At 53.7% G+C, this 60,948-nt stretch overlaps 3 protein-coding genes across 3 annotated transcripts; 1 reads left to right on the top strand and 2 right to left on the bottom strand.

Annotated features, from left to right (window-relative positions):
* Window positions 1-1,408: 1,408 nt before the first annotated feature.
* PPP1R16A (protein phosphatase 1 regulatory subunit 16A) lies at window positions 1,409-29,149 on the bottom strand. The gene is made up of 12 exons (XM_084216447.1): window positions 29,005-29,149; window positions 20,911-21,431; window positions 16,760-16,830; window positions 14,452-14,597; window positions 10,613-10,716; window positions 10,393-10,524; window positions 9,631-9,728; window positions 8,018-8,143; window positions 7,846-7,921; window positions 7,644-7,773; window positions 6,429-6,672; window positions 1,409-2,667 (listed from the first exon to the last, which is right to left on the bottom strand). Exons 2-12 carry the CDS (start codon window positions 21,179-21,181, stop codon window positions 2,233-2,235), a joined length of 1,833 nt encoding a protein of 610 aa, XP_084072573.1. The 5' UTR covers window positions 21,182-21,431; window positions 29,005-29,149; the 3' UTR covers window positions 1,409-2,232.
* A 4,510-nt stretch (window positions 29,150-33,659) lies between these two features.
* Window positions 33,660-50,926, bottom strand: FOXH1 (forkhead box H1; the record flags this gene model as incomplete). Its single annotated transcript, XM_084216395.1, has 5 exons — window positions 33,660-33,764; window positions 35,508-35,687; window positions 39,987-40,091; window positions 47,683-47,778; window positions 50,912-50,926. 5 exons carry the CDS (start codon window positions 50,924-50,926, stop codon window positions 33,660-33,662), a joined length of 501 nt encoding a protein of 166 aa, XP_084072521.1.
* Window positions 50,927-51,236: 310 nt separating this feature from the next.
* Window positions 51,237-56,329, top strand: TMEM276 (transmembrane protein 276). Its single transcript, XM_084222048.1, has 3 exons — window positions 51,237-51,295; window positions 53,915-54,016; window positions 55,612-56,329. The coding sequence occupies exons 2-3, from the start codon at window positions 53,939-53,941 to the stop codon at window positions 56,155-56,157; spliced, it is 624 nt and encodes a 207-aa protein (XP_084078174.1). The 5' UTR covers window positions 51,237-51,295; window positions 53,915-53,938; the 3' UTR covers window positions 56,158-56,329.
* Window positions 56,330-60,948: the final 4,619 nt, after the last annotated feature.

Raw genomic sequence — 60,948 nt, 5'->3', positions numbered from 1 at the left:
AAAATCCCAAATGTGGATTTGGGGTCCCTAAAAATCCCAAATAGAAATTTGGGGTCCCCAAAAGTTCCCTGTAGGATTTGGGGTCCCTAAAACCCCAAATGTGGATTTGGGGGATCCCCAAAACCCCAAATACAAATTTGGGGTTCCTAAAAGTTTCCTGTAGGATTTGGCGTCCCTAAAAATCCCAAATGTGGATTTGGGGGATCCTAAAAATCCCAAATGCGGATTTGGGGTCCCTGAAACCCCAAATTTGGGCTTTGGGGTCCCCAAAAATTCCCTGTAGGATTTGGGGGGTCCCAAAACCCCAAATGTGGATTTGGGGCCCCTAAAAATCCCAAATTTGGGATTTCGGGTCCTAAAAATCCCAAATAGAAATTTGGGGATCCTAAAAGTTTCCTATAGGATTTGGGGGATCCCAAAAATCCCAAATTTGGGATTTGGGATCCCCAAAATTTTCCTGTAGGATTTGGGGGATCCCAAAATCCCAAATGTGGATTTGGGGGATCCCAAAAAATCCCAAATACAAATTTGGGGTCCCCAAAATTTCCCTGTAGGATTTGGGGTCCCCAAAAATCCCAAATGTGGATTTGGGGTCCCTGAAATCCCAAATTTGGGATTTGGGGTCCTAAAAATCCCAAATAGAAAATTGGGGTCCCCAAAACTTCCCTGTTGGATTTGGGGGATCCCAAAATCCCAAATGTGGATTTGGGGGATCCCAAAATCCCAAATACAAATTTGGGGTTCCCCAAAAGTTCCCTGTAGGATTTGGGGTCCCTAAAAATCCCAAATGTGGATTTGGGGGATCCTAAAACCCCAAATTTGGGATTTGTGGGATCCCAAAAATCCCAAATGTGGATTTGGGGTCCCCAAAATTTCCCTGTAGGATTTGGGGAATCCCAAAATCCCAAATACAAATTTAGGGTCCCCAAAAGTTCCCGGTAGGATTTGGGGGATCCCAAAATCTCAAATAGAAATTTGGGGGATCCCAAAAATCCCAAATGTGGATTTGGGGTCCCTGAAACCCCAAATTTGGGATTTGGGGTCCTAAAAATCCCAAATGTGGATTTGGGATCCCCAAAATTTCCCTGTAGGATTTGGGGGATCCCAAAATCCCAAATACAAATTTGGGGATCCCCCAAAAAATTTTTTCCTTGTCTCTTTTTTGAGGACAAAAAACCCCAAAAAATCCAATTTGGGGACAAAAGTGACACTTTGGGGACAAAAGTGACACTTTGGGGACATCCCCCCGGCCATCCCCCACCCCAAAATTTTGGGGCGACCCCAAAAAAACCCCAAAAAACCCCAAAAAACCCAAAAAATTCACGACACCGAAACGCTTCAAATCCCGATTTTTTTTTCTTTGTCGCCTTTTTTGGGGACAAAAGTGACACTTTGGGGACAAAAGTGACACTTTGGGGACATCCCTCCGCCCATCCCCCACCCCAAAATTTTGGGGTGATCCCAAAAAAACCCCAAAAACCCCAAAAAACCCCAAAAAATTCACGACACCAAAACGCTTCAAATTCCGAATTTTTTTCTCTTTGTCGCCTTTTTTGGGGACAAAAGTGACAATTTGGGGACAAAAGTGACACTTTGGGGACATCCCCCCGCCCATCCCTCACCCCAAAATTTTGGGGTGACCCCAAAAAAAACCCCAAAAAACCCAAAAAAAACCCAAAAATTTACGACACTAAAACGCTTCAAATTCCGAATTTTTTTCTCTTTGTCGCCTTTTTTGGGGACAAAAGTGACAATTTGGGGACAAAAGTGACATCGAGGTGACATCCCCCAGTCCATCCCCCACCCCAAAATTTTGGGGTGATCCCAAAAAAACCCCCAAAAAACCCCAAAAAACCCAAAAAAACCCCAAAAATTCCCGACACCGAAACGCTTCAAATTTTGGGGGTTTTTTTTCTTTGTCGCCTTTTTTGGGGACAAAAGTGACAATTTGGGGACAAAAGTGACACTTTGGGGACAAAAGTGACACCTTGGGGACATCCCCCCGCACATCCCCCACCCCAAAATTTTGGGGTGACCCCAAAAAAACCCCAAAAAACCCCAAAAAATTCACGACACCGAAACGCTTCAAATTCCGATTTTTTTTTTCTTTGTCGCCTTTTTTGGGGACAAAAGTGACAATTTGGGGACAAAAGTGACACTTTGGGGACATCCCCCCGCCCCAAAATTTTGGGGTGACCCCAAAAAAACCCCAAAAAACCGCAAAATTTGGGGTCACATGACCCGGCAGCAGCGCTGTTTGTGGGCGGGGCCTTCCTCGGGTGGCGCCGCCAGGCGGAGCCGGGGCGGGTCCGGGATGTCCCCAAATGTGTCCCCAATGTCCCCAAATGTGTCCCCGATGTCCCCAAGGGTGTCCCCGATGTCCCCAAGGTGCCCAGGGGTGTCCCCAGGGGTGTCCCCGGGGTTTTTGGGGTTTTTTTTGGGGTCGTTTCTGGGGTTTTTGGCGGCGCGGTGGCGTTTGAGGTCGGCCAAGGTGTGGGGGTGGCTTTTGTCACCCGAGGGACAGCGAGGGGACAAGGTTGGGGACAAGGTTGGGGACAAGGTTGGGGACAGCCCTGGGGACAGCCCTGGGGACAGCCCTGGGGACAGCCCTGGGGACAGGGCGGAGCCGTTGGGGTGAGGGTCCGAGGTGGGGGCGGGGCACGGGTCCTGAGGGGACAAGAAAAAGAGGGGGAGGTGACATTGGGGACATTGGGGACATTGGGGGGATTGGGGACATTGGGGACATTGGGGGGACATTGGGGACATTGGGGACATTGGGGACATTGGGGACAATGGGGACACTCAGGGGGATTGGGGACATTGGGGACATCGGGGGACATTGGGGACAATGGGGAGATTGGGGACATTGGGGGGATTGGGGACAGTGGGGACAGTGGGGACACTCAGGGGGATTGGGGACATTGGGGACATTGGGGACATTGGGGACATTGGGGACAATGGGGGAATTGGGGACATTGGGGACATTGGGGACACTGGGGACATTGGGGACACTCAGGGGGATTGGGGACATTGGGGACATTGGGGACATTGGGGACATTGGGGACACTGGGGACATTGGGGACATTGGGGACACTCAGGGGGATTGGGGACATTGGGGGTGATGGGGACATTGGGGACATTGGGGACACTCAGGGACATTGGGGACATTGGGGACAATGGGGACAGTGGGGACAATGGGGACATCGGGGGACAATGGGGACAGTGGGGACATCGGGGGACATTGGGGACTTTGGGGACATTGGGGACATTGGGGACATTGGGGACACTCAGAGGGATTGGGGACAGTGAGGACAATGGGGACAGTGGGGGGACATTGGGGACATTGGGGACATTGGGGGGATTGGGGACAATGGGGGGATTGGGGACATTGGGGACAATGGGGACAGTGGGGACATTGGGGACATTGGGGGGATTGGGGACATTGGGGACAGTGGGGACACTGGGGGGACATTGGGGACATTGGGGGGATTGGGGACATTGGGGACATTGGGCATTGGGGACATTGGGGACAGTGGGGACACTGGGGGGACATTGGGGACATTGGGGGGATTGGGGACATTGGGGACATTGGGGACATTGGGGACATCGGGGGACATTGGGGGCATTGGGGACAATGGGGACATTTGGGGACATTGAGGGGACATTGGGGACATTGGGGACAATGGGGACACTGGGGACATTTGGGGACATTGGTGTCACCGCTGTCCCCTCCTGGTGTCACCATGAGCGTGAGTGCCCTCCCGGCCGTTGTCACCCCGTGATGTCCCCAAGGTCCTCAACACCCCAATGTCCCCAATGTCCCCTCAATGTCCCCAAGGTCCCCAATCCCCCCCGATGTCCCCAAGGTCCTCAAGCCCTCAATGTCCCCCAATGTCCCCAAGGTCCCTCACCCCCAATGTCCCCCCACATTGTCCCCAATGTCCCCAAGGCTGCCGTAACACCCCCCGATGTCCCCAAGGTCCCCAAGGCCCAACAATGTCCCCAAGGCAGCCAACCCCCCATGATGTCCCCAGTGTCCCCAAGGTCCTCAAGCCCCCAAGGTCCCCAGTGTCCCGAAGTGTCCCCAAGGTCCCTCACCCACATTGTCCCCAATATCCCCAAGGTCCCCAACCCCCCGATGTCCCCAAACACCCACGATGTCCCCAAGGTTTCCCTGATGTCCCCAATGTCCCCAAGGTTCTCAAGCCCCCAGTGTCCCCAATGTCCCTCACCCCCGATGTCCCCCCACACTGTCCCCAATGTCCCCAATGTCCCCAACCCCCCACCATGTCCCCAAGGTTTCCCCAGTGTCCCCAAGGTCCCACGATGTCACCAAAGTCCCCAAGGCTCCCAACCCCCCATGATGTCCCCAAGGTCCCACGATGTCCCCAAGGTCTCCATGACCCAACCTCCAATGTCCCACATTGTCCCCAAGGTCCCACGATGTCCTCAAGGTCCACAACCCCCCAATGTCCCCCCGATGTCCCCAGTGTCCCTCACACCAATGTCCCCCCCAATGTCCCTCCCTGTCCCCAGTGTCCCTCACACTGATGTCCCCCCCCTACCTTGTCCCCAATGTCCAGCACCCCTGGTGTCCCCTCACATTGTCCCCATTGTCCCCATTGTCCCCAAGGTCCCCCAATGTCCCCAAGGTCCCCCAATGTCCCCAAGGTCCCACACCCCTGGTGTCCCCTCACATTGTCCCCAATGTCCCCAAGGTCCCCCAATGTCCCCAAGGTCCCACACCCCTGGTGTCCCCTCACATTGTCCCCAATGTCCCCAAGGTCCCTCACCCCCTGATGTCCCCAATGTCCCTCACCCTCAACGTCCCTTCTGATGTCCCTGATGTCCCCTCAGATGTCCCCAGTGTCCCTGGTGTCCCTCACCCCCACAATGTCCCCAAGGTCCCTCACCCCTGATGTCCCCTCCGATGTCCCCAGTGTCCCCAATGTCCCCAATATCCCCAATGTCCCCAATGTCACCAATGTCTCCAATGTCCCCCCATTGTCCCCAATGTCCCCAATGTCCCCAATGTCCCCCCAATGTCCCCAATGTCCCCGGTGTCCCCAATGTCCCCAGTGTCCCCGATGTCCCTCACCCCCCATGTCCCCGATGTCCCTGCTGCCCCGATGTCCCCAATGTCCCCAGTGTCCCCAATGTCCTCAATGTCCCTCATCCCTGAGGTGTCTCCAATGTCCTTGATGTCCTCAACGCCCTCAATGTCCCCAACCCCCCAATGTCCCCAGTGTCCCCAGTGTCCCCGATGTCCCCAATGTCCCTGAGTGTCCCCAACGCCCTCAATGTCCCCAACCCCCCAATGTCCCCAGTGTCCCCAGTGTCCCTGATGTCCCCAATGTCCCCGATGTCCCTCACCCCAATGTCCTCAGCATCCCTCAACCCTGAGGTGTCTCCAATGTCCCTGATGTCCCCAATGTCCCCAATGTCCCCAGTGTCCCCAATGTCCCAAATCCCCAATGTCCCCACTGTCCCTGCTGGCCCCAGTGTCCCCAATCCCCCAACATCCCCAATGTTCCAAATGTCCCCAAATGTCCCAATCCCCAAATGTCCCCAATGTCCCCAGTGTCTCCCCAAGGTTCCCGACGTCCCCAATCCCCCAATGTCCCCGTTCCCCACTGTCCCCAATGTCCCCAATGTCCCCAGTGCCTCAATGTCCCCAATGTCCCCAATCCCCCCAATGTCCCCAATGTCCCCAATGCCCTCAATGTCCCCAATCCCTCACTGTCCCCACTGTCCCCACTGCCCCCACTGTCCCCAATGTCCCACTGTCCCCAGTGTCCCCAATGCCCACTGTCCCCACTGTCTCCAATCCCCCACTGTCCCCACTGTCCCCCCTGTCCCCAATGTCCCCAATGTCCCCAATCCCCCACTGTCCCCACTGTCCCCACTGTCCCCAGTCCCCCACTGTCCCCAATCCCCCAATGTCCCCACTGTCCCCACTGTCCCCAATCCCCCCGATGTCCCCAATGTCCCCACTGTCCCCCCAATCCCCACTGTCCCCAATATCCCCAGTGTCCCCAATATCCCCAATGTCCCCAATGCCCACTGTCCCCACTGTCCCCACTGTCCCCACTGTCCCCGCTGTCCCCGCTGTCCCCGCTGTCCCCAATGCCCACTGTCCCCAATATCCCCACTGTCCCCAATGTCCCCAATCCCCCCAATCTCCCACTGTCCCCACTGTCCCCTCTGTCCCCAATGTCCCCAATCCCCCACTGTCCCCATTGTCCCCACTGTCCCCACTGTCCCCACTCCCCCCACTGTCCCCACTGTCCCCACTGTCCCCAATGTCCCACTGTCCCCACTGTCCCCACTGTCCCCACTCCCCCCACTGTCCCCTCTGTCCCCAATGTCCCCAATCCCCCACTGTCCCCACTGTCCCCAATGTCCCCACTGTCCCCGCTGTCCCTCACCCCAGCTCCGCCGCGGTGTCCGGCTGCTGGCAGCGGTGGCGGCGCCTCGTCGGTGACGGTGACAGCCGTGCCCTCGGTGACATCGGTGACATCGGTGACATCGGTGACATCGGTGGCGGTGGCGGTGTCCCCGTCGTCATTGTCCTCGCTGTCCCCACGGTGTCCCCAGACGATGGCCTCGCGCTGCAGCTCCCGGCGGTAGCGGCTGGAGCGCTCCGACAGGCTGGCACGGCGCACCACCTTCCTGGAACGGGATATTGGGGGATTTGTGGGGGATTTGTGGGGTTTTTATGGGGTTTGTATGGGGTTTGTGGGGTTTGTATGGGGTTTTTATGGGATTTGTATGGGGTTTTATGGGGTTTGTATGGGGTTTGTGGAGTTTGGGGATTTTAGGGGTCAATATGGCCATGGGCACCCTCACCCAGTGACCCCAGTGATCCCAGTGTCACCCCAGTGCCACCCTCACCCTCCCAGTGTCCCCAGTGCCACCCTGCCTGTCCCAGTGCCACCCTGCCTGTCCCAGTGCCACCCTGACCCTGTCAGTGACCCCAGTGTCACCCCAGTGTCACCCTGACCCTGTCAGTGACCCCAGTGCCACCCAGTGCCACCCTGACCCTGTCAGTGTCCCCAGTGCCACCCTGCCTGTCCCAGTGCCACCCTGCCTGTCCCAGTGCCACCCTGACCCTGTCAGTGACCCCAGTGTCACCCCAGTGTCACCCTGACCCTCCCAGTGACCCCAAAGCCACCCAGTGTCACCCTGACCCTCCCAATGACCAAAATGTCACCCCAGTGCCACCCTGACCCTCAGTGACCTCAGTGTCACCCCAGTGTCACCCTGACCCTCTCAGTGTCACCCCAGTGTCACCCTGACCCTCCCAGTGCCACCGTGACCCTCCCAGTGACTCCAGTGTCACCCTGGTGCTACCCTGACCCTCCCAGTGTCACCCTGCCTGTCCCAGTGTCACCCTGCCTGTCCCAGTGTCACCCCAATGCCACCCCAGTGTCACCCAGCTGTCCCCAAGGCCACCCAGCTGTCCCCAAGCCGTGCTCACCCCCGGCTGCCAGCGCTGGACGTTCTCCTCTGCAGCGGCGCCCGCTGCCTCTCCTGCGCCCTCAGCACCGCCTGTCCCAGTGCCACCCAGTGACCCCCCCACTGTCACCCAGTGCCACCCAGCTGTCCCCAGTGTCCCCAGGTGTCCCCAAGGCCACGCTCACCCCCGGCTGCCAGCACTGGACGTTCTCCTCTGCAGCGGCGCCCGCTGCCTCTCCTGCGCCCTCAGCACCGCCGCCCGCTTCTGCTTCAGCTCCAGCAGCTTGGCCCGCACCTCCTCGTCCCCACACACATCTGAGGCGACACCCCTGTCACCAAAGTGCCACCGTGGTGCCACAAAGTGCCACCAAAGTGCCACCAACCCACCCAGGGGAGTCTCATCCAGCAGCGACTTGGCGCCCAGGTCGGCGCCGTGAGCCACCAGCAGCTCCGCCAGCTGCACCTGGAGAAGGGAGGGCAAAAATGGTCGGAAAAAGGAGGAAAATGGTGAAATTCAGGTCGGGGGGGATGTCCCCAAGGTGGGGGGTTGGTGACACACCTGTCCCCAGCAGGCGGCCGCGTGCAGGGGCTGCCAGCCGTCGGCGTCGCGGGCGTCGTGGCGGGCGCGGTGCCGCAGCAGCAGCTCGGCCGCGGCCAGGAAACCGTGGGCGGCGGCCACGTGGAGCTGGGGGTGGGGACAGGGAGGGGACAGGGAGGGGACAGGGAGGTGGCAGTGAGGTGACACCCCAGTGGCACCAAGGTGGCACCCCAGTGGCACCAACTTGGCACCCCAGTGGCAGCGAGGTGGCAGCGAGGTGGCAGCGAGGGGGCACATGGAGCTGAGGGGACAGGGAGGGGACAGGGGGCGACACGGGGGGGACAGGGTGGGGACAGGGGGGTGGCAGCTTAGTGACACCCCAGTGGCACCAAGGTGGCAGCGAGGTGGCAGCGAGGTGGCAGCGAGGGGACAGGGGGTGACAGGGGGGGACGGGTGGGGACAGGGGTGGTGGCAGGGAGGTGGCAGCTCAGCGACACCCCAGTGGCACCAAGGTGGCACCCCAGTGGCAGCGAGGGGGCAGCGAGGGGGCACATGGAGCTGGGGGACAGGGACAGGGGACGGGGGTGACACGGGGGTGGCAGGGGGGTGGCAGGGGGGTGGCAGGGGGGTGGCAGCTCAGTGACACCCCGGTGGCACCAAGGTGGCACCCCAGTGGCAGCAAAGGGGCAGCGAGGGGGCAGCGAGGGGACACGTGCAGCTGAGGGGACAGTGTGGGGACGGGGGGGGGACACGGAGGGGACAGGGTGGGGACAGGGTGGGGATGGGGGGGACAGGAGGGGACAGGGGGTGACAGGGGTGGTGGCAGCTCAGTGACACCCCGGTGGCACCAAGGTGGCACCCCAGTGGCAGCGAGGTGGCAGCGAGGGGGCACATGGAGCTGAGGGGACAGGGAGGGGACACGGGGGGGACAGGGTGGGGACAGGGTGGGGACAGGGTGGGGACAGGGGGGTGGCAGCGGGGGAAGGGGAGGGGTTGGGGTGGATGGGGTTTGGTGTCACCCTGATCCCCTCCCAGTGTCACCCCCAGTGTCACCCCAGTGATCCCCTGTGTCACCTGACCCTCCCAGTGTCACCATGACCCCCAGTGTCACCCTGATCCCCTCCCAGTGACCCCCAGTGCCACCCTGACTCTCCCAGTGCCACCCCAATCCCCTCTCAGTGTCCCCCAGTGCCACCCTGCCCTCACCCCCTCGCTGTCCCCACCCACCAGGGTGTCCCCTCGCTGTCACCCACCAGGGTGGTATTGTCCCCTGGTTGTCCCCACCCATCAGGGTGGCCCCTTCCTGTCCCCACCCACCAAGGTGTCCCCTCGCTGTCCCCACCCCGCTGTCCCCACGCACCAGGGTGTCCCCTCGCTGTCACCCACCAGGGTGTCCTGGTGCTGTCCCCACCCCGCTGTCCCCTCGCTGTCACCCACCAGGGTGGCCCGGTCCTGTCCCCTCGGCCCGTCCAGCCCGGTCCCGTCCCGGACCATCTCCCGGATCTCCCGGATCATGGCGCGGTGCTGTCCCCTCCCTGTCCCGCTGCTGTCCCGGTGCTGTCCCCTGGCTGTCCCGCTGCTGTCCCCTGGCTGTCCCCTCGTTGTCCCCTGGCTGTCCCCTCGGTGTCACCCACCAGGGTGGCCCGCTCCTGTCCCCGTGGCCCGTCCAGCCCGCTCCCATCCCGGACCATCTCCCGGATCTCCCGGATCATGTCCTGCTGCTGTCCCCTCCCTGTCCCGGTGCTGTCCCCTCCCTGTCCCGCTGCTGTCCCCTGGCTGTCCCCTGGCTGTCCCCTGGCTGTCCCCTGGCTGTCCCCTCACTGTCCCCTCGCTGTCCCCTCGGTGTCACCCACCAGGGTGGCCCGCTCCTGTCCCCGTGGCCCGTCCAGCCCGGTCCCATCCCGGACCATCTCCCGGATCTCCCGGATCATGTCCCGGTGCTGTCCCCTGGCTGTCCCGGTGCTGTCCCCTCCCTGTCCCGCTGCTGTCCCCGTGCTGTCCCCTCCCTGTCCCCTCGGTGTCACCCACCAGGGTGGCCCGCTCCTGTCCCCGTGGCCCGTCCAGCCCGCTCCCATCCCGGACCATCTCCCGGATCTCCCGGATCATGGCGCGGTGCTGTCCCCGTGCTGTCCCGCTGCTGTCCCGGTGCTGTCCCCTGGCTGTCCCGCTGCTGTCCCCTCCCTGTCCCCTCGTTGTCCCCTCCCTGTCCCCTCCCTGTCACCCACCAGGGTGGCCCGGTCCTGTCCCCGTGGCCCGTCCAGCCCGGTCCCGTCCCGGACCATCTCCCGGATCTCCCGGATCATGGCGCGGTGCTGTCCCCTCCCTGTCCCGCTGCTGTCCCGCTGCTGTCCCCTGGCTGTCCCCTCGTTGTCCCCTCGGTGTCCCCTCCCTGTCACCCACCAGGGTGGCCCGCTCCTGTCCCCGTGGCCCGTCCAGCCCGCTCCCATCCCGGACCATCTCCCGGATCTCCCGGATCATGGCGCGCTCCGGTCCCGCCCGCGCCTCCTCGATTCTCTCCTGCGTGATCCCTGCGGGGACAGGGGAGGTGACACCGGGCGGTGACAAAGCGACACCGGGCCACCCCCGCCACCCCCCCTGGTGGCGTTTAACCCTCGCCTTGCCGCGCCATGGCGCTCTCCAGGCAGTCCAGGGTGGCCTCGTCCTCGCACAGGTCGTAGGGCATGTTCCCGTCCGAGTTCAGTGCCAGCAGGTCCGCGCCGCTGCGGGGACAGTGACAGTCGTGGTGTCACCTGGGTGTCACCTGGGTGTCACCAGGGTGTCCCCAGGGTGTCCCCAGGGTGTTCCCGGGGTGTTCCCGGGGTGTCACCGCGCAGGTCCGCGCCGCTGCGGGGACAGTGACAGTCGTGGTGTCACCAGGGTGTCACCAGGGTGTCCCCAGGGTGTCCCCAGGGTGCCATCAGAGTGTCACCAAAGTGTCACCAAGGTGATACCAGGGTGTTCCCGGGGTGTTCCCGGGGTGTTCCCGGGGTGTCACCGCGCAGGTCCGCGCTGCTGCGGGGACAGTGACAGTCGTGGTGTCACCTGGGTGTCACCAGGGTGTCACCAGGGTGTCATCAGAGTGTCACCAAAGTGTCATCAAGGTGTCACTACGGTGTCACCAAGGTATCCCCAGGGTGTCCCCGAGGTGTCACCAGGGTGTCCCCATTGTCCGCACCGCTGCAGGGACAGCGACAGCCGCGGTGTCACTAAGGTGTCACCAGGGTGTCCCCAGGGTGTCCCCAGAGTGTCACCAGGGTGTCACCAGGGTGTCACTAAGGTGTCACCAAGGTGTCCCCAAGGTGTCACCGAGGTGTCCCCAGGGTGTCCCTGTGCAGGTCCGCGCCGCTGCGGGGACAGTGACAGCAAGGTGTCACCTGGGTGTCACCAGGGTGTCACTAGGGTGTCATTAAAGTGTCACCAGGGTGTCCCCAAGGTGTCACCAAGGTGTCCCCAGGGTGTCACCAAGGTGTGCCCAGGGTGTCCCCATTGTCCGCCCTGCTGCGGGGACAGTGACAGCCCCGGTGTCCCCAGGGTGTCCCCAAGGTGTCCCCAAGGTGTCCCCAGGGTGTCACCTGGGTGTCACCAGGGTGTCCCTAAGGTGTCACCAAGGTGTCCCCAGGGTGTCCCCAGGGTGTCCCCAAGGTGTCACCAGGGTGTCCCTAAGGTGTCACCAAGGTGTCCCCAGGGTGTCCCCAGGGTGTCCCAAGGGTGTCACCACAGTTTCACCAAGGTGTCACCAAGGTGTCCCCAAGGTGTCCCCAGGGTGTCACCAGGGTGCTCCCGGGGTGTCCCCAGGGTGTCCCCAAGGTGTCCCCAGGGTGTCCCCAGGGTGTCACCAGGGTGTCACCAGGGTGTCACCAAGGTGTCACCAGGGTGTCCCCAAGGTGTCACCAGGGTGTCCCCGCGCAGGTCCGCGCCGCTGCGGGGACAGTGACAGTCGTGGTGTCACCTGGGTGTCACCAGGGTGTCACCAGGGTGTTCCCAGGGTGTCACCAAGGTGTCACTGAGGTGTCACCAATGTGTCACCAGGGTGTCCCCAGGGTGTCCCCAAGGTGTCCCCAGGGTGTGACCAAGGTGTCCCCAGGGTGTCACCAGGGTATCCCTGAGGTGTCCCCAGGATACCCCCAGGGTGTCACCAAGCTGTCCCCGTGGTGTTCCCAAGCTGTCCCCAAGCTGTCCCCAAGGTGTCCCCACAGTGTCCCCTCGCTGTCCCCCCTTGCTGTCCCCACTGTCCCCCCTCGCTGTCCCCTTGCTGTCCCCCTGGGGTGTCCCCAGTGTCCCCCCCAGTGTCCCCAGTGTCCCCCCGGGGTACCTGTGGACCAGCAGCTGCACGATGTCCCGGTGGCCGCGCTGTCCCCAATGTCCCCAGTGTCCCCAATGTCCCCCCTTGCTGTCCCCACTGTCCCCAATGTCCCCTTGCTGTCCCCAAGGGGTACCTGTGCACCAGCAGCTGCACGATGTCCCGGTGCCCGCAGGTGGCCGCAGTGACCCCAGTGTCCCCAATGTCCCCCCAGGATGTCCCCGGGCTGTCCCCAATGTCCCCCCTTGCTGTCCCCAGTGTCCCCAGTGTCCCCAATGTCCCCCCTTGCTGTCCCCAGTGTCCCCAATGTCCCCAATGTCCCCAGGGTGGTACCTGTGGACGAGCAGCTGCACGTTGTCCCGGTGCCCGCAGGTGGCCGCGCTGTCCCCGGGCTGTCCCCGGGGTGTCCCCGGGCTGTCCCCGGGGTGTCCCTGGGGTGTCCCCCCGTGCTGTCCCCAATGTCCCCAATGTCCCCTGGGCTGTCCCCAATGTCCCCACTGTCCCCAAGGGGTACCTGTGGACGAGCAGCTGCACGATGTCCCGGTGCCCGCAGGTGGCCGTGCTGTCCCCGGGCTGTCCCCGGGCTGTCCCCGGGCTGTCCCTGGGGTGTCCCCCCGTGCTGTCCCCAATGTCCCCACTGTCCCCAATGTCCCCAGTGTCCCCAAGGGGTACCTGTGTACAAGCAGCTGCACGATGTCCCGGTGCCCGCAGGTGGCCGCGCTGTCCCCGGGCTGTCCCCTTGCTGTCCCCACTCTGTCCCCGTGCTGTCCCCACTGTCCCCAGTGTCCCCAATGTCCCCCTGGGGTGTCCCCACTGTCCCCCCCACTGTCCCCAATGTCCCCAAGGGGTACCTGTGTACGAGCAGCTGCACGTTGTCCCGGTGCCCGCAGGTGGCCGCGCTGTCCCCGGGCTGTCCCCGCGCTGTCCCCGGGGTGTCCCTGGGCTGTCCCCCCGTGCTGTCCCCAATGTCCCCCCTGGCTGTCCCCTTGCTGTCCCCACTGTCCCCTCGCTGTCCCCAGTGTCCCCAAGGGGTACCTGTGTACGGGCAGCTGCACGATGTCCCGGTGCCCGCAGGTGGCCGCGCTGTCCCCGGGATGTCCCTGGGCTGTCCCCTTGCTGTCCCCACTCTGTCCCCACGCTGTCCCTGGGCTGTCCCCTTGCTGTCCCCACTCTGTCCCCATGCTGTCCCCCCTGGCTGTCCCCTTGCTGTCCCCACTGTCCCCTTGCTGTCCCCCCCATGCTGTCCCCAGTGTCCCCAATGTCCCCAAGGGGTACCTGTGGACGAGCAGCTGCACGAAGTCCCGGTGCCCGCAGGTGGCCGCGCTGTCCCCACGCTGTCCCTGAGGTGTCTCCCCAGTGTCCCCCCTGGCTGTCCCCAGTGTCCCCCCTGGCTGTCCCCAGTGTCCCCAGTGTCCCCACTGTCCCCACTGTCCCCTTGCTGTCCCCAAGGGGTACCTGTGGACGAGCAGCTGCACGATGTCCCGGTGCCCGCAGGTGGCCGCGCTGTCCCCTTGCTGTCCCCTTGCTGTCCCCGGGCTGTCCCCGAGCTGTCCCTGGGGTGTCCCCCCGTGCTGTCCCCAGTGTCCCCAATGTCCCCAATGTCCCCTTGCTGTCCCCAAGGGGTACCTGTGTACCAGCAGCTGCACGATGTCCCGGTGCCCGCAGGTGGCCGCGCTGTCCCCATTGTCCCCCCGCACTATCCCCGGGCTGTCCCGGCGCTGTCCCCAATGTCCCCCCGGGGTGTCCCCAATGTCCCCTGGGCTGTCCCCTCGCTGTCCCCAGTGTCCCCAGGGTGGTACCTGTGTACGAGCAGCTGCACGATGTCCCGGTGCCTGCAGGTGGCCGCGCTGTCCCCTTGCTGTCCCCATTGTCCCCCCGCGCTGTCCCCGGGCTGTCCCGGCGCTGTCCCCAGTGTCCCCCCGGGGTGTCCCCAATGTCCCCTGGGCTGTCCCCACTGTCCCCTCACTGTCCCCAGGGTGGTACCTGTGGACGAGCAGCTGCACGATGTCCCGGTGCCCGCAGGTGGCCGCGCTGTCCTCATTGTCCCCCCGCGCTGTCCCCGGGCTGTCCCGGCGCTGTCCCCAGTGTCCCCCCGGGGTGTCCCCAATGTCCCCTGGGCTGTCCCCAATGTCCCCTTGCTGTCCCCAAGGGGTACCTGTGGACGAGCAGCTGCACGATGTCCCGGTGCCCGCAGGTGGCCGCGGCGTGCAGCGGCGTCCAGAGCTCGGCGTCCCGCGCGTCGACCGCGGCGCCCGCGGCCAGGAGGAGCCGGACCAGCGGCAGGGAATCGTCGATGCAGCTCTGGAATGGTGGGAATGACGGGAATGGGAATGGTGGGATTGGGAATGATGGGAATGGTGGGAATGTTGGGAATCATGGGATTGGGAATGGGATTGGGATGGGATTAGGATGGGATTGGGATGGGATTGGGATGGGATTTCATGGTCCAGCAGCAGCCAGACCAGCGGCAGGGAATCGTCGATGCAGCTCTGGGAATTGGGAATGGGAATGGTGGGAATAATGGGAATCACGGGAATCATGGGAATCATGGGAATGGGAATGGTGGGAATGATGGGATTGGGATGGGATTGGGAATGGGATTGGGATGGGATTTCATGGTCCAGCAGCAGCCGGACCAGCGGCAGGGAATCGTCGATGCAGCTCTGGGAAGGGTGGGAATGATGGGAATGGGAATAATGGGAATAATGGGATTGGGAATGATGGGAATGGTGGGATTGATGGGATTGATGGGATTGATAGGATTGGGAATGGTGGGAATGATGTGATTGGGAATAATGGGATTTCATAGTCCAGCAGGAGCTGGACCAGAGGAAGGGAATCGTCGATGCAGCTGTGGGAATGGGATCGGGAATGGGAATGGAATGGGAGTAGGATTGGGAATATTGGGAATGGTGGGAATGGGAATGGGATTGGGAATGGTGGGATTGGGAATGGGATTGGGAATGGGAATGGGAATGGTGGGATTGGGAATGGGAATGGGAATGGTGGGATTGGAATGGGAATGGGATTGGGATTGGGATTGGGAATGGGAATGGGAATGGGATTGGGAATGGGATTGGGAATGGGATTGGGAATGGGATTGGGAATGGGATTGGGAATGGGATTGGGAATGGGATTGGGAATGGGATTGGGAATGGTGGGATTGGGAATGGTGGGAATGGGATTGGGATGGATGTGGAAAACGGGATACTGGGATTGGGAATGGGATTGGGAATGGTGGGATTGGGAATGGTGGGATTGGGAATGGGAATGGGATTGGGAATGGAAAACGGGATACTGGGATTGGGGATGGGAGGGAGGGGAGGGGGAGGGGAGGGAAGGGTCGGGAGCCGGGATGGAAAAGAGCCGGGGACAGCGGGATAGGGAAGGATTTGGGAACACCGGGACACCGGAAAAGGGCTCAGGATCAGCGGGATCTGGGATGGGAAGGGCCTGGAGTGGGGATCACCGGGATTTGGGATCAGAGGGGCCTGGATTTGGGATCACCAGGATTTGGGATCACTGGGATTTGGAATGGGAAGGGCCTGGATTTGGGATCACCAGGATCTCGGACCATAAATTAATGGGATGGGAAGGGCCTGGATTTGGGATGGCTGGGATCTGGGATTTGGGATCACCGGGATTTGGGATGGATGGATGGAGCTGGGATGGGAAGGGCCTGGATTTGGGATCACCGGGATTTGGGATCACGGGGATCTGGGATTTGGGATCGCAGGGATCTCGGCTTTGGGATCACTGGGATCTGGGATGGATGGATGGATGGAGCTGGGATGGGATGGGAAGGGCCTGGATTTGGGATGGCTGGGATCTGGGATTTGGGATCACCGGGATTTGGGATCACGGGGATCTGGGATCAATGGATGGAGCTGGGATGGGAAGGGCCTGGATTTGGGATCATGGGGATTTGGGATTTGGGATGGCTGGGATCTGGGATTTGGGATCACAGGGATTTGGGATCGATGGATGGAACTGGGATGGGAAGGGCCTGGATTTGGGATCAGCGGGATTTGGGATCACAGGGATTTGGGATGGATGGATGGAGCTGGGATGGGAAGGGCCCGGATTTGGGATCACCGGGATTTGGGATTTGGGATCATGGGGATCTGGGATCGATGAATGGAGCTGGAATGGGAAGGGCCTGGATTTGGGATCACAGGGATTTGGGATCACAGGGATCTGGGATTTGGGATTTGGGATGGATGGAGCTGGGATGGAAAATCCCCAAATCCGGGGAATCAGAGTCAGTTCCCGGGACGGGAAGGACCCGGATGCTCCGGGATCCCGGGAAGGACCCGGCTCCGGAGCTGCGGGGTGGGGAATAATCCCGGGAATTCTCCCGGGAATTCTCCTGGGAATCCTCCCGGGAATTCTCCTGGGAATTCTCCTGGGAATTCTCCCGGGAATTCTCCCAGGAATTCTGCCGGGAATTCCGCCGGGAATACCTGGTGCAGCGCCGTCAGCCCGTCCTCGTTGCACAGGTCGGGGCTGATCCCGCTCTCCAGGAACTGCCGCACTGCGGAGGAACCGGAATGCCGGGAATGCCGGGAATGCCGGGAATGCCGGGAAGGCCGGGGGCCATGGAGGATCCCAGGGGCAATTCCAAGGATCCCCATGGCAATTCCAAGGATCACAAGGGGAATTCCAAGGATCCCCATGGCAATTCCAAGGAATCCGATGGAACCATCAAGGATCCCAATGGAACCAACAAGAATCCCAACGGTGCTTCAAAGAATCCCAAAGGCAATTCCAAGGATCCCAAGGGCAATTCCAAGGATCCCAAATGCAATTCCAAGGATTCCAAAGGCAATTCCAAGGATCCCAAGAGGAATTCCAAGGATCCCTATGGCAATTCCAAAAATTCCAATGGCAATTCCAAGAATCCTAGTGCAACCACCAAGGATTCCAAGGGCAATTCCAAGGATCCCAAAGACATTCCCAAGGATCCCAAAGGAACCACGACCATCCCAAAGATTCTTCCAAGAATTCCAAAGGCAATTCCAAGGATCCCAAAGGCAATTCCAAGGAATCCAATGGAACCACCAAGGATTCCAATGGATTCCAAGGGCAATTCCAAGGATCCTAATGGCAATTCCAAGGATCCCCATGGCAATTCCAAGGAATCCAAAGGCAATTCCAAGGAATCCAAAGGAACCACCAAGGATCCCAAGGGCAATTCCAAGGATCCCAAGGGCAATTCCAAGGATCCCAAAGGCCATTCCAAGGATCCCAAGAGGAATTCCAAGGAATCCAATGGAGCAACCAAGGATTCCAGTGGAAACTTGGAGCATCCCAAAGGCAATTCCAAGGATCCCCATGGCAATCCCAAGGATCCCAAGGGCAGTTCCAAGGAATCCAATGGAACCAACAAGAATTCCAATGAAACCATGACCATCCCAAAGACTCTTCCAAGGATCCCAAGGGACAATCCAAGGATCCCAAGGGTTCTCCCAAGGATTCCATTGGAACCCTGGAGCATCCCAAGGGCAATTCCAAGGATCCCAGTGCAACCACCAAGGATCCCAAGGGCAATTCCAAGGATCCCAAAGACATTCCCAAGGATCCCAAAGGAACCACAACCATCCCAAAGACTCTTCCAAGAATTCCAAAGGCAATTCCAAGGATCCCAAGGGCAATTCCAAGGAATCCAATGGAACGACCAAGGATTCCAATGGATTCCAAGGGCAATTCCAAGGATCCCAAGGGCAATTCCAAGGATCCCAAAGGCAATTCCAAGGATCCCAAAGGCAATTCCAAGGATTCCAAAGGCCATTCCAAGGATCCCAAGAGCCATTCCAAGGAATCCAGTGCAGCCACCAAGGATTCCAGTGGAACCTTGGGGCATCTCAATGGCAATTCCAAGGATCCCAAGGGGCATTCCAAGGAATCCAATGGCAATTCCAAGAATCACAGTGGCAATTCCAAGGATCCCAGGGGCTCTCCCAAGAATTCCAAAGGCAATTCCAAGGATCCCAGGGGCAATTCCAAGGATCCCAATGGAACCAACAAGAATCCCAACAGTGCTTCAAAGAATCCTAAAGGCAATTCCAAGGATCCCAAGGGCAATTCCAAGGATCCCAAGAGTAATTCCAAGGATCCCAAGGGCCATTCCAAGAATCCCAAGGGCAATTCCGAGGAATCCAAAGGAACCACCAAGGATTCCAGTGGAACCCTGGAGCATCCCAAGGACAATTCCAAGAATTCCAAAGGCAATTCCAAGGATCCCAATGGCAATTCCAAGGATCCCAAGGGCCATTCCAAGGATCCCAAGAGGAATTCCAAGGATCCCAAGGGCTCTCCCAAGAATTCCAAAGGCAATTCCAAGGATCCCAAGGGCAATTCCAAGAATCCCAAGGGCAATTCCAAGGATCCTGAGGGCAATTCCAAGAATCCCAATGGAACCAGGACCATCCCAACGACTCTTCCAAGGATTCCAAAGGCAATTCCAAGGATTCCAAGGGCAATTCCAAGGATTCCAATGGAGCCACCAAGGATTCCAGTGGAACCCTGGAGCATCCCAAAGGCAATTCCAAGGATCCCAAGGGCAATTCCAAGGATCCCAAGAGGAATTCCAAGGATCCCAAGGGCAATTCCAGGGATCCCAAGGGCAGTTCCAAGGAATCCAATGGAACCAACAAGAATCCCAATGGAACCACGACAATCCCAAAGACTCTTCCAAGTATCCCGAGGGCAATTCCAAGGATCCCAAGGGCAATTCCAAGAATTCCAATGCCAATTCCAAGGATCCCAAGAGCAATTCCAAGGAATCCAATGGAACCACCAAATGTCCCAAAGACATTCCCAAGGATCCCAAAGAAACCATGACCATCCCAAAGACTCTTCCAAGGATCCCAAAGGCAATTCCAAGGATCCCAGGGGCTCTCCCAAGGATCCCAATGGAAGCACGACCATCCCAACAACTCTTCCAAGGATTCCAATGGAAATTCCAAGGAATCCAATGGAACCACCAAGGATTCCAGTGGAACCTTGGAGCATCCCAAGGACAATTCCAAGGATTCCAAGGGCAATTCCAAGGATCCCAGGGGCTCTCCCAAGAATTCCAAAGGCAATTCCAAGAATTCCAATGGCAATTCCAAGGATCCCAACGGCAATTCCAAGGAATCCAATGGAACCACCAAGAATTCCATTGGAGCATCCCAAGGGCAATTCCAAGGATCCAAAGAGAAATTCCAAGAATTCCAATGGCAATTCCAAGGATCCCAAGAGGAATTCCAAGAATTCCAATCCCAATTCCAAGAATTCCAATGCCAATTCCAAGGATCCCCAAGACATTCCCAAGGATCCCAAGAGCTCTTCGAAGAATTCCAAGGGCAATTCCAAGGATCCCAAAGACATTCCCAAGGATCCCAAAGACATTCCCAAGGATCCCAAAGACATTCCCAAGGATCCCAAATGCAATTCCAAGGATCCCAATGGCAATTCCAAGGATCCCAAAGGCAATTCCAAGAATTCCAAAGACTCTTCCAAGGATCTCAAGGGCAATTCCAAGGATCCCAAGGGCAATTCCAAGAATCCTAATGCCAATTCCAAGAATCCTAATGCCAATTCCAAGAATTCGAAAGACTCTTCCAAGGATCTCAAGGGCCATTCCAAGGATCCCAAGGCCAATTCCAAGGATCCCAAAGGCCATTCCAAGAATCCCAAGGGCAATTCCAAGGAATCCAGTGGAACCACCAAGGATCCCAAAGACATTCCCAAGGATCCCAACGGAACCACGACCGTCCCAAAGACTCTTCCAAGAATTCCAATGGCCATTCCAAGGATCCCAAAGGCAATTCCAAGGAATCCAATGGATCGTCTGACCATCCCAAAGATTCTTCCAAGGATTCCAATGGAACCACCAAGGATCCCAAGGGCAATTCCAAGAATTCCAAAGGCAATTCCAAGGATCCCAAGGGCAATCCCAAGGATCCCAAGGGCAATTCCAAGGATCCCAAGGGCAATTCCAAGGATCCCAAGGGCAATTCCAAGAATTCCAAAGGCCATTCCAAGGAATCCAAAGGAACCACCAAGGATCCCAATGGAACCACGACCATCCCAATGGCAATTCCAAGGATCCCAAGGGCCATTCCAAGGATCCCAATGGCAATTCCAAGGATTCCAGTGGAACCCTGGAGCATCCCAAGGGCAATTCCAAGAATTCCAAAGGCCATTCCAAGGATCCCAATGGCAATTCCAAGAATTCCAATGGCAATTCCAAGGATCCCAAGGGCAATTCCAAGGATCCCAAGGGCAATTCCAAGGAATCCAATGGCAATTCCAAGGAATCCAAAGGAACCACCAAGAATTCCATTGGAGCATCTCAATGCCAATTCCAAGGATTCCAAAGGCAATTCCAAGAATTCCAACGGCAATTCCAAGGATCCCAATCCCAATTCCAAGAATTCCAAGGGCAATTCCAAGGATCCCAATGCGAATTCCAAGAATTCCAAAGACATTCCCAAGGATCCCAACAGAACCACAACCATCCCAAGCACTCTTCCCACAACCCCCCCTCCCCCATCCCATTCCCAAACCCTCCATCCCACCCTCGGAACATTCCAGAATTCCCAAATTTTCCCCATCACCCACCCACCTTCCTCGACGTCCTGCCGCCCCGCCGCTTCCAGCAGCCGCACTCCCGCCGGGAACGTCACCCTCCTCTTCCTCCTCCTCTCCTCCTCTTCTTCTCCAGGAATTTTGGGAATTTTGGGAATTTTGGGAATTTTGGGAATGATTTCCTTCTGGAACTGGGCCCATTTCTTCAGCTGCTGGGCCCGGCGTTTCCGGGCGTGCCGGAGCCGCTCCGGCGTTCCCAGCCGGGAAAGCGCCGGCATCTCGGCCAGCAGCTCCCGGTGCTCCGCCATTCCCGGCAAAAAATTCCCAAAAAATCCAAAAAACCGGGAATGACGGCGGGGAGGTGCACCAGCATCACCCCCCAAAGGGGTGGGGTCGGGTTTTGTTGGGATTTGGGGGAATTTTGGGAAGCATCCTCCGAAAAATTTGGTTGGCGGTGTTGTTTATTTTTGGGTGGATCCTAAAAAATTCCTGGAATTTTCCTGGATTATCCCGATTTTTCCAGCTGGTGGAGCATCCAAAAATTCCGTGGGATGGAGCCTAAAGAGGGAGGGAATAAAAAAAAATTAAGGGAATGAAGGAGGGGAAGGAATTCCAACCCACGGGGAGGATCCGGCTCGCCCGGTTTTTCCGGTTTTTTTTTATCTAAGCCGGGATTGACCTGGAATCCAAAAGGAATTCCCAAAAAAAAAAAGAAAAAAGAGGAAAAAAAAGTGGAATTTTGGGGGTTTTTTGGGGCTGGGATTGGCCTGGAATCCCAAAGGAATTCCTAAAAAAAAATTTGGAATTTTACACTTTTTTTGGGTTGAGAATCCCACAGGAATTCCTAAAAAAAATTTGGAATTTTTTGGCTTTTTTTTTGGCTTTTCCTAAATTGGGATTGACCTCAAATCCAACCAAAATTCCAAAAAAAAATTGGAATTTTTTGGCTTTTTTTGGGATTTCCTAAATTGGGATTGACCTCAAATCCAACCAGAATTCCTAAAAAAAATTGGAATTTTTAAAATTTTTTGGGGCTGGGATTGGTCTGGAATTCCAAAAAAATTCCCCAAAAAAATTGGAATTTTTTGGCTTTTTTTGGATTTTCCTAAATTGGGATTGACCTCAAATCCAACCACAATTCCTAAAAAAAATTGGAATTTTAAAAATTTTTGGGGACTGGGTTTGACCTTGAATCCCAAAAAAATTCCCAAAAAAAATTTGGAATTTTAAAATTTTTTGGGGTTGGGAATCCAAAAGGAATTCCTAAAAAAAATTGGAATTTTTTGGCTTTTTTTGGCTTTTCCTAAATTGGGATTGACCTCAAATCCAACCAGAATTCCTAAAAAAAATTGGAATTTTTAAATTTTTTTAAATTTGGTTTTCCTAAGTTGGGATTGACTTTGAATCCCAAAAAAATTCCTAAAAAAAATCTGGAATTTTTTGGCTTTTTTTGGGATTTCCTAAATTGGGATTGACCTCAAATCCAACCAGAATTCCTAAAAAAAATTGGAATTTTTTGGCATTTTTTTGGGGTTGAGATTGACCTCAAATCTCAGAGGAATTAACCCAAAAAAATCTGGAATTTTAAATTATTTTTGGGGTTGGGAATCCAAAAGGAATTCCCCAAAAAATTGGAATTTTTTGGCTTTTTTTTGGTGTTCCTAAATTGGGATTGACCTCAAATCCAACCAGAATTCCTAAAAAAAAATTGGAATTTTTGGGGTTTCTTGGGGCTGGGATTGACCTGGAATTAAAAAGGAATTCCTAAAAAAAAATTTGGAATTTTAAAATTTTTTGGGGTTGGGATTGACCTGGAATCCAAAAGGAATTCCCAAAAAAAAAAAAAGAAAAAAGAGGAAAAAAAAATTGGAATTTTTGGGGTTTTTTGGGGTTGGGATTGGTCTGGAATCCAAAAGGAATTCCCAAAAAAAATTTGGAATTTTAAAAATTTTTTGGGTTGGGAATCCAAAAGGAATTCCTAAAAAAAATTGGAATTTTTGGCTTTTTTTGGGCTTTTCCTAAATTGGGATTGACCTCAAATCCAACCAGAATTCCTAAAAAAAAATTGGAATTTTTAAATTATTTTAATTTGGTTTTCCTAAGTTGGGATTGACTTTGAATCCCCAAAAAAATTCCTAAAAAAAATTTGGAATTTTTAAATTTTTTTGGGGCTGGGATTGGTCTGGAATCCCAAAGGAATTCCTAAAAAAAATTGGAATTTTTTGGCTTTTTTTGGGATTTCCTAAATTGGGATTGACCTCAAATCCAACCAGAATTCCTAAAAAAAATTGGAATTTTTAAATTTTTTAAATTTGGTTTTTCTAAGTTGGGATTGACTTTGAATCCCCAAAAAAATTCCTTAAAAAAATTTGGAATTTTAAAATTTTTTGGGGTTGGGATTGACTTTGAATCCCAAAAGAATTCCTAAAAAAAATTGGAATTTTTTGGCTTTTTTTGGCTTTTCCTAAATTGGGATTGACCTCAAATCCAACCAGAATTCCTAAAAAAAATTGGAATTTTTTGGCTTTTTTTTTGGGATTTCCTAAATTGGGATTGACCTCAAATCCCACAGGAATTCCTAAAAAAAAAATTGGAATTTTAAAATTTTTTGGGGCTGGGATTGACCTGGAATCCAAAAGGAATTCCCAAAAAAAAAAAAGAAAAAAGAGAAAAAAAATTGGAATTTTTGGGGTTTTTTGGGCTAGGATTGGTCTGGAATCTCAAAGGAATTCCCAAAAAAATTTGGAATTTTAGGTTTTTTTTGGGTTGAGAATCCCACAGAAATTCCTAAAAAAATTGGAATTTTTTGGCTTTTCCTAAATTGGGATTGACCTCAAATCCAACCAGAATTCCTAAAAAAAAATTGGAATTTTTAAATATTTTTGGGGCTGGGATTGGTCTGGAATCTCAGAGGAATTCCTAAAAAAAAAATTGGAATTTTAAAATTTTTTGGGGTTGGGATTGGTCTAGAATTAAAAAGGAATTCCTAAAAAAATTTGGAATTTTTTGGCTTTTTTTGGGATTTCCTAAATTGGGATTGACCTCAAATCCCAACCAGAATTCCTAAAAAAAAATTGGAATTTTTTGGCATTTTTTGGGACTGGGATTGGTCTGGAATTAAAAAGGAATTCCTAAAAAAAATTGGAATTTTTAAATTTTTTTAATTTGGTTTTTCTAAGTTGGGATTGACTTTGAATCCCAAAAAAATTCCTAAAAAAAATTGGAATTTTTTGGCTTTTTTTTGGGATTTCCTAAATTGGGATTGACCTCAAATCCAACCAGAATTCCTAAAAAAAAATTGGAATTTTTAAATTTTTTTAAATTTGGTTTTCCTAAGTTGGGATTGACTTTGAATCCCAAAAAAATTCCTAAAAAAATTTGGAATTTTTTGGCTTTTTTTTGGCTTTTCCTAAATTGGGATTGACCTCAAATCCAACCAGAATTCCTAAAAAAAAATTGGAATTTTTAAATTTTTTTAGTTTGGTTTTCCTAAGTTGGGATTGACTTTGAATCCCAAAAAAATTCCTAAAAAAATTTGGAATTTTTAAATTTTTTTGGGTTGGGATTGGGCTGGAATCCCAAAAAAAATTCCTAAAAAAAATTTGGAATTTTTAAAATTTTTTGGGGTTGGGATTGGGCTGGAATTCCCAAAAAAATTCCCAAAAAAAAATTGGAATTTTTTGGCTTTTTTTGGCTTTTCCTAAATTGGGATTGACCTCAAATCCAACCAGAATTCCTAAAAAAAAAATTGGAATTTTTTTGCTTTTTTTTTGGGATTTCCTAAATTGGGATTGACCTCAAATCCAACCAGAATTCCTAAAAAAAAATTGGAATTTTAAAATTTTTTTTAGTTTGGTTTTCCTAAGTTGGGATTGACTTTGAATCCTAAAAAAATTCCTAAAAAAAATTTGGAATTTTTAAATTTTTTGGGGCTGGGATTGACCTGGAATCCAAAAAAATTCCTAAAAAAAATTGGAATTTTTTGGATTTTTTTGGCTTTTACTAAATTGGGATTGACCTCAAATCCAACCAGAATTCCTAAGAAAAATTGGAATTTTTTGCTTTTTTTAGTTTGGTTTTCCTAAGTTGGGATTGACTTTGAATCCCAAAAAAATTCCTAAAAAAAATTTGGAATTTTAAAATTTTTTGGGGTTGGGATTGGGCTGGAATTCCAAAAAAATTCCTAAAAAAAATTTGAATTTTTTGGCTTTTTTTGGGATTTCCTAAATTGGGATTGACCTCAAATCCCAAAAAAATTCCTAAAAAAAAAATTTGGAATTTTAAAATATTTTGGGGTTGGGGTTGGTCTGGAATTAAAAAGGAATTCCTAAAAAAAAATTTGGAATTTTAAAATTTTTGGGGGGCTGGGATTGACCTGGAATCCAAAAGGAATTCCCAAAAAAAAAAGAAAAAAAAAAAAAAATTGGAATTTTTGGGGTTTTTTAGGGGTTGGGATTGGTCTGGAATCCAAAAGGAATTCCTAAAAAAAATTTGGAATTTTTAAAATTTTTTGGGGTTGGGAATTCAAAAGGAATTCCTAAAAAAAATTGGAATTTTTTGGGCTTTTTTTGGTGTTCCTAAACTGGGTTTGACCTCAAATCCAACCAGAATTCCTAAAAAAAATTGGAATTTTAAAAGGTTTTAAAGCTGGGATTGACCTGGAATTAAAAAGGAATTCCTAAAAAAAAATTTGGAATTTTAAATTTTTTTGGGGGCTGGGATTGACCTGGAATCCAAAAGGAATTCCCAAAAAAAAAAAAGAAAAAAGAGAAAAAAAATTGGAATTTTGGGAGTTTTTTGGGGTTGGGGTTGGTCTGGAATCCCAAAGGAATTCCTAAAAAAAAATTGGAATTTTTAAAATTTTTTGGGTTGGGAATCCCAAAGGAATTCCCAAAAAAAATTGGAATTTTTTGGCTTTTTTTGGCTTTTCCTAAATTGGGATTGACCTCAAATCCAACCAGAATTCCTAAAAAAAATTGGAATTTTTTGGCTTTTTTTTTGGGATTTCCTAAATTGGGATTGACCTCAAATCCAACCAGAATTCCTAAAAAAAAAATTGGAATTTTAAATTTTTTTGGGGGCTGGGATTGACCTGGAATCCAAAAGGAATTCCCAAAAAACAAAAAGAAAAAAGAGAAAAAAAAATTGGAATTTTTTGGCATTTTTTTGGGACTGGGATTGACCTTGAATCCAAAAGGAATTCCCAAAAAAAATTTGGAATTTTTAAAATTTTTTGGGTTGGGAATCCAAAAGGAATTCCCAAAAAAAATTGGAATTTTTTGGCTTTTTTTGGGATTTCCTAAATTGGGATTGACCTCAAATCCAACCAGAATTCCTAAAAAAAAATTGGAATTTTTAAAATTTTTTGGGGGCTGGGATTGACCTGGAATCCAAAAGGAATTCCCAAAAAAAAAAAGAAAAAAGAGAAAAAAAAATTGGAATTTTTGGGGTTTTTTGGGGTTGGGATTGACCTGGAATCCCAAAAAAATTCCCCCCAAAAAATTGGAATTTTTTGGCTTTTTTGGGATTTTCCTAAATTGGGATTGACCTCAAATCCAACCAGAATTCCTAAAAAAAATTGGAATTTTAAAATTATTTTAATTTGGTTTTCTTAAGTTGGGATTGACTTTGAATCCCAAAAAAATTCCTAAAAAAATTTGGAATTTTTAAATTTTTTTTGGGTTGGGATTGACCTCAAATCCAACCAGAATTCCTAAAAAAAAAATTGGAATTTTTAAATTATTTTAATTTGGTTTTCCTAAGTTGGGATTGACTTTGAATCCCAAAAAAATTCCCAAAAAAAATTTGGAATTTTAAAATTTTTTGGGGCTGGGATTGACCTGGAATCCCAAAAAAATTCCTAAAAAAAATTGGAATTTTTTGGCTTTTTTTCCCTTTCCTAAATTGGGATTGACCTCAAATCCAACCAGAATTCCTAAAAAAAATTGGAATTTTTAAATTTTTTAAATTTGGTTTTCCTAAGTTGGGATTGACTTTGAATCCCAAAAAAATTCCTAAAAAAAAAATGGAATTTTTTTGCTTTTTTTGGGTTTTTCTGAGCACCAAAATTCCACAAAAAAACCCCAAAATTCAACAAAAAACCCAAAAATTTCCCCCAAAAAGCCCCAAAATTCCTCAAAAAATCCCCAAAACAGCCCCAAAATTCCACAAAATTCCCTGAAATTCCTCAAAAAAGCCCCAAATTTCCTCAAACAGCCCAAAATTCCCTTAAAAATTCCCCAAAAAGCCCCAAAATTCCAAAAACAGCCCCAAAATTCAACAAAAAAAGCCCAAATTCTACAAAAATGCCCCAAAACAGCCCCAAAATTCCACAAAAAATCCCAAAATTCCCCCCAAAAAGTCCCAAAATTAAAAAAAAATCCCAAAATTCCCCCTAAAAGCCCCAAAATTCCCAAAATTCCCCCAAAAGTTGCAAAATTCCTAAAAACAGCCCCAAAAAAACCCCAAAATTCCCAGAAAAATCCCCCAAACAGCCCCAAAATTCCCTAAAAAGTCCCAAAATTCCCAAAAAAAACCCCAAAAAAACCCAAAATAGCCCCAAAATTCCCCCCCAAAAGCCCCAAAATTCCAAAAAAATCCCCAAAACAGCCCCAAAATTCCAGAAAAATTCCCTGAAATTCCTCAAAAAAGCTCCAAAATTCCTCAAACAGCCCAAAATTCTCTGGAAAATTCCCCAAAAAAGCCCCAAAAAGCCCCAAAATCCCCCCAAAAGCCCCAAAATTCCCTAAAAACCCCAAAATTTTCCCCCCAAAGCCCCAAAATCCCTCAAAGCAGCTCCAAAAATTCCGTAAAAAGCCCCAAAATTCCCCCGAAAAAGCCCCAAAATTCCCCAAAAAAGTCCCAAAATTCCCAAAAAAGTCCCAAAATTCCCCAAAAAAGCCCCAGAATTCCAAAAAAACCCCCAAAATTCCACAAAAAAATTTCCCAAAATGCCCCAAAATTCCCCCAGAAATCCCAAAATTCCCCAAATAGTCCCAAAATTCCCCAAATAGTCCCAAAATTCCCCCCCAAAAATCCCCCAAAAAGTCCCAAAATTCCCTAAAAAGCCCCAAAATCCCCCCCAAAAGTCTCAAAATTCCCAAAAAAAGCCCCAAAATTCCTCAAAAAGCCCCAAAATAGCCCCAAAATTCCAGAAAAATTCCCTGAAATTCCTCAAAACAGCCCAAAATTCCCTAAAAAATTCCTCAAAAAGCCCCAAAATTCAAAAAAAAGCCCCAAAATTCCCCCAAAAAATCCCAAAATTCCCCCAAAAAATCCCAAAATTCCTCAAAAAGTCCCAAAATTCCTCGAAGCAGCTCCAAAATGCCACCCCCGATGTCCCCAAGGCCACCCTCGATGTCCCCAAGGTCCCCTCCAGGTCCTCACCTTGTCCCCAAGGTCCCTCCTGAGGGCACCTCGATGTCCCCAAGGCCCTGAATTGTCCCCAAGGTCCCCCCAAGGGGACCCTGATGTCCCCAAGGCCACCCCCAATGTCCCCAAGGCCACCCCAATGTCCCCAAGGTCCCCCCAAGTCCCTGAACTTGTCCCCAAGGCCACCCTCGATGTCCCCAAGGTCCCCTCAAGGGGATCCTGATGTCCCCAAGGCCACTCCAAATGTCCCCAAGGCCACTCCAAATGTCCCCAAGGCCACTCCCGATGTCCCCAAGGCCACTCCCCATGTCCCCAAGGCCACCCCAAGGTCCCCAAAGTCCCTCCAAGTCCCTGAACTTGTCACCAAGGCCACCCTCAATGTCCCCAAGGTCCCCCCAATGTCCCCAAGGTCCCTCCAAGTTCCTGAACTTGTCCCCAAGGCCACTCCTGATGTCCCCAAGGTCCCCTCCATGTCCCCAAAGTACCCCCAAGTCCCTGAACTTGACCCCAAGGCCACTCTCAATGTCCCCAAGATCCCCCCAAGGTCCTCACCTTGTCCCCAAGGTCCCTCCTGAGGGATCCTCGATGTCCCCAAGGCCACCCCCGATGTCCCCAAAGTCACCTCAAGTCCCTGAACTTGTCCCCAAGGCCACTCCCGATGTCCCCAAGGCCACCCCCGGTGTCCCCAAGGTCCCCTCAAGGTGACCCCGGTGTCCCCAAGACCCCATCCATGTCCCCAAGGTCCCCTCCAGGTCCTCACCTTGTCCCCAAGGTCCCTCCTGAGGGGACTCCGGTGTCCCCAAGGCCACCCCAAGACCTTGAACTTGTCCCCAAGGTCCCCCCTATAGGACCCTGATGTCCCCAAGGCCACCCCCAATGTCCCCAAGGCCACCCTCAATGTCCCCAAAGGTCCCCCCAAGTCCCTGAACTTGTCCCCAAGGCCACCCCTGGTGTCCCCAAAGTCACCCCAAGTCCCTGAACTTGTCCCCAAGGCCACCCCTGGTGTCCCCAAAGTCACCCCAAGTCCCTGAACTTGTCCCCAAGGGGACCCTGATGTCCCCAAGGTCCCCCCAAGGTCCTGAACTTGTCCCCAAGGCCACCCCTGATGTCCCCAAGGCCACTCCCAATGTCCCCAAGGCCACCCCAAGGTCCCCAAGGTCCCTCCAAGTCCCTGAACTTGACCCCAAGGCCACTCCCGATGTCCCCAAGGCCACCCCAAGGTCCCCAAGGTCCCCTCCATGTCCCCAAAGTACCCCCAAGTCCCTGAACTTGTCCCCAAGGCCACCCCCGATGTCCCCAAGTTCCCCTCCATGTCCCCAAGATCCCCCCAAGGCCACCCCCGATGTCCCCAAGGCCACTCCCGATGTCCCCAAGGTCCCCTCAAGGTGACCCCGGTGTCCCCAAGGCCACCCCAATGTCCCCAAAGGTCCCCTCCAAGTCCCTGAACTTGTCCCCATGGCCACCCTCAATGTCCCCAAGGTCCCCCCAAGGCCACCCCAAGGTCCCTTCAAGTCCTCGAACTTGTCCCCAAGGCCACCCCCGATGTCCCCAAGGTCATCCCCGGTGTCCCCAAAGGCACCCCCCATGTCCCCAAGGTCCCCTCCATGTCCCCAAAGTCCCTCCAAGTTCCTGACCTTGTCCCCAAAGCCACTCCCAATGTCCCCAAAGCCACTCCCGATGTCCCCAAAGTCACTCCCGGTGTCCCCAAGGTCCCCCCAAGGCCACTCCCAATGTCCCCAAGGCCACCCCAATGTCCCCAAGGTCCCTCCAAGTCCCTGAACTTGTCCCCAAGGCCACCCCCGATGTCCCCAAGGTCCCTCCAAGTCCCTGAACTTGTCCCCAAGGCCACCCTCAATGTCCCCAAGGCCACTCCCCATGTCCCCAAGGTCCCTCCAAGTCCCTAAACTTGTCCCCAAGGCCACTCCTGATGTCCCCAAGGCCACCCCCGGTGTTCTCAAGGTCCCTCCAAGTCCCTAAACTTGTCCCCAAGGCCACTCTCAGTGTCCCCAAAGCCACTCCCGATGTCTCCAAGGCCACCCCCGGCATCCCCAAGGTCCCCTCAAGTCCCTGAACTTGTCCCCAAGGCCACCCCAATGTCCCCAAGGTCCCTCCAAGTTCCTAAACTCGTCCCCAAGGCCACTCCCGATGTCCCCAAAGCCACCCTTAATGTCCCCAAGATCCCCCCAAGGGGACCCTGATGTCCCCAAGGCCACCCCAAACCCGGACCCTGTCCCCAACCCCCCTCAGTGTCCCCTCGCTGTCCCCTCGCTGTCCCCTCGCTGTCCCCTCCCTGTCCCCTCGCTGTCCCCTCCGTGTCCCCTCCCTGTCCCCTCCGTGTCCCCTCCCTGTCCCCTCGCTGTCCCCTCCGTGTCCCCTCACTGTCCCCTCCCTGTCCCCTCATTGTCCCCTCGCTGTCCCCTCGCTGTCCCCTCCCTGTCCCCTCGCTGTCCCCTCCCTGTCCCCTCCGTGTCCCCTCGCTGTCCCCTCGCTGTCCCCTCGCTGTCCCCTCCCTGTCCCCTCGCTGTCCCCTCGCTGTCCCCTCCCTGTCCCCTCCCTGTCCCCTCGCTGTCCCCTCACGCCTCCCCTCACGTCACCGCCATCTTGTCCTGCCCCTTCCCCCTCCCCCTCCCCCTCCCCCGCCGCTTCCACCGCCTCCCCCTCCCCGCCAGCTCCTTCCGCGCTCTCCCCTCGCTCTCCCCGCCTCCGTTACCGGTCGCTGTCCCCTCGCTGTCCCCTCGTTGTCCCCTCGGTGTCCCCTCGGTGTCGCCTCGCTGTCCCCGCCGCGCCCTCGGGCCGCGCCCGCCGCTGCCACAGGCGGGGCCGTCGCCATGGCGACCGCGCCGCTTCCGGTGACGCCGGAAGTGAGTGAGGGGAAAACCGGAAGTGAGTGGTGCGGTGCAAACCCGGAAGTGAAGGGGGTGCCACACTCAAGATGGCGGAGGAGGAAAAGAGCGGCGCCCCCTGGAGGGCGGGGAGGGAATTACAGCGCGAAATTTTGGGGGTTTTTTTGGGGTTTTTAGTTGGAATTTTTGGGGTTTTTAAGTTTGGGGTGAGCCAAAGGGGGTTTGGGGTGTCCTCTGCGGTGTGGTTGTGTCCTCTCAAGGCGTTTTGAGGGTCTCAATAGGGGGGGATTCCTTCCGGGGAGCCCCGACCCCCCAAAAATTCCCAATCCCAAATCCCAAATCCCTCCAATAATGGGAGATCCCAAATCCTAATCCCCGAAATTCCCAAATTCCGATCCCTGAAAGCCCAAAAATCTCAGTCCCTGAATTCTCTGTTCCCCCAATTGCAAAATCCTCAACGTCCCCAAAATCCCTGAACTCCCCCCAAAATCCCCAAATCCCAAATCCCTGAATTCCCCCAAATCCCAACCCTAAATCCCATCCCTAAAATCCCAACCCCCCCAAAATCCCCAATCCCAAATCCCTGAGTACCCCAAATCCCAAACTCCAAATCCCAGATCCCTGAAATCCCCAAATCCCAAAATCCCTGAATTCTCCCAAATCCCAACCCCAAAGTCCCAAATTTCCCCCAAATCCCAATTCCAAATCCCATCCCTAAAATCCCAACCCCCCCAAATCCCAAATCCCAAATCCCTGAATTCCCCCAAATCCCAGTCCCTGAACCACAAACCCCCAATCCCAAATCCCCAAATCCCAAATCCCAAATTCCAACCCCAAACCCCAAATCCCAATCCCTGAATCCCCAATCCCAAATCCCAACTCCCTGAATTCCCCCAAAACCCCAACCCCAAACCCCTGAACCCCTCAAACCCCAAATCCCAGCCCCAAATCCTGAATTCCCAAATTCCCAAAATCCCCAAATCCCCAAATCCCAAATCCCCAAATCCCAAATCCTAAATCCCAAATCCCCAAATCCCAATCCCACACCCCAATCCTGACTTCCCAAAATCCCAAATCCCCAAATCCCCACTCCCCAAATCCCAAATTCCAAACCCCAAATCACAATCCCAAAATCCAAATCCCCAAATCCCAAATCCCCAAATCCCCAATCCCAAAATCCCAAATCCCCAATCCCAAATCCGCACTCCTGAATCCCCCAAACCCCAAACCCCAAATCCCAAATCCCAAATCCCAGTTGATGAACTGGGACCAAACTGGGATGAACTGGGAGGGACTGGGAACAAACTGGGATAAACTGGGAGGGACTGGGAACAAACTGGGATGAACTGGGAGGGACTGGGATGGACTGGGATGGACTGGGATGGACTGGGATGGACTGGGATGGACTGGGACCAAACCGGGATGAACTGGAACCAAACTGGGATGAACTGGGAGGGACTGGGACAAACTGGGGCAGACTGGGATGAACTGGGACCAAACTGGAAACAAACTGGGATGGGACTGGGATGGACTGGGATGGGACTGGGAACAAACTGGGGTGTACTGGTTCCTAACTGGAAACAAACTGGGAGGGACTGGGAGCAAACTGGGATGGACTGGGATGAGACTGGGATGGACTGGGATGGGACTGGGACGGACTGGGACGGACTGGGATGGGACTGGGATGGACTGGGATGGGACTGGGATGGACTGGGATGGACTGGGATGGGACTGGGATGGACTGGGATGGACTGGGATGGGACTGGGATGGACTGGGATGGACTGGGATGGGACTGGGATGGACTGGGATGGGACTGGGATGGACTGGGATGGACTGGGATGGGACTGGGATGGACTGGGATGGGACTGGGATGGACTGGGATGGACTGGGATGGACTGGGATGGGACTGGGATGGGACTGGGATGGACTGGGATGGGACTGGGATGAACTGGGATGGACTGGGATGGGACTGGGATGGACTGGGATGGACTGGGATGGGACTGGGATGGGACTGGGATGGGACTGGGATGGACTGGGATGGACTGGGATGGGACTGGGATGAACTGGGATGGACTGGGATGGGACTGGGATGGACTGGGACGGACTGGGATGGACTGGGATGGGACTGGGATGGACTGGGATGGACTGGGATGGACTGGGATGGACTGGGATGGGACTGGGATGGACTGGGAGGGACTGGGATGGACTGGGATGGACTGGGATGGACTGGGAGGGACTGGGAGGGGACTGGGATGGGACTGGGATGGACTGGGATGGACTGGGATGGGACTGGGATGGACTGGGATGGACTGGGATGGACTGGGAGGGAACTGGGATCAAACTGGGATCAAACTGGTTCCAAACTGGGATTGACTGGCCCAAACTGGGATTAAACTGGTTCCAAACCGGGATGGACTGGGATTAAACTGGTTCCAAACTGGTTCCAAACTGGTCCAAACTGGTCGATCCTTTATTGAGAGGAGGGGGGAGGGAGGGGAAACACGGAACTGGGCGTGGTCACGCCGATGACGTCACCACTGCCATATAAGGACTGAGGAAACCCCGATGACGTCACCACTTCCATATTTGGAGCCGGGCAACCCCGATGACGTCATCCCCCACGGCCCCACCCCCACAAATTTTGGGGCTATTCCATTCGATTTTGGGGGGGGTGACCTCAAAATTTGGGGGGATTCGGATTCGATTTTAGGGGGGGATCCCCCAAAAAATTTTGGGGTGCCCCTATGACGTCATCACTCCCACATTTGGGGGGATTTGAAGCGATTTTGGGGGGGTGACACCCCCAAATTTTGGGGCGCTCAGATTCAATTTTGGGGCATTTCACCCCCAAATTTCGCCATTTTGGGATGGTGACACCCCAAAATTTGGGGGTGCCCCTATGACGTCATGGCCCTGATGACGTCATGCACCCCCAATTTGGGGGGGGTTGACAAAATTTGGGGGTGCAGAGCCCCAAAATTGAGTCCAAACCCCCCAAAATTTGGGGGTGTCACCCTCTCCCCCCCAAAATCGTGTTGGAACCACCCCAAATTCTGAGGGTGATGACGTCATAGTGGCACCCCAACATTTTTTTGGGGGGGGGGGTCGCCCCAAAAATGTCAAAATCGAGTCTGAACACCCCAAAATTTCTTCAACCCCCCCCAAAATATGGGGGCGTATGACGTCATCGGAGGCGATGACGTCACCACTAATTTGGGGGCGCCCCTATGACGTCATCACACCTAAATTTGGGGGGTTTGGACTCAATTTTGGGGCATTTCACCCCCAAATTTCTCCATTTTGGGACGGTGACACCCCAAAATTTTTGTCACCGATCCGGGGGTGACCCCCCAAAATTTGGGGTGTCCCTATGACGTCATCACCTCAAATTTTGGGGGGGTTTGAGGCAATTTTAAAGGATTTGGACTCAATTTTGGGGCATTTCACCTCCAAATTTCTCAATTTTGGGCCCCGAATCCCCAAAATTTTTTCTCCCCGATTTGGGGGTGACCCCCCCAAATTTTGGGGTGCCCCTATGACGTCATCACCTCAAATTTTGGGGGGTTTTGAGGCAATTTTAGGGTGTTTAGACTCAATTTTGGGGCATTTCACCCCCAAATTTCGCCATTTTGGGACGGTGACACCCCAAAATTTTTGTCAGCGATCCGGGGGTGACCCCCAAAATTTGGGGTATCCCTATGACGTCATCACCTCAAATTTTGGGGGGGTTTGAGGCAATTTTAAAGGATTTGGACTCAATTTTGGGGCATTTCACCCCCGAATTTCTCAATTTTGGGCCCCGAATCCCCAAAATTTTTTCTCCCCGATTTGGGGGTGACCCCCCAAAATTTGGGGGTGCCTATGACGTCATCACCTCAAATTTTGGGGGGGTTTGAGGCGATTTTAAGGGATTTGGACTCAATTTTGGGGCATTTCACCCCCAAATTTCTCAATTTTGGGCCTCGAATCCCCAAAATTTTTTCTCCCCGATTTGGGGGTGACCCCCCCCAAAATTTGGGGCTCCCCTGATGACGTCATCACCCCCGGATGGCGATGTCCCCGGGGTGGCTCAGCCAAACATCAAAAACGCTTTTATTGGGGGGGGGTGGGGGTGGGGGTGGTGGAGGGGGTGGGGGAGGGGCCGCCCCCCCAAACTCCCCCTGGGGATCCCCCCCAGAACCCCCCCAAATTCTTGGGGCTCCCCCCCCGGGCGCCAGCGCGTTGGGGGCGGGGGGGGAGCTGTGAGCCGAGGGCAGCTCCCCCCAAAAGCGGGGGGGACCCCAAAATTGGGGAGGATCCGGGGATTTGGGGGAGCGGTGGCGCAGCAGAGCCTCGATGGAGAAGCTGGAATTGGGGGGGGGAGGGGAGGGGGGGAAGGGGCACCCCGAGAGCACGAAGGGGGCCAGGTCGGGGACGAACGGGGACAGCGGGGGGGGGGGTGGCAGAGGTGACAGGGGAGGGGACAGAGGGGGGGACAGGGCCACCCCCCGCCCGGGACACGGCCGTGTTCTGCAGCTTCAGCGCCGCGGGGGGGATGCGGGACACGTCCACCGTCCAGAAATTGCCCTTGGAGTGGGGCTTGGAGGGGTCCTTCAGCACCTGGGGACACCAAAATCAATGTGAGGGACGAAAAACACCAAAAAAATCCCATTAGAAATGATAAAAACCCTAAAAAAAACCCAAAGGGACCCTGGAGTGGGGCTTGGAGGGGTCCTTCAGCACCTGGGGACACAAAATGCAACGTGAGGGACGAAAAACACCAAAAAAATCCCATTAGAAATGATAAAAACCCTAAAAAAAACCCAAAGGGACCCTGGAGTGGGGTTTGGAGGGGTCCTTCAGCACCTGGGGACAGGAAATGCAACGTGAGGAATGAAAAAAGGTAAAAAAACCCCAAAAAAATCCCATTAGAAACGAAAAAATCCCATTAGAAACAAAAAAAACCCCAAAAAATCCCATTAGAAATGATAAAAACCCAAGAGAAACCCTAAAAATCCAAATAAACCCAAAAATGGACCCTGGAGTGAGGTTTGGAGGGGTCCTTCAGCACCTGGGGACACCAAGAGCAACGTGAGGGATGAAAAAAGGTAAAAAAAAACCAAAAAAACCCCATTAGAAATGAAAAAATCCCATTAGAAACCATAAAAACCCAAGAGAAATCCTAAAAACCCCAAAGGGACTCTAAGAAAGGACCCTGGATTGGGGTTTGGAGGGGTCCTTCAGCACCTGGGAACAGGAAATCAACGTGAGGGATGAAAAAAGGCAAAAAATCAACGTGAGAAAGAAAAAATCCCCAAGAAAATCCCGTGAGAAACAAAAAAAAAAACCAAAAAATCCCATTAGAAACCATAAAAACCCAAAGGGAGCCTAAAAAGGGACCCTGGAGTGGGGCTTGGAGGGGTCCTTCAGCACCTGGGGACACCAAAAATCAACGTGAGGGACGAAAAAACCTCAAAAAATCCCATTAGAAACAAAAAAAACCAAAAAAATCCCATTAGAAACGAAAAAATCCCATTAGAAACAAAAAAAAACCCCAAAGAAATCCCATTGGAAATGATAAAAACCCCAAAAAATCCCATTAGAAACAAAAAACCCCCAAAAAAATCCCATTAGAAACAAAAAAAACCCTAAAAAATCCCATTAGGAACCATAAAAACACCAAAAAATCCCATTAGAAATGATAAAAACCCAAAAAAATCCCATTAGAAACCATAAAAACCCCAAAAAATCCCATGAGAAATGATAAAAACCCTAAAAATCCCCAAAAAACCCCAAAGGGACCAAAAAAGGGACTCTGGAGTGGGGCTGGGAGGGGTCCTTCAGCACCTGGGGACACCAAATTGGGGTGGGAAATGAAAAAAGGTAAAAAAAACCCCAAAAAGATCCCATTAGAAACGAAAAAATCCCATTAGAAACAAAAAAACCCCAAAGAAATCCCATTAGAAATGATAAAAACCCCAAAAAATCCCATTAGAAACCATAAAAACCCAAGAGAAATCCCATTAGAAATGATAAAAACACTAAAAATCCCATTAGAAACCATAAAAACAAAAAAAAAATCCAATTAGAAACAAAAAAACCCCAAGGAAATCCCATTAGAAACCATAAAAACCCCAAAAATCCCATTAGAAACCATAAAAACAACAAAAAATCCAATTAGAAACAAAAAAACCCCAAGGAAATCCCATTAGAAACCATAAAAACCCCAAAAAATCCCATTAGAAATGATAAAAACACCAAAAAATCCCATTAGAAATGATAAAAACCCAAAAAAATCCCATTAGAAACAAAAAAACCCAAAAAATCACATGAGAAATGATAAAAACCCCAAAAAATCCCATTAGAAATCATAAAAACCCCAAAAATCCCATTAGAAATCATAAAAACCCCAAAAATCCCATTAGAAATGATAAAACCCCAAAAAAATCCCATTAGGAACCATAAAAACAAAAAAAAATCCAATTAGAAACAAAAAAACCCCAAGGAAATCCCATTAGAAATGATAAAAACCCCAAAAATCCCATTAGAAATGATAAAAACCCCAAAAATCCCATTAGAAATGATAAAAACCCGAAAAAATCCCATTAGAAATGATAAAAACACCAAAAAATCCCATTAGAAACCATAAAAACCCAAAAAAATCCCATTAGAAATGATAAAACCCCCAAAAAATCCCATTAGAAATGATAAAAACCCCAAAAAATCCCATTAGAAATGATAAAAACACCTAAAAAATCCCATTAGAAATGATAAAAACACCAAAAAATCCCATTAGAAACCATAAAAACCCAAGAGAAACCCTAAAAACACAAAGGGACACAAAATCGCCACATTCAAACCCCAAAACCCCCAAATTTTAACCCCAAAAACCCCCAAATTCAGACCCCAAAAATCCACTGTGACCCCAAACTGCCCAAAACCCCCCAAAACCCCAAACCCCCCAAAACCCCCAAATCACCTCAAAAACCCCAACCCCCCCAAAACCCCCAAAACCCCCAAAACCCCCCAAAACCCCAAAAGCCCCCAAAAATCCCAAACCCCCAAAAACCCCAAAACCCCAAAAACCCCAAATTTAGACCCCAAAAATCCACTGTGACCCCAAACCCAAACCCCCAAAACCCCCAAAACCCCAAAAACCCCAAACCCCCCAAATCTTCCAAATCAGAACCCAAAAATCGCCACATTCAGACCCCAAAATCCCCAAATTCAGACCCCAAAAATCCACTGTGACCCCAAACCCAGATCCCCCAAACCCCCCAAAACCCCCAAAACCCCAAAGCCCCATAAACCCCCCAAAAACCCCAAACCCACCAAAACCCCAAAACCCCAAACCAGAATCCCAAAACCCCCAAATTTGGACCCCCCAAATCCCCCAAAAACCCCAAAACCCCAAACCCCCAAAACCCCAAAACCTCAAAACCCCCAAATTTTGACCCCAAAATCCCCAAATTCAGACCCCAAAATCCCCAAATTTTGACCCCAAAACACCAAAACCAGACCCCAAAACCCCCAAATTGAGACCCCAAAAATCCACTGTGACCCCAAACCAGACCCTAAAAACCCCAAAACCCTAAAAAACCCCAAACCCCCAAAACCCCAAACTCCCCCAAAAACCCCAAAACGCCCAAACCCCCAAATCCCCCCAAAACCCCCAAAACCCCCCCGAAACCCCAAAACACCAAGCCCCCAAAAGTCCCCAAAACCCCAAACCCCCAAACCCCCCCAAAACCCCAAAATCCCAAAACCCCCCAAAAAACTCCAAAACCCAAAAAAAACCCAAAACCCCCAAATTTGGACCCCCTAAATCCCCAAATTCAGAGCCCCAAAACCCCAAAAACCAAAAAAAAACCCAAAACCCCCAAAACCCCCAAAACCCCCTAAAAACCCCAAAACCCCCAAAACCCCCAAACCCCAAAAACCCCAAAACCTCCAAATCACCCCAAAATCACCCCAAATCCCCAAAACCCCCAAAACCCCAAAACGCCCAAAAACCCCAAAACCCCCCAAAACGCCCAAAAACCCCAAACCAGAATCCCAAAACCCCCAAATTTGGACCCCTCAAATCCCCCAAAACCCCAAAACCCCCAAAAACCCCCCAAAACCCCAAACCCCCCCAGATTGGGACCCCAAAACCCCCAAATTCAGACCCCAAAAATCCACTGTGACCCCAAACCCAGACCCCCAAACCCCCCAAAACCCCAAAAACCCCAAAAACCCCAAACCCCCCCAATATCCCAAAAACCCCAAAACCCCCCCAAACCCCCCAAAAACCCCAAAACCCCACAAACCCGATAAACCCCAAAACCCCCCAAAAACCCCCCAAAACCCCCAAAAACCCCTAAAAACCCCAAAACCCCTCAAAAACCCCAAATTCAGTCCCCAAAAATCCCCTGTGACCCCAAACCCAGACTCCCAAACCCTTCAAAAACCCCAAAACCCCCCAAAACCCCAAAACACCCCAAACCCCCCAAAAACCCAAACCCCCAAAACCCCAAAACGCCCAACCCCCCAAAAATCCCCTGTGACCCCAAACTCAGACCCCAAAACCCCCAAAACCCCAAAACACCCCAAAACCCCAAAAACCCCAAAACCCCAAAACCCCCAAATTTGGACTTTCAAAATCCCCAAATTCAGACCCTCAAAACCCCAAAACCCCAAAACCCCAAAACCCCAAATCCCCCAAAACCCCAAAACCCCCAAATTTTAACCCCAAAATCCCCAAATTCAGACCCCAAAATCCCCAAATTTGGACCCCAAAACACCAAAACCAGACCCCAAAATCCCCAAATTCAGACCCCAAAAATCCCCTGTGACCCCAAACCCAGACCCCAAAAACCCCAAAAACCCCAAAACCCCAAATCCCCCCCAAAAAACCCCAAAAAACCCCAAATTTGGCACCTTGGCGAAGCAGGGGTTGGAGGAGAGGTTGTGGCGCACGGAATCCTTCCAGCCCTGGTACCCCCCCCCGAAAAAGGGGAACAGCGTCCGCAGCTGCTGCAGGATCTGGGGGGACCCCAAAAACATTTGGGGTGAGCCCAGAAAGATTTGGGGTCCCCCAAAACCCAAAATCCCAAAAAATCCCAAAAAATCTCAAAAAAAATCCCAAAAAAATCCCAAATTCTGACCCCAAATTCCAGCCCTGGGACCCCCCCCGAAAAAGGGGAACAGCGTCCGCAGCTGCTGCAGGATCTGGGGGGACCCCAAAAACATTTGGGGTGAGCCCAAAAAATTTTGGGGTCCCCTAAAATCCTAAAATTTAAATAATCCCAAAAATCCCCCAAAAAATCCCCCAAAAAATCCCAAATTCTGACCCCAAATTCCAGCCCTGGGACGCCCCCCCCCCAAAAGGGGCAGAGGCTCCGCAGCTGCTGCAGGATCTGGGGGGACCCCAAAAACATTTGGGGTGAGCCCAGAAAATTTGGGGTCCCCCAAAACCCAAAATCCCAAAAAATCAAAAAAAAATCCCAAAAAAATCCCCCAAAACTGCCCCCAAAACTCCCAATAAACCCCCAAAAAATCCCAAAAAATCCCAAAAAATCCCCATAAACTCCCGAAAAATCCCAATAAAATCCCTGAAAAATCCCCCAAAAATCCAAAAAAATCCCAAAAAAATCCCCCCAAAATCCCAAAAAAATCCCCAAAAAATCCCCAAAAAATCCCCAAAAAAATCCAAAAAAATCCCAATAAAATCCCAATAAAATCCCCAAAAAAATCCCCAAAAAATCCCAAAAATTCCCCCAAAATCCCCCAAAAAATCCCAAAAAATCCCCCAAAAATAAAAAAAAAATCCCAATAAAATCCCATTAAAATCCCAATAAAATCCCAATAAAATCCCCCCAAAAATCCCAATAAAATCCAAAAAAAATCCCCCAAAAAATCCCAATAAAATCCCAATAAAATCCCCCAAAATGTCCCAAAAACTCCCAAAAAAATCCCCAAAAAATCCCTTTAAAAATCCCCAATAAAATCCCAATAAAATCCCATTAAAATCCCAATAAAATCCCACTAAAATCCCAAATTCCAGCCCTGGGACCCCGCCCGAAAAAGGGGAACAGCGTCCGCAGCTGCTGCAGGATCTGGGGGGACCCCAAAAACATTTGGGGTGAGCCCACAAGATTTTGGGGTCCCCCAAAACCCAAAATCCCAAAAAATCCCCAAAAAAATCCCAAAAAAATCCCTTTAAAAATCCCCCCCAATAATCCCTGAAAAATCCAAAAAAAATCCCAAAAAAATCCCCCAAAACTGCCCCCAAAACTCCCAAAAAATCCCCATAAACTCCCCAAAAATCCCAATAAAATCCCTGAAAAATCCCCAAAAAATCCAAAAAAATCCCAATAAAAACCCAAAAATTCCTTTAAAAATCCCAAAAAAACCCCAATAAAATCCCCCCCCAAAAAAAAAATCCCCAAAAAAATCCCAAAAAAAACCCCCCAAAAATCCCCCAAAATCAAAAAAAAATCCCCAAAAAACCCTAAAAAATCCCAAAAAAATCCCCAAAAAATCCACCAAAAAACCCCAAAAAATCCCTTTAAAAATCCCCAAAAAATCCCAAAAAATCCCAATAAAATCCCCCCAAAAATCCCAATAAAAATGGCAAAAAATCCCAAGAAAATTTAAAAAAAATCCCCCAAAAATCCCAAAAAAAACCCCAAAAAACCCCCCCAAAAATCCCCCAAAAATCCCCCAAAAAATCCCAATAAAATCCCAAAAAATCCCCAAAAAATCCCCCAAAATCCCAAAAAAAATCCCCCAAAAATTAAAAAAATATCCCAATAAAATCCCAATAAAATCCCAATAAACCCCATTAAAATCCCCAAAAAATTCCAATAAAATCCGAATTTTCCCCAAATTCCAGCCCTGGGATCCCCCCCACAAAAAAGGGGCAGAGGCTCCGCAGCTGCTGCAGGATCTGGGGGGACCCCAAAAACATTTGGGGTGAGCCCAAAAAATTTTGGGGTCCCCCAAATCCCAAAAACCCAAAAACCCCCAAAAAATCCCCAAAAACTCCCTTTAAAAATGCCCAAAAAATGCCCAAAAAATGCCTTAAAAATGCCCAAAAAATCCCAATAAAATCCCCAAAAAATCCCAATAAAATCCCCAAAAAAATCCCAATCAAACCCCAATAAAACCCCAATAAAATCCCACTAAAATCCCAAATTCCAGCCCTGGGACCCCCCCCCCAAAAAGGGGCAGAGGCTCCGCAGCTGCTGCAGGATCTGGGGGGACCCCAAAAATATTTGGGGTGAGCCCAGAAAATTTTGGGGTCCCCCAAATCCCAAAATCCCAAAAAATCCCAATAAAATCCCAATAAAATCCCAATAAATCCCCCCAAAAAATCCCAAAAAATCCCCCCCAAAAAATCCAAAAAAATCCCAAAAAAATCCCAATAAAATCCCCAAAAAATCCCAATAAAATCCTCAAAACATCTCCAAAAAATCCCAATAAAATGCCCCAAAAATCCCAATAAAATCCCAAAAAAATCCCCCCAAAATCCCAAAAAAATCCCCAAAAAATCCCCAAAAAATCCCCAAAAAATCCCAATAAAATCCCCCAAAAAATCCCAATAAAATCCCCCAAAAAATCCCCAAAAAATCCCCCAAAAAATCCCCAAAAAAATCCCCCCAAAAATCCCCAAAAAATCCCCAAAAATTCCCCCAAAATCCCCCAAAAAATCCCCAAAACATCAAAAAAAAATCCCAATAAAACCCCAATAAAATCCCAATAAAATCCCAAATTCCAGCCCTGGGATCCCCCCCGAAAAAGGGGAACAGCGTCCGCAGCTGCTGCAGGATCTGGGGGGACCCCAAAAACATTTGGGGTGAGCCCAGAAAATTTTGGGGTCCCCCAAAACCCAAAATCCCAAAAAATCCCCAAAAAATCCCCCCCCAAAATCCCCCCAAAATCCCCCAAAATAAAAAAAAAACCAAAAAATCCCCCCCAAAATCCCTTTAAAAATCAAAAAAATTCCCCAAAAATACAAAAAAATTCCCAAAAAAATCCTCAAAAAATCCCAATAAAATCCAAAAAAAATCCCAATAAAACCCCCCAAAAATCCCCTAAAAACCTCCCCAAATCCCCGAAAAATCAAAAAAAAATCCCCCCAAAATTCCTAAAAAATCCCCAAAAAATCCCCTAAAAATCCCCCCCAAAATCCCAAAAAAATCCCCAAAAAAATCCCCCAAAAAATCCCCAAAATCACCCCAAAATCCCCAAAAAAATCCCCAATAAACCCCCCAAAAATCCCAAAACAATCCCCCCAAAAATCCCCAAAAAAATCCCAATAAAATCCAAAAAAAATCCCAATAAACCCCCAGAAATCCCAAAAAAATCCCCCAAAAAACCTAAAAAACCAAAAAATCCCCCAAAATCCCAATAAAATCCAAAAAAATCCCCCCAAAAATCCCAATAAACCCCTAAAAAACCCCTAAAAAATCCCCCCAAAAATCCCAATAAATCCCTAAAAAACCCCTAAAAAATCCCCCCAAAAATCCCAATAAATCCCTAAAAAAGCCCCCCAAAAATCCCAATAAAACCCCCAAAAAATCCCCCAAAAAATCCCAAAAAATCAAAAAAATCCCCCAAAATCCTAATAAAACCCCTTAAAGAATCCCAAAAAAATCCCAATTAATCCCTAAAAAATCCCCCCAAAAATCCTAATAAACCCCCCAGAAATCCCCAAAAAATCCCCAAAAAATCCCGAAAAAATCCCAATAAACATCCCCAAAAAAATCCCAATAAAATCCAAAACATTCTCCCCAAAAAACCCCCAAAAAACCCCAAAATTTCCCCTCAAAAAATCCCAAAAATTCCCCCCATCCCCTCCCCCATCCCCACCCCCCCGGGCTCAGCTGGGGGAGGGGCGGCGCCATCGCGACAGCGGCGACAGAGGCGGCGACAGCGGCGACAGCGGCGATAGAGGCGATAGAGGAGGCGACAGCCGCAGACAAAGGCCCCGCCAGACCCCCCGGCGCCGCCTTTGTGCCCCCCTGTCGCGACAGAGCCCCCGCCGCGACAGCCGCGACAGCCGCGACAGCGCCGGGGAATGAGGGGACGGGAGTGGGGGAGGGGAATGGGGGAGGTTCGGGAGTTTTAAAGGGATTTTGGGGGATTTTTGGGAGAAATTTGGGGGGAATTTGGGGGAGATTTTTGGGGTTTTTTTTGGGATTTTGGGGGGATTTTTTGGGGAATTTTTTGGGAATATTTTGGATTTTTTAGGGATTTTTGGGAGGATTTTTTGGGGATTTTTGGGGATTTTTTTGGGATTTTTTTGAGATTTTTGGGGATTTATTGGGATTTTGGGGGGGATTTTTTGGGGGAGTTTTTAGGGATTTCGGGGGGAATTTTTGGGGGATTTTTGGGGGATTTTTTAGGGGTTTTTGGGGATTTATTGGGATTTGGGGGGGGGATTTTTGGGGAATTTTTTGGGATTTTTTAGGGGATTTTGGGGGGATGTTTTGGGGGAGTTTTTTGGGATTTTGGGGGGATTTTTTGGGGATTTGGGAGAAATTTGGGGGGAATTTTTGGGGCTTTATTGGGATTTTTTGGGGCTTTATTGGGATTTTTTGGGGGATTTTTGGGGATTCATTGGGATTTTTTGGGGGATTTTTGGGGATTTTTATAGGAATTTTTTGGGATTTTTTTAGGGATTTTTGGGGATTCATTGGGATTTTTTGGGATTTTTGGGGGATTTTTGGGGGGGATTTTGGGGAATTTTTGGGGGATTTTTTGGGGATTTTTTTGGGAATTTTTTGGGATTTATTTGGGATTTTTGGGGGATTTTTGAGGATTTATTGGGATTTTTTTAGGGATTTTTTTTTTATTTTTAAAATGGATTTTTGGGGGTTTTTAGGGGGATTTCTTGGGGATTTTTTGGAGGATTTTTTTGGGAATATTTTGGGATTTTGTAGGGATTTTTGGGAGGGTTTTTTTGGGTATTTTGGGGTTTTTTGGGGGATTTTTGGGGATTTTTTGGGGGTTTTTTTGGGGAATTTTTTGGGGATTAGGGGGAATTTTGGGGGGAATTTCGGGGGGAATTTTGGGGGATTTATTGGGATTTTGGGGGGATTTTTTTGGCTTTTTAAAAGGGATTTTTTAGGGATTTTTTGGGATTTATTGGGATTTTTGGGGGATTTTTGGGGGATTTTTTGGGGGGTTTTGGGGGGTTTTTTGGGGAATTTTTTGGGAATTTTTGGGATTTTTTGGGGACTTTTTAGGGATTTTTGGGGCTTTATTGGAATTTTTTGGGGGATTTTTTAGGGATTTTTGGGGATTGTTTGGGGGATTTTTTGGGGATTTGGGGGAAATTTGGGGGGAATTTTTGGGGGTTTATTGGGATTTTTTGAGGGGATTTTTGGGGATTTTTTGGGATTTTGGGGGGGATTTTGGGGGATTTTTGGGGGAGTTTTTAGGGATTTTGGGGGGATTTTGGGGGGAATTTTTGGGAGTTTATTGGGATTTGTTTTGGAGATTTTTTTAGGGATTTTTTTGGGATTTATTGGGATTTTTTGGGGGAGTTTTTAGGCAATTTTGGGGGATTTTTTGGGGATTTTTTGGGAGTTTATTGGGATTTTTGGGGGGATTTTTTTTGATTTTTAAAGGGATTTTTTGGAGATTTTTGAGGGGATTTTGGGAGATTTTTAGGGGGGATTTTGGGGGGATGTTTTTGGGATTTTGGGAGGATTTTGTGGGGATATTTTGGGGTTTTTTGGGGATTTGGGGAAAATTTTGGGGGGATTTTTTTGGGATTTTTTGGGGGGTTTTAGAGATTTTTGGGGAAATTTTTGGGGAATTTTTCGGGGGACTTTTTGGGGATTTGGGGGGGATTTTTTAGGATTTTTTTGGGATTTTTGGGGGGGTTGAGGATTTTTTGGGGACTTTTTTGGGGTTTATTGGGATTTTGGGGGGATTTTTTGGGGATTTTTTGGGGATTTTTTGGGATTTTTGGGGGGGAATTTTTGGGGATTTTTTTTGTGGGTTTGAGGATTTTTGGGGGGGTTTGGGGGGGATTTTTTTAATTATTTTTTGGGATTTTTGGGGAGATTTGGGGGGGATTTGGGGGGGTTTTCAGGGCTTTTGAGGTGGATTTTGGAGTTTTAGGGGGAAGATTTTTTTATGGATTTTTGGGGATTTTTTAGGAGTTTTATTGGCATTTTTTGGGTCTTTTAAAAGGGATTTTTTGGGATTTTTAGGGAGTTTTTTGGGGGATTTTCAGGAGGGATTTGGGGTTTTTTTGGGGGGGGATTTTGGGGTCTCGGGAATTTGGGAATTGAAATCCTGGAACGGAATCCCGGGGAGAATTTCGGGGATCCCGGAGGGTCCCGGGGATGGATCGAGAATCCCGAGAGGGTCCCGGGGCTGGATCGGGAATCCCGAGAAGGTCCCGGGGCTGGATCGGGAATCCCGAGGGGGTCCCGGGGCTCTCCCGGTGCTCCCGGGGCGGATGAGGAGCCCCGAGAGGGTCCCGGGAATGGATGAGGATCCCAATTCGGGGCTCCCGGGGAGGGATTGGGAACCCCGAGAGGGTCCCGGGGCTCTCCCGGTGCTCCCGGGGATGAATCGGGAATCCCGAGAGGGTCCCGGGGCTCTCCCGGTGCTCCCGGGAATGGATCGGGAATCCCAAGAGGGTCCCGGGGCTCTCCCGGTGCTCCCGGGGATGGATCGGGAATCCCGAGAGGGTCCCGGGGATGGATCGGGAATCCCGAGAGGGTCCCGGGGCTCTCCCGGTGCTCCCGGGGATGGATCGGGAATCCCGAGAGGGTCCCGGGGGTGGATGAGGATCCCAATTCGGGGCTCCCGGGGATGGATCGGGGATCCCCAAGAGGTCCCGGGGCTCTCCCGGTGCTCCCGGGGTGGATGAGGAGCCCCGAGAGGGTCCCGGTGCTCCCGGAGATGGATCGGGAATCCCAAGGGGTTCCCGAGGATGGATCGGGAATCCCGAGAGGGTCCCGGGGCTCTCCCGGTGCTCCCGGGGATGGATCGGGAATCCCGAGAGGGTCCCGGGGCTCTCCCGGTGCTCCCGGGGATGGATCGGGAATCCCGAGGGGGTCCCGGGGCTCTCCCGGTGTTCCCGGGGATGGATCAGGAATCCCGAGGGGGTCCCGGGGCTCTCCCGGTGCTCCCGGGGCTGGATCGGGAACCCCGAGAAGGTCCCAGGGATGGATCGGGAATCCAAATTCGGGGGTCCCGGGAAGGAATGGCAAATCCCGAGAGGGTCCCGGGGCTCTCCCGGTGCTCCCGGGGTGGATGAGGAGCCCCGAGAGGGTCCCGGGGCTCTCCCGGTGCTCCCGGGGTGGATGAGGAGCCCCGAGAGGGTCCCGGTGCTCCCGGGGATGGATCGGGAACCCCGAGAAAGTCCCGGGGATGGATGAGGATCCCAGTTCGGGGCTCCCGGGGATGGATCGGGATCCCCGAGAGGGTCCCGGGGCTCTCCCGGTGCTCCCGGGGATGAATCGTGAACCCCAAGAGGTCCCGGAGCTCTCCCGGTGCTCCCGGGGATGGATCGGGAATCTTGAGAGGGTCCCGGGTATGGATGGGGATCCCCTAACCCTAACCCCGAGAGGGTCCCGGGGCGCTCCCGGTGCTCCCGGTCCGGTACCTGGGCGAGCTTGAGGCGGCGGCCGGGGGCGGCGCGGATGACGAGGGCGATCAGCGCCAGGTACGAGTACGGGGGCTTGGGGTGGCGCCGGTAGCGCTGGGGGCGCCCCGGGGACCCCCGGGATCCCCCCCGGGATCCCCCCCCGGATCCCCCCCGGGAGCGGCCGGAGCTCCGGAGCGGCTCCCGGGACCCCTCCCGGGCCGGGGCGGGCGCGGCGGGGAGCGGCGGCGGCGGCGGCGGCGGCATCGCGGGGGCGGCGCGGGAGGGGAAGGGTCGGGATTTATCCCGGGAGGGGGAGGGACCGGGGAGGGGCGGGGATGGGGAGGGGATTTGGGGATTTGGGGAGTTCGGGATTTGGGATTTGGGATTTTGGGATTGGGATTTGGGATTTGGGATTTGGGGATTTTGGGAATTTGGGGTTTGGGGATTTGGGGTTTGGGGTTTGGGGATTTGGGATTTGGGGATTGGGATTGGGGGGTTTGGGATTTGGGATTTGGGGATTTGGGGTTTGGGAATTCGGGATTTGGGATTTGGGACTTTGAGATTTTGGGGTTTGGGATTTGGGGTTTGGGATTTGGGATTTTGGGAATTTGGGGTTTGGGGATTTTGGGGATTTGGGGGTTTGGGATTTGGGATTTGAGGTTTGGGGATTTGGGGTTTGGAGTTTGAGGATTTGGGATTTTGGGGATTGGGGATTTGGGGTTTGGAGTTTGGTGTTTGGGGATTTGGGATTTGGGGGATTTGGGATTTTAGGATTTGGGGAGTTGGGGATTTGGGATTTTGGGGTTTGGGATTTTGGGATTGGGGATTTGGGGATTTTGGGGATTTGGGGTTTGGGATTTGGGGATTTGGGGTTTGGGGATTTGGGAATTTGGGGATTTGGGGTTTGGGGATTTGGGGTTTGGGGATTTGGGAATTTGGGCATTTGGGGGTTGGGGATTTAGAGTTTGGGGATTTGGGGTTTGGGGATTTGGGATTTGGGGACTGGGATTTGGGGTTTGGGGAATTTGGGATTTCGAGATTGTGGATTTGGGATTGGGGATTTGGGGTTTTGGGGTTTGGGAGTGAGGATTTGGGGATTGGGGATTTGGGATTTGGGGATTGGGGATTTGGGGATTGGGGATTTGGGGGTTTGGAGTTTGGGGATTTGGGGATTTGGGGATTTGGAGTTTGGGGTTTGGGGATTTGGGATTTGGGGGATTGGGGATTTGGGATTGGGATTGGGGGGTTTGGGATTTGGGATTTTGGGGTTTGGAGTTTGGGAATTTGGGGATTTGGGGATTTAGGGATTTGGGGAATTTAGGATTTGGGGAATTTGGGATTTGGAGTTTGAGGATTGGGGGATTCAGGATTTTGGGGATTTGGAGTTTGGGATTTGGGAATTTGGTATTTGGTATTTGGGAATTTGGTATTTGGGGATTGGGGAATTCGGGGTTTGGGGTTTGGGATTTGGGGATTTGGAGTTTGGGGTTTGGGAATTTGGTATTTGGGGATTGGGGATTGGGAAATTCAGGATTTGGGGTTTGGGATTTGGGGATTTCGGGATTTGGGGATTTGGGGTTTGGGATTTTGGGGATTGAGGGTTTGAGGTTTGGGGATTTGGAGTTTGGGGTTTGGGGAATTTGGGATTTCGAGATTGGGGATTTGGGGAATTTGGGATTTGGAGATTTGGGAAATGGGGTTTGGAGTTTGGGGATTGGGGATTTGGGATTTGGATTTGGGGAATTTGGGATTTGAGGATTTGGGATTTGGGGGTTGGGGATTTGAGATTTGGGGAATTTGGGATTTGGGGATTGGGGGATTTGGGATTTGGGGTTGGGGATTTGGGGATTTGGGATTTTGGGAATTTGGGATTGGGGATTTGGGATTTTGGGAATTTGGGATTTGGGATTTGGAGTTTAGGATTTGGGGATTTGGGATTTTGAAGATTTGGGAGTTTGGGAATTTGGGATTTGGGGATTCGGGAGTGGGATGTGGGATTGGGCTTTGGGGATTTGGGATTTGGGGGTTTGGGATTGGAGATTTGGGATTTGGATTCGGGGTTTGGGATTGGGGATTGGGGATTGGGGTTTGGGATTTATCCCAGGGGAGGGGGAGGGACCAGGCGGGGTGGGGATGGGGAGGGGTTTGGGATTTGGGATTTTGGGAATTTGGGAGTTGGGGATTTGGGGATTCGGGATTTGGGATTTGGAGACTGGGGAGTGGGGATTTGGGGATTTGGGATTGGGGATTTATCCCGGGGGAGGGGGAGGGACCAGGCGGGGTGGGGCGGGGATGGGGAGGGGTTTGGGATTTGGGGATTGGGGATTTGGGGTTTGGGGATTTGGGGTTTGGGGATTTGGGGATTTGGGGATTTGGGGTTTGGGGATTTAGGATTTATCTCGGGGGAGGGGAAGGAGCTGGGCAGGGGAGGGGATGGGGAGGGGTTTGGGGATTGGGGGATTGGGATTTTGGGAATTCGGGATTGGGGATTTGGGATTTGGGGATTAGGATTTGGGGTTTGGGATTTGGAGAATTTGGGGATTGGGGATTTGGGGATTTGGGGGATTTGGGGATTTGGAGATTGGGGATTGGGGGATTTGGGATTTGGGATTCGGGGTTTTGGGATTGGGGATCCACACCTGGGCACACCTGGACACGCCCCAAATTAGCCCTGCCCACCCATAACCACACCCAATACCCCATCCCCATCCCTAATTACCATAATTAGCCCCACCCACCCCATAACCACACCCATTATATGATCTCCAGCCCAATTACCCTAATTAGCCCCACCCACTCATAACCACCCACCCAGACATCATAATTAGCCCCACCCACCCCAATTACCATAATTAGCCCCACCCACCCCATAACCACACCCATTAGATCTCCAGCCCAATTACCCTAATTAACCCCCCCGCCCCACAACAACACCCAATACCCGATCTCCAGCCCTAATTAATTAGCCCCACCCACCCCATAGCCACACCCACCACCCTCTCTCCAGCCTAATTACCCTAATTAACCCCACCCACCTCACAATCACACCCAGCAGCCAATCCCCAGCTTTAATTGCCCTAATTAGCCCCACCCACCCCAGCCACACCCATTATGCCACCCCTAATTACCCTAATTAGCCCCACCCACCCCATAACACATCCCTAATTACCCTAATTAGCCCCGCCCACCCATAACCACACCCAATATGGCATCTTCAGCTCTAATTACTCTAATTAGCCCCACCCACCCCAGCCACGCCCATTATACCAGCCTTAATTACCCTAATTAGCCCCACCCACCCATAACACATCCCTAATTACCCTAATTAGCCCCGCCCACATAAAACCACACCTGCTATCCCATCCCCATCCCTAATTACCCTAATTAGCCCCGCCCACATCAATCCACACCCAGAATTCCATAATTACCCCGATTAGCCCCGCCCACTCCATAACCCAGCCAATCCCCGGCCCTCCCTGCCCTGATTAGCCCCGCCCATGCTAAGCCACGCCCACATCGCCGTCTCACCGCCCTTAGCCCCGCCCCGCCGGGCCCTCAGCCAATCAGCGCGCTCGGCCACGCCCCCGGCCCCGCGCGCGCTGCGGGATCGCGGCCGCTCCCGGAAGTGGCGGTACCGGGGGGGGGAGGGGCGGGGGGGGACAGAGGGACAGGGGGGGACAGAGGGACAGAGGGACAGGAGGGACAGAGGGACAGAGGGACGGGGGGGACAGAGGGACAGAGGGACAGGAGGGACAGAGGGGACAGAGGGACAGAGGGACGGGGGGGACAGAGGGACAGAGGGACAGAGGGACAGAGGGACAGAGGGGACAGAGGGACAGGGGGACAGAGGGACAGAGGGACAGAGGGACAGAGGGACAGAGGGACAGGGGGACAGAGGGACAGAGGGACAGAGGGGACAGAGGGACAGAGGGACAGGGGGGACAGAGGGACAGAGGGACAGGGGGGGGACAGAGGGACAGAGGGACAGAGGGACAGGGGGGACAGAGGGACAGAGGGACAGAGGGACAGGGGGACAGAGGGACAGGGGGGACAGAGGGACAGGGGGGGGACAGAGGGACAGAGGGACAGGGGGGACAGAGGGACAGAGGGACAGGGGGACAGAGGGACAGAGGGACAGAGGGACAGGAGGGACAGAGGGACAGAGGGACAGAGGGGGACAGAGGGACAGGGGGGACAGAGGGACAGAGGGACAGGGGGACAGAGGGACAGAGGGACAGGGGGGACAGAGGGACAGGGGGGACAGAGGGACAGAGGGACAGAGGGACAGGAGGGACAGAGGGACAGAGGGACAGAGGGGGACAGAGGGACAGAGGGACAGAGGGACAGGGGGACAGAGGGACAGAGGGACAGGGGGACAGAGGGACAGAGGGACAGAGGGACAGAGGGACAGGGGGACAGAGGGACACTGGGGGGGGCTTGGGGACACCTGGGGGGGCGGGGGTGGGGACAGCGGTGACACCGGGACAGGAGGACAGAGGGACGGGGGGGGGGGACAGAAGGACAGGGGCGGTTTGGGGACACTGGGGGGGTTGGGGACACCTGGGGGGGCTTGGGGACACCTGGGGACACCTTGGGGACACCGGGGGGGTTGGGGACACCAGGGGGGTTTGGGGACACTGGGGGGGCTTGGGGACATCAGGGGGCAGTGAGGGACACGGCGACATCTTGGGGACATTGGGGACACCGGGAGGGGGGAGGGGACACCTGAGGGACATGGGGGGGACATTGGGGACACGTGGCGGGGGTTGGGGACACCGGGACATTGGGGATACTGAGGGGACTTTGGGGACACTGAGGGGGGGGCTTGGGGACACTGGGGGGACATTGGGGACACTGGGGGGGGGTAGGGACACGGGGGGGCTTGGGGACAGCAGGGGGACTTTGGGGACACTGGGGGGGGGTTGGGGACACTGAGGGGGGGGCTTGGGGACACTGGGGGGACTTTGGGGACACCGGGGGGGGGTAGGGACACGGGGGGGGCTTGGGGACAGCAGGGGGACTTTGGGGACACTGGGGGGGGGTTGGGGACACTGAGGGGGGGGCTTGGGGACACTTGGGGGACATTGGGGACACCGGGGGGGGGTTGGGGACATGTGGGGAACGTGAGGACACCAGGGACAGGTTGGGGACATTGGGGACACCTTGGGGACACCTTCGGGACATTGGGATGCCCTGGGGACACCCTGGGGGGACATTGGGGACACCTGGGACAGGAGGGACACTGGGGACACCTTGGGGACACCAGGGATGGGGGGGACATTGGGGACACCTTGGGGACAGGGTGGGATGGGGGACACAGGGGACACCTTGGGGACACCTTGGGGGCTTTGGGGACACCAGGGGGGTTTGGGGACACCCTGGGGGGGTTTGGGGACACCCTGGGGGGGTTGGGGGACACCTGGGGACACCTTGGGGACACCTGGGGACACCTTGGGGACACCTGGGGGGGTTTGGGGACACCCTGGGGGGGTTGGGGGACACCCTGGGGGGGTTGGGGGACACCTGGGGACACCTTGGGGACACCTGGGGACACCTTGGGGACACCTGGGGGGGTTTGGGGACACCCTGGGGGGGTTGGGGGACACCTGGGGACACCTTGGGGACACCTGGGGGGGTTGGGGGACACCTGGGGACACCTTGGGGACACCTGGGGGGGTTTGGGACACTTGGGGGGATTGGGGACACCAGGGGGGGTTTGGGGACATTGGGGGACACCAGGACAGGGGAGGGGACAGGGGGACACCGGGGAGGGGGGCTTGGGGACATTGGGGACACCTTGGGGACACTTTGAGGACATTGGGGGACACCAGAGGGGCCTTGGGGACACCTTGGGGACACCTTGGGGACATTGGGGACACCTTGGGGACACTTTGAGGACATTGGGGGACACCAGAGGGGCCTTGGGGACACCTTGGGGACACCTTGGGGACATTGGGGACACTGGGGGACACCTTGGGGACATTGGGGACACCTTGGGGACACCTTGGGGACATTGGGGACACCTTGGGGACACCAGGGGACACCTTGGGGACCTTGGGGACACCTTGGGGACATTGGGGACACCTTGGGGACACTTTGGGGACACATTGGGGACACCTTGGGGACACCTTGGGGACATTGGGGGGGCTTGGGGACATTGGGGACACCTTGGGGACACCCTGGGGACACCGGGCCAGGGGAGGGGACACGGGGGGGGGGAGGGGACACTGACGTGGCCTTGTCCCCGCAGGTGTCCGGGGGTGTCCCTGGAGCCATGGGGGACACCGGGGTGGCCTTGTCACACGCCCTGCTCTGTGTCACCAGCCTGGGCTGCGCCCTGCGAGCCAGACAGGTGGGGGACAGCTTGGGGACAGCTTGGGGACACCCTGGGGACAGTGGGGACAGCCTGGGGACAGCCTGGGGACACCTTGGGGACAGCCTGGGGACAGCCTGGGGACAGCCTGGGGACAGCTTGGGGACAGCTTGGGGACAGCTTGGGGACATTGGGGACAGCCTGGGGACAGTGGGGACAGCCTGGGGACATTGGGGACAGCTTGGGGACACCTCGGGGACAGCCTGGGGACAGCCTGGGACACCCTGGGGGCGTCCTGGGGACACCTTGGGGACACCTTGGGGACAGTGGGAACACCTTGGGGACATTGGGGACACCCTTGGGACACCCTTGAGACACCCTGGGGACATTGGGGACACCCTGGGGACACCTTGGGGACACCATGGGGACATTGGGGCCACCCTGGGGACATTGGGGACACCTTGAGGACACCGTGGGGACAGGGGCGTCACCTGTGTCACCTGTGCCGTGTCACCTGTCACCATGCCCTGTCCCCACCATGTCCCCCTGATGTCCCCACAGGTGACAGGTGGCCCGGCCACCACCCCATCCCCACCATGTCCCCACCATGTCCCCATGTCCCCACCATGTCCCCATGTCCCCACCATGTCCCCCTGCCATCCCCCAATGTCCCCTGCCGTCCCCCTGTCCCCTCTGTCCCCTCTGTCCCCTGCTGTCCCTTGCTGTCCCCCAATGTCCCCTCTGTCCCCATGCCATCCTCCTCTGTCCCTTCTGTCCCCTCTGTCCCCATGCCACCCCCCTCTGTCCCCTCTGTCCTCTGCTGTCCCCATGTGACCCCCCAATGTCCCCTCTGTCCCCTCTGTCCCCATGCCACCCCCAATGTCCCCTGCTGTCCCCTCTGTCCCCACGCCATCCCCATGCCACCCCCAATGTCCCCTCTGTCCCCTGCTGTCCCTTGCTGTCCCTTGCTGTCCCCTCTGTCCCCTCTGTCCCCTGCTGTCCCCTGCCCTCCCCCAATGTCCCCTGCTGTCCCCCAATGTCCCCTCTGTCCCCTCTCTCCCCATGCCACCCCCGATGTCCCCTCTGTCCCCTCTGTCCCCCTCTGTCCCCTCTGTCCCCTGCCCTCCCCCAATGTCCCCTCTGTCCCCTGCCCTCCCCCAATGTCCCCTCTGTCCCCACGCCATCCTCCTCTGTCCCCTCTGTCCCCTCTGTCCCCTGCTGTCCCCTCTGTCCCCCTGCCCTCCCCCGATGTCCCCTCTGTCCCCTGCTGTCCCCAATGTCCCCTGCTGTCCCTTGCTGTCCCCTCTGTCCCCATGCCACCCTCCAATGTCCCCTCTGTCCCCTCTGTCCCCTGCTGTCCCCTGCCCTCCTCCTCTGTCCCCTCTGTCCCCTGCTGTCCCCAATGTCCCTTGCTGTCCCCTCTGTCCCCATGCCACCCTCCAATGTCCCCTCTGTCCCCTCTGTCCCCTGCTGTCCCCTCTGTCCCCTGCTGTCCCCTCTATCCCCTGCTGTCCCCTCTGTCCCCTGCGTGTCCCTGCTGTCCCTGCTGTCCCCTGCTGTCCCCAATGTCCCCTCTGTCCCCTCTGTCCCCATGCCACCCCGCAATGTCCCCACTGTCCCCTCTGTCCCCGCAGGTCACCCCCGGCCCCGCCGCCGGTTTCCTCCTGCAGGCCCTGGTGGCCGCCAGCACCGCGCTGTCCCCTCCGTGTCCCCAAGGTGTCCCCGCGGTGCCACCACCCCCGCCGTGTCCCCAGCTGTCCCCTCCGTGTCCCCAGCGTGTCCCCGCGGTGCCACCACCCCCGCCGGGCTCCTGGATCTGCTCCGTGCTGTCCCAACCCCTGGTGGCCTTCGGGTGTCACCGCCTGAGCGGGGACAGTGCCACCGCCGGTGTCCTGCTGGCCGCGGGCACGGCGGTGGCGGCGCTGGCCGCGGGGTGGCCGCGCTTTGTCACCGCGGGTCACTTTGTCGCCGCGGGTCACTTTGTCACCGCGCTGACGGCGGCCTCGCTGCTGGCGCTGGCCGCGCTCACCGGCAGCGCCACCGGCGCGGTGGCGGCGGGGCTGGTGGCACTTGGGGACGCGGTGGCACCGGGGGCTGTCCCCTGGGTCAGGGTGGCGGCCAGCGTGGCGCTGCTGGGGACACTGCGGGAGCAGGAGGTGGCACTGCGGGGACAGCGCTGAGGGACAGAGGGGTGGCACCGGGTGGCACTGGGGCGGTGGCACTGCGGGGACAGCGCTGAGGGTGGCACTGGGGTGGTGGCACTGCGGGGACAGCAATAAAGGCAGGGTGGCACTCAGCTGGTGGCACTGTGGTGGCTTTGGGTGGCACTGGGGTGGTGGCACTGGGGTGGAACTGGGGTGGCACCACTGCTGGTGGCATTGGGTGACACTGGGGTGACACTGGGGTGGTGGCACTGTGGGGACACCAGTAAAGGCAGGGTGGCACCCAGCTGGTGACACTGTGGTGGCTTTGGGTGACACTGTAGTGGTGGCACTGGGGTGACACTGGGGTGGTGTCACTGCTGGTGGCACTGGGGAGTGGCACTGGTGATGGTGGTGGCACTGGGATGACAGCAGTGGTGGCCCTGCTGTGACACTGCTGGTGGCCCTGCTGTGACACTGCTGGTGGCACTTGGGGACATGGTGGCACCGGGGGCTGTCCCCTGGGTCAGGGTGGCGGCCAGCGTGGCGCTGCTGGGGACACTGCGGGAGCAGGAGGTGGCACTGCGGGGACAGCGCTGAGGGACAGCGGGGTGGTGGCACTGCGGGGACAGCAATAAAGGCAGGGTGGCACACAGCTGGTGGCACTGTGGTGGCTTTGGGTGACACTGGGGTGGCACCCAGGTGGTGGCACTGTGCTGGCTTTGGGTGGCACTGGGGTGGTGGCACTGCGGGGACACCATTAAAGGCAGGGTGGCACCCAGGTGGTGGCACTGTGGTGGCTTTGGGTGACACTGTAGTGGTGGCACTGGGGTGACACTGGGGTGGTGTCACTGCTGGTGGCACTGGGGAGTGGCACTGGTGATGGTGGTGGCACTGGGATGACAGCAGTGGTGGCCCTGCTGTGACACTGCTGGTGGCCCTGCTGTGACACTGACGGTGGCCCTGCTGCTGGTGGCCCTGCTGTGACACTGCTGGTGGCACTTGGGGACGCGGTGGCACCGGGGGCTGTCCCCTGGGTCAGGGTGGCGGCCAGCGTGGCGCTGCTGGGGACACTGCGGGAGCAGGAGGTGGCACTGCGGGGACAGCGCTGAGGGAGGCACCGGGGTGGTGGCACTGCGGGGACAGCAATAAAGGCAGGGTGGCACACAGCTGGTGGCACTGTGGTGGCTTTGGGGACACTGGGGTGGCTTTGGGTGGCACTGGGGTGGTGGCACTGGACTGACACCGGGGTGACACCGGGGTGGTGGTGGCACTGCGGGGACACCATTAAAGGCAGGGTGGCACCCAGCTGGTGGCACTTTGGTGGCTTTGGGTGGCACCAAGGTGGTGGCACTGGGGTGGAACTGGGGTGGCACCACTGCTGGTGGCATTGGGTGACACTGGGGTGGTGACACTAGGGTGGTGGTGGCACTGTGGGGACACCAATAAAGGCAGGGTGGCACCCAGGTGGTGGCACTGGGGTGGCTTTGGGTGACACTGGGGTGGCACTGGGTTGGTGGCACTGGGTGACACTGGGTGACACTGGGGTGGTGGCACCAGGGTGGTGGCACTGGGGTGGTGGCACTGTGGGGACACCAATAAAGGCAGGGTGGCACTCAGCTGGTGACACTGTGGTGGCTTTGGGTGGCACTGTGGTGGCTTTGGATGACATCGAGGTGGCATTGGGTGACATTGGGGTGGTGGCACTGGGGTGGTGGCACTGTGGGGACACCATTAAAGGCAGCGTGGCACACAGCTGGTGGCACTGGGGTGGCTTTGGGTGGCACCGGGGTGGCACTGGCATGGTGGCACTGTGGTGGCTTTGGGTGACACTGGGGTGGTGGCACTGGGATGGTGGTGGTGGCACTGGGTGACACTGGGTTGATGGCACTGGGGTGGTGGTGGTGGCATTGGGTGACACTGGGGTGGTGGCACTGGGGTGGTGGCACTGTGGGGACACCAGTAAAGGCAGGGTGGCACTCTGCTGGTGACACTGTGGTGGCTTTGGGTGACACTGCAGTGGCAGTGGTGGTAGCACTGGGGTGGTGGCACTGGGGTGGTGGCACTGGGGTGGCTTTGGCTGACACTGAGGTGGTGGCACTGGGGTGGCACTGCGGGGACACCATTAAAGGCATGGTGGCACCCAGCTGGTGGCACTGGGGTGGTGGCACTGGGGTGGCACAGGGGACACTGGGGTGGTGGCACTGGGGTGGCACAGGTGGCACTGGGGTGGCTTTGGGTGGCACTGGGGTGACACTGGGGTGGTGGCACTGCGGTGGCACAGGTGACACTGGTGTGGTGGCACTGGGGTGGTGGCACTGGGGTGACACTGGGGTGGTGGCACTGGGGTGGCACAGGTGACACTGTGCTGGTGGCACTGTGCTGGTGGCACTGGGGTGGTGGCACTGGGGTGACACTGGCGTGGTGGCACTGGGGTGGCACTGGGGACACTGTGGTGGCACTGGGGACACTGGGGTGGCGCAGGTGGCACTGGGGTGGTGGCACTGTGGTGGCACAGGTGACACTGGGGTGGTGACACTGGGGTGGTGGCAGTGTGCTGGTGGCACTGGGGTGGCACCGTTGGTGGCTCTGGGCACCCTGAGGTGACACTTTGGGGTCCCTCTGGTGACAGTGGGGGGGGGGGGGGGGGGCGGGGACAGGCCCCAGACTGGTCTGTACTGGTGTGTACTGGTCTGTGCTGGTGTGTACTGGTTTGTACTGGTCCAGACTGGTCCAGACTGGTCCATACTGGTCCGTACTGGTCTGTACTGGTCCAGACTGGTTCATACTGGTCTGTACTGGTCCGTACTGGTCCGTACTGGTCCGTACTGGTCTGTACTGGTCCATACTGGTCTGTACTGGTCCAGACTGGTTCATACTGGTCTGTACTGGTCCGTACTGGTCCGTACTGGTCCGTACTGGTCTGTACTGGTCCATACTGGTCTGTACTGGTCCAGACTGGTTCATACTGGTCTGTACTGGTCCAGACTGGTTCATACTGGTCTGTACTGGTCCGTACTGGTCCGTACTGGTCCGTACTGGTCCGTACTGGTCTGTACTGGTCTGTACTGGTCCATACTGGTCTATACTGGTCTGTACTGGTCCATACCCACCCATACTGGTCCATACTGGTCCATACCCACCCATACTGGTCCATACTGGTCCATACCAGCCCATACTGGTTCATACTGGTTTACACTGGTTTATACTGGTCCATACTGGTTTATACTGGTCCATACTGGTCCATACTGGTCCATACTGGTTTATACTGGTCCACACTGGTCCATACCCACCCATACTGGTCCACACTGGTCCATACTGGTCCCAGACTGGTCCACACTGGTCCATACTGGTCCCAGACTGGTCCATACTGGTTCCATACTGGTCCATACCAGCCCATACTGGGTTATGCTGGTTTATACTGGTCCATACTGGTCCCTACCCACCCATACTGGTCTGTACTGGTCTATACTGGTTTATAAAGATCCATACCGGCCCATACTGGTCCATACTGGTCTATACTGGTTTATAAAGATCCGTACTGGCCCATACTGGTCCATACTGGTCTATACTGGTTTATAAAGATCCGTACTGGCCCATACTGGTCCATACTGGTCTATACTGGTTTATAAAGATCCGTACTGGCCCATACTGGTCCATACTGGTCTATACTGGTTTATAAAGATCCGTACTGGTCCAAACTGGTCCCATACTGGTCCTTACTGGTCTGTACTGGTCCATACCATCCATATTGGTCCCAGACTGGCCCATACTGGTTTATACTGGTCTGTACTGGTCCGTACTGGTCCGTACTGGTCCTTACTGGCTTATACTGGTCCCATACTGGTTTATTAAGATCCATACTGGCCCATACTGGTCCATACTGGTCTATACTGGTTTATAGAGATCCATACTGGTCCATACTAGTCCCAGACTGGTCCATACTGGTCCATACTGGTCTCAGACTGGTCCATACTGGTTTATACTGGTCTATACTGGTTTATAAAGATCCATACTGGCCCATACTGGTCCGTACTGGTCTTTACCAGTCCAAACTGGTCCCATGCTGGTCCCATACTGGTCTTTACTGGTTCAAACTGGTTTTTACTGGTTCAGACTGGTCCAGGCTGATCCTTACTGGTCTGTACTTGTTTATACTGGTTCAAACTGGTCCATACTGGTCCAAACTGGTCCCATACTGGTCCTTACTGGTCTATACTGGCCCATACCATCCATATTGGTCCCAGACTGGCCGATACTGGTCCATACTGGTTTATACTGGTCCATACTGGTTCAGTCTGGTCCATACTGGTTCAGTCTGGTCCTTACTGCTCCTACACCGGTCCATACTGGTCCATACCGGTTTATACTGGTTTATACTGGTCCATACTGGTTTATTCTGGTCCATACCCCTCCATACTCGTCCATTCTGGTCCATACTGGTTCAAACTGGTCCATACTGGTTCAAACTGGTCTTTACTGGTCTATTCTGGTCTATTCTGGTTCATACTGGTCTATACTGGTCCATACTGGTCCATAGTGATTTATGCTGGCACATCATGGTCTGTACTGGTTCAAACTGGTCCTTACTGGTTCAAACTGGTCTTTACTGGTCTATTCTGGTCCATACTGGTTTATACTGGTCCTTACGGGTCCCATACTGGTTTATACTGGTCCATACTGGTCTTAACAAGTCCAGACTGGTCCCATACTGGTTTATACTGGTTCAAACTGGTCCAGGCTGGTTCTTACTTGTCCTTACCAGTCCATACTGGCTTATACTGGTTCAAACTGGTCCATACTGACCCCATACTGATCCTTACTGGTCCA

Source organism: Fringilla coelebs (genome assembly GCF_963513975.1).
Source record: "Fringilla coelebs genome assembly, chromosome: 1".
NCBI classification, from domain to species: Eukaryota; Metazoa; Chordata; class Aves; order Passeriformes; family Fringillidae; genus Fringilla; species Fringilla coelebs.
The sequence above is the reverse complement of the archived record's forward strand: the minus strand, read 5'-3'. Positions and strand labels throughout refer to the sequence as shown.

Bases quoted from the DNA above. Each gene is read 5' to 3' on its own strand.
- PPP1R16A (XM_084216447.1), bottom strand. From the start codon at position 21,181: ATGGCGGAGCACCGGGAGCTGCTGGCCGAGATGCCGGCGCTTTCCCGG. The intron at 9,729-10,392 runs GTGACAGGGAGG...GCACCGGGACAG, and splicing joins GGAGCGGGCCACCCTGGTGG to GGAGGGGACAGCAGCAGGAC. The intron at 8,144-9,630 runs GTGGGTGACACC...CCCCACCCCCAG, and splicing joins GACAGGAGCGGGCCACCCTG to CTCCACGTGGCCGCCGCCCA.
- TMEM276 (XM_084222048.1), top strand. From the start codon at position 53,939: ATGGGGGACACCGGGGTGGCCTTGTCACACGCCCTGCTCTGTGTCACC. The intron at 54,017-55,611 runs GTGGGGGACAGC...CTGTCCCCGCAG, and splicing joins GCGCCCTGCGAGCCAGACAG to GTCACCCCCGGCCCCGCCGC.